Raw genomic sequence first — 72,089 nt, forward strand, 5'->3', positions numbered from 1 at the left:
TACAGTTCCAGGAGGACATGTGGATAAGGCACAAGGCCAAGAGGGCAAGGATGATCCATACCAGGATTACAATGACACAGAGGGCAATGTCTAAGAAGGTAAGGACACAAGCGGTCAGCTAGATTTAGGATACCAGCAGAACCAGGAACTGAAGTACTAGGAGTCAGATGAGGAGGGGGAGAAGGATCAGAAGGACCAGGTCAAATGGACGAAGGTCAAGAGGATCAGCAAATAAAAGGAAGAGCTATGACAAGGGGGGGCTGAAAGGGCTAGGATGGCCAGGAAGACCAGTGTCAAGTGGATTAGGCATACAAAGGCAGAAACAAGGAGGGCAAGAAACAAAAGGATCAAGTCTAGTGCTCACTAAACAAGGAAAGGAACACAGACTGTGATGACTTGGAAAAAACATAAATATGCAAACCAGCCTGAGGGTGGGGAAGAGTAGGAGAACAGGGCCTTATGAATGAAGATGAGATGGTCATGCAACCAGAGCCAGCAGAACAAGAACTAAGAGACCAATGACAAGGAGAATCAGTGGGACCACAACCAAGCAGAAAAGGAAACTCAAGCCACGGAGGACCTGGAAAAATAGGATAAAGAGGGAAAGGAGGACCAGGACAAGGAAAGCTAGGATGACAGGAGCCTTAAAGATCCAAACCATGTGACTAAGATCAGGACAAGGTGGACAAGTTAGTCCAGCATGACAACGTGGAAAAGAACCAGGGCCAAATGTATCATGGCATGTTGGAGGAGGACAAAGATAAGTATTCAGGTCAGGGATGGTAGAACTAGGGCCATTAGGACCAGGGGCTAGAAAGAGGAGGAGTAGGTGGACTAAAAGTATCAGAATAAGCAGGACCTGGAACAGGGCTAAGAGGACCAAAGAGGTGAGAACCAAGGAAACAAATAACAGATGTACCAAGTGGAGAAGGAACTAGATCCGGTGATATTAGGATATTAGGGCCAGGCTTTTGAGAACAGGGGAACCAGGACAACCAGAGGCACAGGACCAATAGGAACACAATAACATGGTCCAGCCCAAGACCTAATAAAGAGGACAAGGATCAGTGGATGCAGTACCAGGTGGACCACAGGGACCTGGGCAAGTAGAATCGGAATGACCCAAATGGGAAGACTAGGAGTGCCACCCTTGGAAAACCAGGATAACAGGGTTACGTGGATAATGTCCAAGCAGACCAGCAGAATCAGGATCAGGATCAGTAGTACAAGTAAGCAGCAGGACCAGGAAGCCCAGATCCAACAAGTCCAGGGTCAGAAAAGACTACAATCAGGAGAACCAGGAGTGACCAGAACTTAGTTGGCCGAGGGCCTAAATGAGAATCAGGAGGACCAAATAAAACATAAAAGAAGGACTTGGAAGAGGTCTAGGAGGTGGATGAACGCTTAAAGGAACAGAATGACCTGGAACAGACGGAAGAAGACCGGGAGCAAGAGGACACATATGTGTTCTAGGCCACATCCACTAGTGAACCTTTTTGGTAAATGGTTCATATCCATGCTTTTTATGCTGCCAGTTCCTACAAAACCCGATGTCTATAGCCCACATATAGAACTGGTAAGTATTTGCAGAAAAATCAGAGCATGTAAAATGAATAAAAAGCTGGGACTGTTATACTCTGACCTCTGAGTGATAGAAGACTTTGTCTGATGCCGGCACAGTAGTCCAGATGAGGATCTGAGGTCATAGGGGCTGAAACTTGGCAGGCAAAATGAAAAGTGGGTGGGTGAAAATGTGTGTGTTCTTTGAAGGATGGCAGACAGAGTTTGAAAAACTCAGATGTCTGAAGTCAGGAAAATGGTCTATTGGATAATAAAGAGGTCTAAGGGCTCTGGCAGTCAGCAAAGGGGAGTTCAAGTTAATAAGAAGGCTCTTATATGGAAATAAGGGGTGATGGAGGCGTCAGATATATCATCTCAGATAGCTCAAAGAGAGATTCTGTGTGACCCCCAGATATTTGCACTAACTTTCCATGTGTGTGTATGTATGGTGAATATGTAGGAAGGGTGTAGTAGTAATACTCCTTGTGTGGTGAAAGTCTAAGTGCATGGAGTACTGGGATGCATTTTGCATGATTTGAAGGAGAGTAGATACAGCTTCCCTACACAGTGGCCGTGTATTGACTGCCTCCTTGTTTATGGTGGGTGGAGAACCTGAACTAAAGTAGGAGAGAATGGAGAAAAGCTTACCCAGAGAAATTATGTGCGGTCCTTTTAATTAAAGGGCTACAGATTATTTATTTCTGAGTGATGATGTAGAGTAGATATTAGGAGTGAAGGGTAAGTCAGAGTTTTCTCTTGTTATTGATGCTAACATTTCTAAGCAGGACTGCCCTTTTGTCTATGCCTGATGGCTGCTCAGGAAGGCTGAAGAAAGCCAGGTGCCTAGATCATAGGCTTAATTGTGACCTTGTTTTGTATACTCCTGCTTGAAGCCAGCCCCAATGCTACTGCTGTGAGAGCCATCACCTAGCAAAAGGCTGTGTCTGAGCTACAGCCAGAACAAGATATTTTAAAGAGAATCATCCCATATCAGTTCTGAACCCTCACTAGTGGCTCCATATCCCCTCTTTGGAAAATGAGTATTAAACTGGAACTGTGAAAAGATTGATCCATAGGTTACAAGAATGGAGGTAACAAAATATCTCTGTATAATCAGTGGTTTTATTGTTTCAGTATTTGTAATAAAGTCTATGAATAGAATGTGCTTGTGAGTTTTGTTTCTTCTGTGTTTTTGATGCTTTTATGTGTTTTTCTAATTTACTGGGACAATTAATTCATATTCCAATGACATTCAGTTCAATTAATTATGGTCCCATTCCTTTACTTGTGGCTCCTCAAATGAATACTTCCTCGGATGGCCCAACAGAGTAGGAGCCATTGATGAAAAGAGTTTATACCATCTACCCTATTTAAAGTTACACTTGGCTGTAAGGGAATGGGAAAAAAATAATGACTGCGTCACCCTGAGAGAAAATTCTTCGCGTGAGGGACCATTAATTTTTTCTGTTTTTCAAAAACAAACTCCTTCTTTTAAAGGTTTGTTGTCCAACGATCACATCTGACCCTTCTGTCCTTCAAATGTTTCATGGATAAACCACCATGACCAGAGTTCCTATAAAGGTAGAGAGTTGTTCACACAGCCAGCGGAAAAGTCAAAAATGTGTTGGGCGGAAGGTCCCTCAGGATGCAGGATGGCGGAGGTATTGCTCTTTGCCATCCTGCTAGAGTTAACTCCATCCTTGATACTCTAAATCAGGACCATTTTTATTACCTACTGTCATGAGATTGGAATAAAGTCTCTCATATCTATTGTGTAGATCACATCATAAGAGGTCCTATGCAATTGTTTCTATTTTAATAAAATCACCCTATGTATTAGATGTCACTATGTTACTGGGATACAACACTTTCATTTCTTGTTTTTTCTCTTCAAAATCACTATTTCTAGGTGTTGTTTCATTGAACCGAACCAGAATTATTATTTCCAGAATGCACTGATTTACTGCAGAAAAAAGTGCCCTGATAACATGGAGCCTTTTGATAATCCTATATCTCGCCCTGGTACATTACCGTGGCTTAGTGAGTTAGAAGGAGTTCATAGCTCTAGAGAAGTTAACAGCCTTAACAAGTTTTGCAAAGGTTCTAATCATCTTTATCATAAGCCACCTCTGCAGGTAAGAGTAAAGGAATAAGAGCATTTGTGGAGCACAATACAATTACACTAAGGGTCTTCCACGTAGGCATGTCTTGTCCAATGGTGTAATGGAGTTGCATACTGTACCAAATCTGTCCAAACACTTTGCAACATTTGGGTCCTTTCGACCAATAACTTAGTGCCTGCATCTCAACCACTTTTAGAACTACGGGCCTCATGTCACAAAATCACATGGATCAGGACCACAAAAGTGCCAATCATTATGTACAAAACTTTTTTTGAGATTTGAAAAAATTATTTTGATTAGTAACGTAGTAGACGTTTGTGATTGTATTCGAATAGCAAAAAGGAAATTTAAAATTTGGAAAGGATTGTTTTGAAAGTTTTTGACTGCACTTGGTGGTGCAAACCATGAATGAGCAACAACACTCTAGTGGAGCTGGTAACTAATTTGCGAAGGAGAAAGAGTCTACTTAGGACTCCTTTGCCTTTCACTATCATGCTGGGACTATCAGGGGGGAGACGTTTCCCAAAACAAAACAAGGAATATGAGTTGCTGTAAAAAAAAAAAATTCCATTTTGGAATGCAGTCATAGAGATCGTGGTTTGCTATCCCTAACAGGCCACCATCCCTGTGATTACAGCCAAAGCTCGCAAATTGGCACCTGCCTAATAAATGTTATGTTATGTTATGTTAAATGGGACTTTTATAGCGCAACGGCTACTCCAAAGGAGTGTCCCGGCGCTTTGTGCTCCAGACCTTAAGAAAGAACTGGAAAACATAACAGTAAAAAAAGACAGGAACCTAAAAAAGGAGAAACGCACTAACCAGAAAACAGCCAAGTTTTTAAACCTTTCCTAAAGGCAAGCAGATTCGATGTGGTCCGCAAGGACAACGGTAGGGAGTTCCATAGCTGGGGGGCAAGAAATCTAAAGGACCGGCCGCCCAGTCGAGCCCTTTTGATACGTGGCACCACTGCCAGAGCCAATGATTCCGATCTTAGGGATCGTGTAGGCCGGTAAAAATCCAGTCTCTTCTGGAGATATTTTGCACCATTACCATGCAGGGCTTTATGGGCTAAGGTCATGGCCTTAAACATTATCCTCTTCCGTACAGGAAGCCAATGGAGGGATAGAAGAAGATTTGAGGCACTAGTACGGCAATGCAGGCCAAAAATCGCTCGAGCTGCAGCGTTCTGGGTCACCTGCATGCGCTGTAAGAGATATTCTGGCAGACCCAGATATAGAACATTTGCATAATCCAATCTGGATCCTATAAGTGCCTGGACAGTTATCCTCCGATGTTCCTCGGATAGAAGAGGAAAGAACTTGCGAAGCATCCTGAGGATCCCGAAGCACGTTCCCGTAAGAGTGGACACCTGGGATTTGAGCGAGAGCTCATTGTCAATTTTGACTCCCAGGTTCTTAGCCCATTTAGATGACTGAGCTGGGGGGAACATGTCAGCGGGCCACCAACCATGCCAATCTGGTTCCGATGGGCATCCGAAGAATAGTATCTTGGATTTATCCGAGTTGAACTTGAGGCTGTTAAGTTGGAACCAATTAAAAACAGCCCCAAGGCACTCACGGATACTTTCTCCATCGAAATCTTCGCTCTTGCAGCAGGTGAACAGAAGCTGGGCGTCGTCAGCATAAGAGACGATCCGGGCCCCATAGGACTCTGCCAATGTCGCCAGAGGGGTCATGAGGATGTTAAATAGAGTGGGGCTCAGTACAGAGCCATGAGGGACTCCGACTCCCAATGGCGGCATTTCGGCAGATCCAGGTGGGACCCAGACCGTCTGTCGGCGGTTGGCTAAGAAGGAACAAAACCAATTGAGCACCGTCCCCCCTAGACCGATGTCATGTAGCCTAGTGAGGAGATCCTCATGGGGGACGGTGTCAAACGCCGCTGACAGGTCTAGCATTACTAACATCACCCTGCCTCCGGTGTCCAGCACTTCCTTCACAATCTCAGAGACTTCCAAGAGCGCCGTCTCGGTGCTTAGGTTAGAACAAAAGCCCGATTGGGACTCATGGAGTAGCTCGTTTGACTCCAGGAAGTTAGATAACACGCTGTGAACGTGTTTCTCTAAGATTTTGGTAAGTGATGGGAGGAGCGAGATTGGTCTATAATTGGATGGCACTTCTGAGTCCAGGTTGGGCTTCTTGATAAGAGGGATAACCATGGACTGTTTCCAAGATTGAGGCAGAAATCCCTGACTCAGGGAGAGGTTAAGAATGGGATTGGCTATAGGGTTGACAACATCTGCCATTCTCGCTAAGCATTTTGCTGGGCAAGGATCTAGCGGTGAGCCCGATTTAAGGTTCCTCATCAAAGCTAAGGATGCGGAAACCGTAAGGGGCGGGAAGTCTAGCAGGACTGGGCCTGAAATCGACAGAAGAGTTGTCTCAATCTGCAGAGTCAGCGGGTCGTCCATTGGTCTCAAAGGAAAAGAATCCTGAATTTGCCTAATTTTGGTGGTGAAAAAATTAGCAATGGTGTTGGCCCAGGTCTCCGCCGGGTCGTCCTGAGCTGAGATTGAGCGCGGGATGGTAAATTCTCTAACAATTGAGAAAATCTCCTTGCAGGAGTTTGCCGCATCCTCAATTCTTTTGGCAAAATAGCATTTCTTGCCCTGAAGAATTAAATCATGATAGGATTTCATCATGGATTTATAGATTAGTTTAGCCTCAGAATCGTACTGGGCTCTCCAAGCCCGTTCTGTAATTATTATGCATGTTATTCTACAACCTCCTGCAATTTAATTTCTTCTGAACAGACAACCCAGTACATAGGTTGATTTACAAAATAGTATTCCATTCTCAAAAAGTGCAGAAATTGCAACCACGTTTTCTAAGTTCAATAGAATTACATCAGAAACTTTCATGACATTGTTGCCAATTGTGTTCACTCCTCATGTAAGTACATATTGAAATCTGCACAAAGCATAATAAACACAATTAGGGGGCATATGTATCAAAAAAGACTTTTGCGATTCTCAATTTGTGATTTTTAGAGAATCATAATTAGAGAATCGCAAAATGTAATGTATGTAGGATTTGCTAAATATTTAGCGAATCCATCATATTCCTTATTTGCGAATTGCAAATTGAGATTCGCAAATAAGGAATACCTTCCCATTCATTCCTATGGGCTAGGAGGTCCATAGGAATGAATGGGAAGACATTCTCAATTTGCAATTACCAATTAGAGAATCACAAATTGAGAATGCAATTTCAAGGTTGCAAGGGTGTCTGAAGGACACCCAGTTGCACCCCTGAAATATGTATGTGTGCACATGTGGCGCACATACATGCCCTAGGAGCATGTATGTGCACCACATGGCACTTTGAAAAATGCACAAAATTGCATTTTCCACAGAAATTGCAAATTACCACCAACTTGAAGTTGGGGGTAATTCCTTTGGCCAAATCACAATTTTTTTGTGCTTCCTACATTGCATTTAAGGAATCGCAATTTGCAATTCCTTAAATGCAATCGCAAAAAAGAGAATCGCAAGTTTTGCGACTCTCTACTTTGCGATGGCCTTTTGGGATGATACATCCCAAAATGCCTTTTCCCATTCGCAAACGGGCCCATTCTGAGAATCGGCCCGTTTGGGAACAGGAAAAGTGCTTGATACATATGCCCCTAAGCTGCTTAGAAGCAGTCGGATAAATAGTGTTCTGCTATTTGCATAGCTATTGGCAAGGTTGTGCATACTTTCTACTACTTGGCCAGACACCAAGAGAATAATTAAGTTTAGTTTGAAGATATTTACATGGCCACCTGCAAAACAGTACATCATTTCTACTATTTATCCAGCTGCCTGGTAATATTGATATTTCTTTGGTACTTGCCAGGCTATTGGCCAAATAATAGTTAATTTCTGCTATTTAACCAACAGCCACATAATTATGTTAATTTGCTATTTGTATGGCTGCTGGCCTAATTGTACATGTTTGCTTCTTTGCCAGCAGCTGAGTCATGAGTGAATTGATTTGTCAAATAATACAAAACCACTGCCATTTAGCCAGTGGCCAGGTAAACAGTTAAGTTTCCTTGTTATTTGCGCGGCTCCCAGCTAAACAGAGCAGAATCTAATATTTAGCCACGGCCAGGTAAATAGTTGAGTTTTTTATGCTATTGTCAATGCTGCCTGCCAAATAGTAAATCATTTTCACTATTTAACTAGAGGCCATGTAGATAGCAGCGGTAAATAGCCACTACCAACTGAAAATGCAGGCGAATGAGGGTTGTAAGAGTGGAACTAACTTTAGCTCCGAACTGTTGTATTTTAAATGTATGGGGAGGCTCTGATCTGGGACAAGCAGACCGGACCTGGGACTGATTGTAACAAAATTAAATATAGTCTGTAAATGGGGATTGGGTGAAATACCGACCCGAAGTGAATGGAAGCGAGATATGGACTGGTGTATGATAGCTGAAAAAGCAGTTTATATTAGCAGGAGGTGTCCAAAGAAATGGGGGAATGTTTGGGACAAATGGAATAAGTACAGAGGGTACCCCTGCAAGCCCCCCCTTAGAGGAGACAACCCGGCCTGGAGTCAACCTCGCAACAAGGAAGAGAACTAGGGAAAAGAAAGGAGACATAACTCGACATAACAAAGTATGTGTAAAAGATTAAAGCCGATCATATGATGTAACAAAGTGATGACGAATTATGTATAAATGGTAATGTAATGCTACTATTCTGCTTGACTTCATTAATAAAAAGATGCTGTAAAGAAGAAAAAAAAAGGAAAATGCAAGTGAATGTCTGGAGCACTCTCACGGTGGGCTGGGGTATCCCAGCTCAGAACAAAGGACCTGTTTCCTGCATTCCCGGTGTGTAAAGTGAATTCATATGATCCGCTATTTCTTTGAGTTTTTGCTTTACTTGCAGCCAGTACAGCTTAGAAAATAATTCACTTCACACAATGCAGGTGCTTAAAGAGATATCTAAGGGCCCTTGGTTTCATAACATAGTGTATTTGTAAGGCTCATGTTCACTGCAACTGGTATCTTGGCGCTGAATAATAGGATGTTTATTGTTATCCAACTCATTTTATCAACCTCAGAAGGATGAAAGACACGTTGGGATTTGAACTTGTGACCATGAGGTCAAGCACAGACCCCTGCAGTGGTTGCATTGGTCCCCTAAGCTACAAGACCGGGCTGGGGTCTGGGAATGAAAACTTTCAGTTTCCCAGGAATAGAAACCATGAATGAAGTTACACCACAGTTGAGACAATTGAATGCAAATATGAACTTTCAACCAAGGGGAGGAGTCTGAGCCATTCCCCAACCTTTAACAAACATATATATACAGGTCACAGGCGATACTTCTATCTTCTTTAAAAAGGAAAGCGGCTGCAAAGAGTTGCAAAGAGAGGTAAGCTTCAAATGTTATTTTGATTTTTCTTGCTTGCTTTTGTGATTTTTTCACCTTTGGTACTCCACTAGTTTCAGGACTCCAAAACAAGAATCGGACTAGGAGGGAACTTTAAAATCTGTCCAAGGAAGCAGCCACGGGCTTCATGGATGGATCAAAACTCAACAAAGCACAGGTGGTTTTTAAACATTCACCTTTGTTGACATACGGAGACTTCCATCACTGTCACCTGGTAAACTCCAGTCCATATAACAGAGTTTTTCTTCATGCAAGGTCCATGGTACACAGCACTGTTGAATAAAAGACTTTCCTACGCCCCCCTATGTCTGAATGTCAGCTGCACCAGCCGCAATGTTCATTTATGTCCTTAGTAAAGTAGACCATTGGCATCACTCATGCTGCATTCCTACAGAAGCTTAATAAGTAAAGGTTATATCCCCTGCAGAGGAAGAGCTGTGCAGTGATTGCCTCCCGCTGTTTCCAAGCTGTGCTACAAATTGCAAGTTATAGGTATCACAGTTGAATTAATCCGGGATGTTTCTAATATGTTTGTCACACGTGGAATGCACACAAAACGCAGCAGCCAGACTCACATTCAGGCTCCCACCCTGCACACACATCACATCAGACCTCAAAGAGCTCCACTGGCCCCCTGTTCACAATCACACTCGCTTACTTTAACAGCTATACGTTTGGCACATATTTAAACATATAAAGTTGTGTGAGGCCTTACAAATAAATATTTTCTGTGTAACTTGTTTTGGGTGTTTACCCCTAATTCCACCTAGTACTTAAAAAATGTATAATGTGAATTATATCAATCCAGCAGTGACACTGGTGACCCATCAAATCTTTGGACTTGTGAGATATTTAGGCTTATTGGCTGTCCCAGACTATAAAAAATCTGAGTAGGTGGGCAAAACCTAACTATCATGCTGTGAAGATGCTGTGAAGATCTTCTCGTCAGCTCATTTCTCTGACCTTCTCTACCCAGCTCCATAAAAACATTGCTTTATGTTATGTTATCAGCATTTGTATAGTGCACACTCTGCAGTTGAAGCAGCATTGATATAGTTTAAACTTTTTCAGTTTCCCACTCTTCTCAGTCCTCCTCTTGAATGAATGAATGAATTAGGTTTTTTTTGGAGCATGACAGTTACTTCTAGAGTGTCCGTCACTGAGGCAAAGGACCAGTGGGGGTTCTCCCATACCCTACAGCTTAAATGAGTGAGTTTTCAGAATCTTGCAGAAAGATTTCTTTTCGGGGATGCATCTGAGAGGAAGTGGGAGATTTTTTCCAGTATTTGACCACAAGAACCAAGCAGGCTGAACCTCATCATTTCTTCCGTTTGGTGAGGGTAAATATTAACAGCATTGCTGACTGAGAACATAGAGTTCTTTTGGGGCGTTTGATCCTCTTGCCCTCCAACACTCTCCCAGTGACCCTTACTTTCTCAATCTGCGAACCAAACCTTCTTCCATTGCTTGAGCCCGTCATTAAGCCTCTGTCAAAGCTCTCTTCCGCCTAAACATCTAGCTCTACCAATTTCACCTGTGCGACCCATCGGCCCTCCCCATAACTATTCTCAGTCTGTACTCTCTCCAAGAAAACTCTTATTTGCCCACAATTTTCTGCTGCCCTATTGATCTTCTTTCCTGATTTCCTAGCCTACTACATAACCCTACTCTCTGTCTATGTATGTGTTTAGGTATGTATATGTCTGCATTTTTTTGCTGAATGATACTGGTGTTAACTGACTCTGACTGTACCCTGGGCTCTTCTAACCAGGCCCAAGGCCAGTGCTATGTGTAAAAGGGTACATGTAATAGGGTACCCTTACAATTGGTATTGACAGACCCTATAAGTCTTTAGTATATATTAGGGCAAGGGGTTGCAAACTGCCTAAAAGTCCCTAATAATAGAGCATCGAAGGGTAGAGGCAAGCAGATTTCCTGCTCTTGCATGTGTGCACTGCTGAGTGCATGCTGTCATTCTAAAGACACCCTGGCTTTGAAGACTGTCTTTAAAAGTAAAATTGTGTGCAAACTCGACTTTGGTGGTATGGCACTTTAAAAGTGATAATCTACCTTGTGTTTACATGTTAGGTACTTCCAGGGTCTCCCCTTGGTGGTGTCCCGGGGGTGGGGGGGTCATGCAACTATAAGCAGGGGCCTTATAAAAGATGATTATATGCCGTGGTGAGGGTACACTTGCCTGTTTCATTTTTCCCAATTTTAGAAGTGTAGCTACATAGGCTAATATATACAATTGCAATATATTATTTAGTTATAAATATTGCTAAGAAATAAGTTAAATAATATTCAAGTACTTAAAAGATTGGCGTCGATAAATGCAACAACTTTCCACTGTTGAATTTGTCAAAACTAATATAGAAGGGACGTTATGGAAATGTCTCTTCTGTAAGCCAAAATCCAGCCTTCTAATGGTCTCTGCAGATTGGTCAGCCTTGAAAGGCTTAGCCAGGCTTCTTTTATTAGGTGATAAGTGGCCTGGCTAGAGCAGATGTTATCTGATGGAGAAAGCACTGAAGCTGAGGAGGATGGATCCTGCAGAGGGGACTGGGTAAATCAAGCTGAGCTCAAAGAGAGAGCAGATCAGTAAGGAATGACAGGCGTGCCTACCCCCACATCCTGTGTTCCAACCAGATGGCAGGTTTACAACAGGAATTTGTAGAGGTCAAGGGAGGCGAGCTAACGGAAATGAGCCCCCCTGTGGGTTAGTTTAGCTAGCTCTTACTCCTCTGGAGAGAATTTATCCAGTCATTGGAAGGGCTGGTGCAGAGAGCAGAAGTATTGTTACTGCAATGTGATGTGGTGGTCTTTAAAAGTTGTGTCTTTAGCTCTTTATGAAGTTGAAGAAGGCTTGGGAACAGTCTTGATGTATAGAGAAATGTCTTTGCAGATTCTGGGTGCACAAATGGAGAAGCCCTGATTTTCTTGTGCACACTTTTCCGTCTCCAGTCTGAAGGTGGCCAGTCAATTCAATCTTTATTTCGTTGCATTGCAACATAAAAGATACAATAAAATATACGATACATTATAAGACATACAACTGTAAAATCTTCATCACAAGGGCACCCTAGTGTTATATTACTTCTACAATTCAACAATCTAATACATTGGCAAATATTTCATCAATAGAGCACATAATATATAACTCAGTTTGGCACAGTATCAATAAATATTAAAATAGTTTAAAAAGAGTAGAAAAGTTAAAAAAACATTAAATTGAGTTTACACCAAAATTTTAAAATGCTATACATTGGCTTTGTTCATGATTCCGGGGAGTCTAATTTAAAATGGAAGAGATAGTTTCCTTCTAACAAAGTAGGTGGACAATAGGAATTTACTAATACCGAACACAATTACTTGACTGGTGTCCATAGTTAGGATTCTGCCCGCTTCCCTATGGGAAGATGTACCAAGATTGCGGCACAGGGGGACTATCCATTTTTTCCTAGCTTTGTCATAACTAGGGCAGAAAAACAATATGTGGAAGATGTCCTCCCTTTGGTTATCGGTGCACAAAGTACAATGCTCTTTGTCAGACTTCCCCCATCTTTTCTCAGTTACTTTTAACCTCAATGTTCCATACCTAAATTTTAGATATAGGGATTTTGCCAATGGGGGTTGGATTTCATCTAGAAATTGTTCGAATAGAACCTCATTTTTTGCCAGTAGAAATTTATCAGTAAGGGGGCCATGGGTTCTCGAATACACAGAATTATAGTTCACATATGACCAGAAGCTTAGTTTAACAATTTTCTTGGAGTTTGGATTTAGAGTTTCCGGCTCGTTCCAAAAATGTGCTAATCCGAGCTTGGTAAGCCAGTTTTTCACGTGCTTAAACCAAAAAATCTTATTATCTCTATCCAACTCTAAAACTTCCTTCAGGCCATTTCTGTAGTCAGATAGTTCTACGGTTGTCCATAATCTGATCCACATCAGCAATGGTCTCAATATAGCATGCTGATCTGTGTGTTTGATATCAAGATCTAGATATAGGGGTATCAGGGGGGTGTTAGTTGGAATTTTTAGTAGTCCCCTGACGAATTTGTTTTCCAATACTTCAAAAGATTTTTTACATATTGGACCCCAGATTTCTGCCCCATACAGGGAGGCGGATTGTACCTTATATCTAAAAAGCTCTATCGCAGGAGTAACTGCTTTGTTTACACTTTTGTTATATCTCTGTGTAATTGGGAAGCAATTTTGTCTGAATGCCAATTTAGATTTTTCCAGTTGTGGGCCCCAGCCCATTGCGGAGTCCATCAGTACCCCCAGGTAGGTGAAACTGTGCTCGTAGTCCAGTCTTTGCCCATTCAACATTAGATTCTTTTTAAAGGTTTTGTGCGGGTTCAAAGCCATATATTTTGTTTTTTTTATGTTAATTTCTAATCCTTTATTAATACAGTACTGTTGGAACCTGTCTAAAAGGGTCTGTAGGCCATGAGGCGTTTGCGATATTAGGATTGTATCGTCCGCGAAGAGGAGGGACGCAACCCGTTCCCCTCCCAGTCGAGGAGAATCATTATCGCAATCTTGCATATAGGTTGCAATGTCATTTACATAGAGGGAGAATAGGGTGGGCGCCAGGACGCAGCCCTGTCGCACTCCCCTTTTTATTGGGATTGGATGTGTGAGCTCCCCATTTGGGCCCCATCTAACCTTAGCGTAATTCTCCCGGTGCAATCCTATTACTAGTTTTAATAAGTCGCCAGGCAGCCCTTGCCTATTCAGGGTTTCCCAAAGTAGATCTCGTGGGATGAGATCAAATGCTGCTCGTAAGTCGACAAAGGTCACATACAAATGACCTTTGCGCATGATGACCTACTTCCAATACAAGCAGCATAGCCTGAATACTTGGTCTATAGTACTAGTTTTGCTTCGAAATCCCGCCTGATATTTAGATAAAATTGACTCCTCTTCCATCCATGAATTTATTCTATTAAGAATATGCCTAGCATATATTTTTTGCGTGATATCTAAAAGACTAATGGGGCGGTAATTCGCTGGATCACCACGATCCCCTTTTTTAAAAATGGTGATGATTTCTGCGCCATTCCAAGTATCTGGAATGTGCTCACTGGCTGTAATCATGTTAAATAAATGATTTAGATAGGGTGCCCAGACTTCGATGCTATACAGGTACAGGTCACCGGGGATTCTATCGAGCCCTGGCGCCTTCCCTTTCTTAATTGAAATAATTGCTGCCTCTGTTTCTTGTAAGGTAAACACTACCTGCTGAGTGTTAGCTGGTATTTTAGGGGGCGGTACATCGTTAACTGCCTCGGTCGAGGTTTTGGCTGCATATAATGATGAAAAGTGCTTAACCCAAGTGTCTTCATCTAAGTAGACCTCCCTGGAACCTTTCTCTCGTTTATTTTCTTTAGCTGCCAATTCCCAAAATTGTTTCTGATCCTTTGTTTTAGCGGCTGTTAACATATTGAGCCACACTTCCTCATCCCATGTGGATTTGGCTTTCAATATTATTTTGTTATAGACCTTTCTTTGCTCTCTAACTATTGATGGGCTTTCCCCTTTAACAGCATTAATCAGTGCAGTTTTGGCAAGGCGGCATTCCTTGTTGTACCAAGGTTTGCCTAAAGGTTTTGCACTAGTCCTACCTGCACCTCTTTTTGGTTTCTTAGTAAGCATTTCTAATAATTTGCTGAAAAGGGATTTGTGCAGATCAAAAAATTCTTTAGGGGAGCAGCTAAAGGGGCAATATTGGTCCAGGGTATCTGCAAAAGCACTATAAATGTTAGTCAGTAGGTCCTCTTTTTCTAACACAAATGCCCATTTGACCGCCCTGCGATTGTTGCTAAGAACAATATTATCGGTGGTGGTTGAGGTTGCTATACTCTGATCTCCCTCCCGGTAATCAGGCTCCATAACCAAGCTTAGTAGAAAACTCATTTCTAAGGGGTAGTGATCACTTTCGTATCTTTCTTTGACTTTTAGATCCACTGTAAAAGGCCAGAGGTCAAAGGAGACAATAACATAGTCTATTTTACTCCCATAATTACCTCTCTTAAATGTAGGGGCTTTTGGGCTATCTGAAGGCATACGTCCATTACATGCTCTCAGACCGTGTGAGGTCAGGAAGCGTGTGATCTGTAAGGCCAATGCTGTACCAGCAACCATACAACTCTTGCTCAGGGCAGGAATTGCATTGGCAATGTCCTCCTCCTTAAACAGTGCGGCTATCCCTGTGATAGGTTCAAAATTGCAGTTCAAGTCTCCACATAAAATAACACCAGACTCTGATTTTAGTAAATCCACAAGCGATTCCAACTTCCCTATGCATATGGATTCCTTGTGGGAAGATTGGGGGCTGTTGTAAACATTAAATAAATGAAATGTCCTATTATCCGCTGTTCTTATTTCCAGACAAAGAATGTCTGGAGAGTCGGTGTTAATCATTTTGATAGTTAACTTTATGGAAACATTAACCCACACTAAGAGGCCTCCAGAAGCACGACCTCTCGGGGAAGGGACAGCCTCTATTTGGTAGGTTTTATAGCCAACCCTGTGCAGTTGTGTTGTAGCCCACGTTTCCTGCAACACACAGATGTCGAAAGTATTTATATATGCGTTCCAGTCGGGATCGTTCAGTTTTGCACGCACCCCCGCAATGTTCCATGAGACCAGTGAGAACAGGGGAATTCCCTTATTCGTGTCATGGAGCACTGCAGGAGCAACTGGTATTGTACTCCTATTCACTTTATCTGGGGCTGTATCAACAACAGAACATGTGTCCTCCATAGGACTGCTATCACCTTCTATTCGGTGGTCATGACCCAAGGTACACAGTGCATTTACAACCCCTCCAGCGTCTCTTCTTTCTAGGCTCAAAGCAGACAGAAATGGGTCCTCATTTGTCTCTGAAGACACCATAGGTAATGCAACAATCGATCTTTTTTTGTTTATATCATCACAAATAACAGTAATGTTTGGGCCAGGCTTCAAACAACCTAATCCTTTTTCCACAATACACCCCCGAGTACATAGGACATTTTCAGTACCACTATTATCTTCCTTGCTCTTTAAACATCAATCGCACTCTTCCAAACCACTGAATGCCTCAAACCTATTTGTCAATTCCAAGGGAGTAAATGGGATAAGATTGGACATATTACCATTTCCTCCTATATTGTGATTGGTTGGTACAGTGTTCCACCCATGGAACGCGGGGGGTGGGACAAATTGTTGGAAGTGAACAGGGTTCCTAGGTGTTTCTGCATTCAAATATTGCGTGTTAAATGGAATGAGTCTGGATGAGTGTTGAGGAGGGAATACAGTTGCTCTAGGGTAGAAGTAGGTTAATGGGCGTGGCACTACACAGTTGTTTTCGTTGCCATATGGCCAATTCAATATATATTGGACCGCCTTCCTATCCCTAAAATTTACCACTACAATGTCGCCCCCCGATATCCTTTGTTCTGCTACCCAGCCAGGACAAACGGCGTACATGAACAATTTCGCCATTTACATGGTTAGCTTTCGGTCTGTACAATGATAACCAATGCATGATCTTGTTTTTTAACTGAAAGTAACCTTCCCGCTTGCCACTTGTCAGCTCGGGAACCCCAGTAAGCACCACTACATATGGTAGTGCTTCCGGTGGGAGTTCCGTAGGTGGTATCCTTCCCTGACCCCCTCTTGCATGACCAACCTCTTTCTCTTCAACACTAGGTAACCAGTTTGAAAAACTGGTAGAATCCCTAGGTTGAATATTGGCCAGGGTATCCGTAATACTTGGTATTGCGGTAGTTTTACTCTTAACAGATTGTTGAAATTTTAGGTCAGTTTTTTTAGGAGGTTGACTAGCAGGGTGAGTACCTTTAGTTGGGTGGTTAGGGGCAGCTGCATTAACTACTACCATGTTGTTATCATTAGTTGAGTTAGTAGCTTTTACAGCTTCTTTTACGGTAGAGGGGGTGCAGACTGTGTGTGTGGCTTTTTGGGGCTGTATTACATTCTGTGGTCTTAGTGGCCTTTCCAATTGCCCAAGAGCTGTCAGATCCAGCTCAATCCTCCCCAACCTTGTTTCCACTCCCTTTAATCTGTCCGATAGAGCTAGCATATAGGTCCGTACAATCATTTCAATATTGTCCAGTAGATCCTTCGGAAAGATTGTCTGAGGACCTTCTTCCATCGGGGTGGGGGTAGTATCAGGCAATATGGTTAATGGTGAGGGTGGTGTTATGGATTTTGTCGGGGTTAAGGCAGTTGCCGTTGTTTGCTTTCCAACTGACTTCCCCACTGTCATAGTAGATGCAATGCTGGTCTTCTTGCCAAACTCGGAATGGCTTAGCTTGGACTTACTTGTGTCCATTTTTGTTCGTCTCCTTTTAGGGGGTGGGGGCCCATGTACTTTATTTACCAGTGTCCTCTGCTGTTTCCCTCTTACTACTTTCCCCGGCCTAATAGTGGGGGAAATCAAAGTTGCTACGGGGTTGGGTGTACTGGGGGGATCTTGGCCCACAGTTTGTAAGTCAATCCCAGTTTGCGTTGGTGAAATAGCAGGTGCCAAGCATTCCTTGAGCAATAGAGGCACACTAGCAGTTGGGGATGGATTGTCTGTCGAAGTGTTATATATGTCATTATCCAGGGTTACAGAATAAATGGGCTCGGACAGAGTCCTATTTTTAATGCGTTCAATTGAGCGACGTCTGTCTGCCCGCTTTTCTGCAAGTGATAATTCTTTGCTACTCTCTGGAGCAGTCTTGGAAAAATAGTCATCCAGTGTTCTGTTTAGTGCACTCCCGGATTTATCCAGCCCAGTATTGGCAGCGCTTACAGTGGCAGAAGCCATATAGCAACTTAATGACAATCGTGGATATGTTTTTACTTACTCGGGATTTTGTCCAGGACCTCGGGCCCAGCCCAGCCTCCTCCAGCCTCTGAGGGCCTAAGAGGGCCCGCCCTTTGCCCGGGCTCAGCCCGGCTGCTCCCGCGCGCGACTCGCGTGACGAGAGGCACTCCTCTCTTTTCTGGCGCCTCCGGGCGCAAAGCTGGCGTCAGGGACGCGACTTGGCCGCCGGGGCACCTGGGAGGTGTAGTTTATGGCCCCCGGTGGCTGTAGGCGGTGTTGCGGCGTTTACAAGCTGCCGTTCCCGTCACGGCGTTTCCCTTGATCTGGTGCAGGAGCCGTTGCCCTCACGGCAGGGTAAGTAAAAATACAAGCGTCCCAAAGAGCGCTCGGCGCTCCTCTCTTTTCTGGCGCCTCCGGGCGCAAAGCTGGCGTCAGGGACGCGACTTGGCCACCGGGGCACCTGGGAGGTGTAGTTTATGGCCCCCGGTGGCTGTAGGCGGTGTTGCGGCGTTTACAAGCTGCCGTTCCCGTCACGGCGTTTCCCTTGATCTGGTGCAGGAGCCGTTGCCCTCACGGCAGGGAAAGTAAAAATACAAGCGTCCCCAGTCTGAAGGTGACTTGGCAGAGAGCATGCATGAAGTGAACCATCAGAGATGGTGATCTTGTCTTTAACACCTTCCACGCTCATGACGAGCTGGGCTCGTCATGGCGTAGCCTCCTCGCACGCTGATGCCGAGCCCAGCTCGTCATGAAGCATGGGATTTTGAAAATCTGAGCATGCGAGCAGAATTCTCTGAGCGCGGATGCGGTTAAGATAAGCAGGGGTGCTGGTCAAGGTGGTTTTGTAGATGATGATGGTGCAGGCTTGCAAGGTTAGCCTGGAGAAGTGCATTGGAGTGGAATACACTTGATGAGACATGCTGCAGAGTGCAGGATGCCCCACAATGGGCCAATGAGGATTCTGGGATACAGAGGAGTATGATGTTTACCCCATCAAGATGCAACAGAAGGAGGACTTGAATGGCAGTTATTAAACCACTTTCTTTTTTTTAGTTTAGATTGGTGGTACCTGGCTATCTATCTTTTCTTCCTGATGATGCCATGGAAGTGAACTCGTCCATATTTTTGAGCGAGGTTTGGACTAGTTGTTGCTTTTTGTTCTTGACAAATAATAGAAATTCTATTTTGGTGATGTTACACTTCAAGTGGATTCTGGACATTAAGCTATGGATGACATACAAGCAGTGTCCGAGAAGCTGAGTGTTTGGAGAGAGGAGAACTTTCAGTGGAGTTGTGCGTCATTGACATGTTTGTAAATTCTAGTCCTTTTATCAGTGAATAGAGTTCACGGGGCTCCATGTTGAGGATGAAGAAGATGAGAGGTAAGATGAATTCTGGAGATACTAAGAAGGTGACAGGTAGGTTCTTTGACCTAGAGGTGTACATGTGAGTAAATTGAAGTTGGTTTGATAGTTGGAGGAGAACCACTGAAATACGCTGCTAGTGAATCCCAGTTGAGAATGCAGTGTGAGGAAGAGGGTAGGATGGAATATGGTGTGAAAGGTGGTTCAGACATTGAGCAATTTGAGTGGGAGGGCTTATCATTCTTTGACATCCACGGAGCATTTCTGATATGGAACGTAACTGTCTCTTTGCTGCAGCGTTATCTGGAGCAGGGTTGGTAGCTGCGCAGCGGGTTGGTTGGTGTTGATATGAACATAGAGTTGAACATAGACTGCCTTTACAATGAATATGATGATGAAGGGTAGGTTAGTAATTAACCCTGGGCGGAGTTCGCGGAGTGGGGCTTCGCGGAGCTACGCGAAGTGGGCGAGAAACTACGCCCACCTCCGCACTCCGCGTAGCCCCACTCCGCAAACACCACTGGCCGCCAGCCCCGCCACCCGCCTCCCTCCCGCCCTCCCTAAATACTTTGAAATACAATAATCAAATAATTTAAAAGCACTTACCTTGCCGCCGCTGCCCGCCGCGTCCCCGGGGCTCGCGATCTTCCGTCTTCCGTACTAATGCGCATGCGCGGGCGGCCGCGCATGCGCATTTTCTCGTGAAAATGCGCATGCGCGGCCGCCCGCGCATGCGCATTAGTACGGAAGACCGAAGACGGAAGTAAGTGAGCCCCGGGGACGCGGCGGGCAGCGGCGGCAAGGTAAGTGCTTTTAAAATTATTTCATTTCTTTCTTTCAAAGTATTTAGGGAGGGCGGGAGGGAGGCGGGTGGCGGCCAGCTACGCTCCGTCTGCGTAGCTGGCCGCCCACCCCTATTAGTAATAGGCCATAGGCTGGCCAGGTCTTCAGGGTATAGTGTGGATTTCTTAAAAAGATGAAGAGTCTGGTATGTCTTGAGAGCTGGAAAGATGCCTTGTGTGAAGGAGGCATTGTGAGTAGAGATGAGAAAGCTTCCCCAGAGAGGATTTTGATGAAGGACAAGGGTAAGACATCATCTTCATACACTGAGTGACTAAGAGTGCCAGCAAGATCTGTGAGAAATCCGCCCTCTTTTTTTTTCTCTATCATGTCTCAGACATCTCCTCCCAGACTTCTTCTCCCCATTCTTCTTGACCAAACACCAGAATAAACCCTCTTCAGGACCTTTTACTCATCCTTTCATTACCCAATCCCTTTCTCATTCCTTCTATATCAAACCTGTCAGATCATCTGTACCCTACTTCACCCGTCATCTTTATGACTCACCTTACTCCTATCCCTAGCATCTTCTAGCCTGCTTAGCTAGTGCATCGTTGTGATGATTGACCTGTTGTAGCACCAAGGATCCTCCACACTCCTATTCTGACAGAGCTTAAGGAAAAATTGTCAAGAATGTGCAACACTGGAGGAGGAGACTCATGCCGGGCTCTGAGACAGTGAAAGATGGAGGTTCTATATGTCTCAGTGGCGGTGGAGGATGCAGGGCTGCTGTGGCTACATTAACTATGAATGAGCCAATCATCTTTTGCTGTGCTCTGTATCCGAGTTAAAAGCCCTCTACTGCATTCTGCACATGGATGAAAAACATTTTACAGTGTCGTGACCCAATGAAAACACATTCTTCTATCTATTTACTATGGCCCTTCACTTACCTTTATGGCAGGCTAATGATCTCTGCTCCATTTCCGCTCATTATTGGTCCAGTTTTAATTCCATGGAGGCAGTCTGAATTGTCAGGAGACAGAAAGTTGCAATTGTTTTTGACTCTAAGCTCTTATTCCAATTTCAGCATGTGCACCATGGCTGAGATGGATGTGCAGAGGGGGCGGAAATGTGTAAATGTGTCAGAATGGTAAACTTCTCTGATGACCCAATTTCAGGGCATTTGAATGGCCTGCCTGGGTTCTAAAGCAGACACCCATTGTGAACTTACTAGGATACTAAATGGTCACTTCTAATTCCCATATTCAAAGTTTGAGGTAATTCCAATTTGGCTGGAAACCAGATGTATGCAAATTTGCATGGATCATGCTCCAATAGGAACAGTCAAATCCAAAATGCCAGCTCTTGTCCCAACAGCACAAGCAACAATGTACCAGTTTTGACCAAGCTGCACCTCGTCGGTGAGGTATAGTTTGAGTCCAGTGGCACAAAGGAGCACATGACCCACGCCACGGCATAGCTGTTGCACTCAGTATACCACACTTAACAAAACACAAAGCTGATGGTGGAATTCTTGCAAATATCTCATCCATTTTCAGTTACTCGGGTCGAATTCCAGTCCACCATTTTTCACCCACTATCCCACAGCAGACTGTAGGAAGATGGCCATGTCTGCTTATGCTCATGAGGGGGGTCTCATTTCTGTACTCACCTTTATGTGATGTGTGGTTTGTGGCGCACTAGCAATATCTTTGGACACACTATTATTACAGCAACATATTTATGTCACCTGAAGTGCATTTATTTTCTGTTGAATATTTCCCCAGACGTCTTTCTTGGTACTTTGGTCGAACGCAGTGCCCATTTTCCAAAAAGCTAATCAGTGTCTCTGTAAGGAACAAAACCAGGGACCACAATACAAATAGGTATTCAGAGAGAGGGGCTAGAATGTAGCAATGGCATCGGTGTAGCCACATTTCTCACAGAGCAGGAACCATCTTTATCAAATAATGAGCTAGTTGGTATATATGTAGCTTGTCAGGAATCAAACGTATTACAAAATGTGGAATTAGGGAATACAATTGCTTTTACGGCATGTATACAAATACAAGCTCTTTACAAATTGTGTTTATTTGCTTCTTGAATAGTAATTGTCTGAACCTGTGAGAACTGTCTAACCTGAGGGATAAGCTGACGCTTAACACCTGTCATTGAAAAATATGTGTAACTTCATTTTTTCATCTTTCCCCTTCCAAGTAGATTAGCTGTCTTGGAATGCTGACATTAACTCCTGTTCTTTGCCTGCAATCTGCATGAAGATAAAACCTCAAGCAAAGAAATGAAACATGTATGCCAGCAATGGGAGAAACTGGGGCTCAGTAGGTCTAGTAGTCCCCTTTTGCCAGATCTTACCACCTCACAAGTGACATAGCCCCTCATGATCACATCCTTGACTCCAACCCACAATTGTTTCACAAGCAATTACCACCTTACAACCCTACACCCTGAATAGAGAGCAATTGTGGTTACCATTGTGACGGGTGGTGTTAAAGGGGTAGGTAGGGTAGAGGATATACAGCCCTGCCAAGTACTAAGCATCAGGCATTAGATGCATTTCAGTGTGGTTGTCTGCATCACCACACTGAAACAGTGCCCTCCTCAGGGCTAAGTAATCATGCTCCAATACTGCCTGATTGAAACAAAAGCCGATGTGGTTTGGAGTGGCAGCGTGCTGTGGGTAGAAAGCTGGCTCTGCATATACTATATCAATGTAAGGTATCGTTTGCACAGAGTCCAGGGAGTCCCGAGAGATATAGCAGGGGATAAATTAGACCAGTACTAACAGCACTCCTTGTGGTAGTGTGGTCAAGCAGTTAGTGTTATCCAGAGGGTGTGTGTCAGGATCCCTGATTCACAAGTTGCGACAATCACCGGCTTGTCAAGGCAAACTAAGACCAATGGTGAGTACCTGGGCTGAGAGGTTCAGGTTTTGGAACCTTAAGATGGCCGCCGGTTTGCGCCGCGGTCAGCGTTCCAGTGTTTAACTTCCCAAGCAACGGAATCCAGGTGAGGCGCGCGATGACATGAAACTGCGAACTTCACTAACGGCGTTCCCCGAAGAGGAAGCGAAAATCAGAGAGTTTGAAGTTTGGTTAAATGAATCGTTATTTTGGGAGTAGTGAAACAGAAAACCCTTAAAATCTTAGTTCTGGTTGACGTTAAGAGCGAGTCGCGTTATACAGAGAAGCGACTAACTTCTTGACTGATTATCGGAAGAGAAACCCTGTTAGAGAAAACCCGAAGAACTGCTGCTGCCTACGGAGTCGAACGACAACTAGGTTGGTTGCATAATTCATCAGAGACCAGCGCAGAACGTCGGTAACCTGTCAAGAAGAGAAGAATAGAAACGCAGATAAGTGACAACTTAAAATACCTGAGCTCAGTAAAGACATTCCGTATTTAAAGAAGTAATTCACCCTGTGATTGTTAAGAGCAAATTTTCACAGTTAATGGTCATTGAACAGGAAAGAACGGATGGTGAAATTCCTGAGGAGAATACATAAGAGACAGAATTAGTAAAGCCTACTTGAGGAAGGTTAACCTGAATAAATGAAGTAGCGAATAATAAGAAAAGGATTTACAAGAAGACAGAAGAAAGAATCTAAAATAGTGGAGTTTATAGACAGGCAGAGAGTGAGTAATAAAAAGAGAGAATAATTTAGGATAAACCAAAGTGTAGGGAGGCTAACATATAATATCATTGTGAATTGCATCTCTCTCTCCCGTGGGCTGCTAAACTGACTGAGGCTCATGTTAATACCATTCTAGCAAAACATCTCCATTCTGCGAATATTTTAGATCCCTCGCAGAATGGTTTTAGGCCCGGTCACAGCACCAAGACTGCGCTCCTGTACATGGCTGAACATCTTCGCATGTTGGAGGATTCCGGCCACACGCCGGCACTTGTGCTCCTTGATCTAAGTGCCGCTTTCGACACTGTCTCCCATGACATTTTACTCCAACGTCTGGTTGAGGCAGGGGTGGATAAGCTGGCTCTTGAATGGTTTAGGTGGGACACCTTGCCTTGCTGATCGTGCTTCACCCGTCTGGGATTGCCCTGCTATTTGACTGACTTCTTGCGGAACCCGCTCCGCGGGTCCCGCTGCGTGTGGAGTCCTTGCCTGCAGCAGTTTGAAGGGAAAGGTGAGGGAGTGTTTTCAAGGGGCTGCGAGCGAGTGCGTGTGCTCACCAGGGACTGCATTTCCCAGGAGCACCCGCCAGCCCTGAGCAGCAACACCTGGGCCGCTCTCCCCGACCCCTCCTACCCCTTCCACCTATTGGGTGCTTATTCTCTATATTAAGCCATTAGTACTCCCGCAGCGCGGGAGAGCGCGCGGGAGAAGCCTGGGACAAGGGCGGGACCGTTTGAGGCCGTTCGAGGCCTGAGTGGACTGGGCTGGGCCAGCCCTCTAAGCCGCTATATACGGCCCCGTCCTGTAATCACAAGGTAATATGTCATCCCGGGAGTATAAGGAGAGGGCTGCCAAAACTAAATTAAAAAACGGAACCTTAGATGATTTTATCACTAAAACCCATTCCGCTATAGACAATGAGATTGCCAAAATGCAGCGTCGAGTGTCATCTGAACTGGACGCTGCAAGGAGGCTGTCACATGAGATAGCTGCGGCTAAAAAGTCCTCTTTAGGTGCCTTTGCTTTTGCCAAAACTCCTGACCGTTCTATTGCCCAGCCACTAAAATTGCTTGAAACGACTGTAGATATTCATCAGCCAACTGTTCCTACTATACCGACACTAGGTGAGACCCCACCATCAACTTCATTGGCCTCTAATCCTTCAATGACACCTATGTCTGGAGTAATAGAGGAATTGAATGATTCTAAAAAAGATGTGCCGGTATCGGTGTTAACAAAGCAGGCTGGGGGAACGCCAGAAAAGAGACAGTTAGTGCCATACACCAAAAGGAAGCGTGGAAATCAAACATCTTACGCTAGGAAAAAAGTAAAGGTTGCAAAATCCCAATTGTCCACCAAATTGCCATCCCCATCCCCAGCAACCATCAAACTACCACTTGACTCTATATCAGAGGTTGTGGTGGATTCGCTGGAGATAATCCAAGACAAGGATAAACTAACAATAGTAAAGGAGAATAATGAAACACCATTTTGTGTCATAAACGGGGAAGACGTTGAATTTTTGACCGTAGTGTGGGAAACGCTAAAAAAGCTTTTAAACCCATTTGAGGACAGATTATCTCAGATAGGATCCCAACTTTCCAACATTGATAAGAGTATCTCACAATCAGGGAAAAAGCACCCCGGTAAGGAAGATAAAGACCTAATGGTCGGCATCGAGAAACTTATAAAAAGTTTATGGAACCCCCTAATGGAGAAAACTCAAATAATAAATTCAAAATTAGACCAATTGGAGTTCCTAACATCTAAGAACACCGCTCTATTGGAAAACCTGGTAGGAAGTAAAAAAACACCAGCTACCACTGTTGGCAAAACTAATAGTGATAACACCAGTTTAGGGAAAAAGGGCCCTAAGCCCAACCTGATATCCCAACCCCTATCTAGCGGCACCCTCTCTCTAGCACCGACTCCTACAATAAAAACCAAGCAGGGGAATGCGTTGGGCACTAAGCCAAGTAACACGCCGGTGGTAGCCAAACCGGTTGCTACATCTGCACCGGCCCAGATTAATAAGGAAGTAAGGGAAACTCCGAAGAATAAACCTCAGGCTCCCAGCAAAACCCCATTGCAAGGTAGAGAGATCTATGTAAATATACCCCCGGAGTCTGCCCCTTATATGGCAATTCTGACAGGTGTACCATTAATCCCAGAGAACAAATATGAGAAAAATGAGGACCTCCTAAATAAAACAAAATTTTGGTTAAATACAAATAGGCCACTGACTGAGGATACAGTCACAAAAATCTTAAGTGTTCGGAGGGTCCCCTGGGTTGGTCCAAGCAAAAAAGACCTGGAGGGTGATTGTATTTTGATAAATTTTAGAGATAACTGGGTTAAGGATATTATTTGTAGCAAGGCCAGGTTTGGGCGGATGGGGGACATTCAGTGCATAGGTCTTGAATATTTTTATCCCAATCTCTATCAGTCCTTCCCTGAGCACAATTCCTCCCGCCAAGGACATGGCATAAATGGTAGACACCAAACGGGTTGGGCACATAATCCAAATACGAATTATGGCCCGCATCACCTTTATACTCCTTGGCACGAGACAGTCAATTTCATGGGGCCACCAAGTATGGGAAATTTTATACAAGTCCCTTATAACCCGCGAAGACCAAGGTCCCGGGGTTCAGAATACCCTGGCTGGTTCCCAAATAATAATAATAACTATAATAACAACATCCCACTGAGGAATCGCTTTGACCCTTTAATGAACCTAGATGAGGTAGATTGACTGCCATCCAGGACTAAGGCCATAGAAACATCAGTAAAAACTGGGGGAATAAAAGAAGACCAAGGGATATGCATTAACGATGGTAACTTAGTGCGGAAAATTCCGGAAGGTGAAAATGCGACTGTTGGACATTCACGGATAGGGTCTGTTGCTGTGCCAATGGTCAACACAGACAAGGGCCATGAACAGAATAGGCTATCATTGCTTAACCCAAATACCACTGTCGTAGGAGATGATTTGGGAAATAGTCACGAAACACAAGGGTCTTCATCTTCTTCATCTTCATTAATATCCCTACTGTCCTGGAACATCTTCGGAATAACAAATAAGCTAGAGGATGAGATTTGGTTAGATTTTGTGAAATCTCATGAAATCCTGTGTTTACAAGAGACATGGTCTAGGACCACCTGTGACATCGAGGGCTTTCAATCACTTGCTGTCCCGGCTGTCCCATCTACATCAGGAAGGGCCAAAGGTGGAATATTGACTGCGTTGTCTACAAACTTACAGGATCTCAAAATCTCGACACTGGTAGAAACAAACTGGTATCAAGTGTTGCTATTGGAACACCTTTTTCCTGAAGCAGTGTTATTAATTAACTGGTACTATAACATCTTTAATAGACATGATACCTCAATAATCCAAGATTTGGAGTATGCTTTGGGTAAAGTCCGTTGTAGGCACCCTTCTTCTCCGCTCATTTGGGTTGGTGATTTTAATTGTACACTTTGCATCCATGCAGGATCGAATGTATGTGGTTTAGAGGATTTGAATGCCCAGCCTCTAAACCATTTTAGGCACACACCGCAGGGGGACGCCCTGAATAATATCATCATAACTAATGATTTGTTTGTAGTAGACCCCTGGTCTTCCCCAGACACCCCGCATCTACCGACTTTTCAGGGCTTGAGGGGAGAAATGAGTACAATTGATTTTGTTTTGGTATCAAGTACCTTTCTTAAACACGTGGATAAGTTGGAGGTGGTAGCAAATCCCGCTAGTGATCATAATCCTTTAATTCTATCGCTTTGGGTTCCGACACATGAATCACCAAGGTCCTGTGAACAATCTCTTCAATATAACAAAAATCAGGGTGTTACTCTGAAATGGGGGAAGATAAATGTGTCCCAGTTGCAAGATGATATTACTGCTAACTGTAAAGCTGAAATAGATACATGTCTAGCAGGATCTGATTCACATAAGGTCATAGGAAGTTTTGAGAAGTTGTGTTGCCATATAGGACAGTGCCTAAAAAAGCCTAAAGGGAAAGGTGGCCAAAGGGCCTTTAGATGGTTTGATTCTGTGTGCTCTGCCACACACAAATCACTAAAATTAGCTTTGTCTCAAAAGCCAAGAAATAGAGAGCTTGTAAAGATTAGTAGGAAAGCTTATAGAGACGCTATTATAAAAAGAAAGCAAGACCTGAAAGATATGGCCTGGGATGATCTTGAAAAGGCAGCAGAACTGAAAGATAGCAGGCTTTTTTGGGAGGTCATAAACCGCCCACTTTTTAAGAGTAATAACAGTGAAGCCATAGCTATGCAGGTTACTGCCGAACAATGGGTTCAACACTATAGTAAGATTTTTAATCCTAAATTCTGTTTAATAATTCCAAGCGTTGAGGAGACAGGGGGCGTGGTGCTACCATCTCCCTCGGCTTTGACCCTCAGCTCTTCAATTACATTGACTGAGATTGAGGAAGCCCTAGGGAAAGGAGCATCATTAAAAGCGCCAGGCCCTGATGCTGTCCCCCTGGATCTTTTTAAATCTAATACCAGTCTGTGGGCACCCATTCTATTAAATGTTTTTAAAGCTGTAGTGGTTGGCCGCATCCCTGGCACATGGAAAGAGGCAACTGTAGTGCCAATCTTTAAGAAGGGTAATAGATCTGACCCTCGTTGTTACCGTCCGATTTCTTTAATAGACGCTGCCTGTAAAATCCTCGGCAGAGTAATCCTGGTGAGATTGGAAAGTTGGGCAGATTCTGTTGGATTGATAGTTGATTCCCAATATGGTTTCAGGCATGGAAAGGGGACAAATGAGCAGTGCCTCAATTTGGCACTGATCATGGGCAAGTATATGAAGGCCAAAAAAAAATCTGTTATTCACCTGGCCTTCATGGACTTGACAAGCGCTTTCGATACTGTCTGCAGGAGCAAGTTGTGGAAGATGATGAGTGATATGGGCTTTGAGGAACCTCTGGTGACCTTGCTCCGTAGGTTACATGAAGCTACAAATGTGTCCATCAGATTTGGCTCTGGAGGGGAATTGACGAAACCAATACCTTCTACGGAAGGAGTGCGTCAAGGATGCATCTTGGCGCCTTTCCTCTTCTTGGTTTACACAAATGGATTAGAACAGTACCTACTAAACCAGGGCTGTGATTTCCCAAAAATTTATGGTAAAAGCATCCCTATGCTTTCATATGCGGACGATACTGTCCTAATGACACTAACAGGCAACAGCATGCAAATGTGTTTAAATGCATTTGACAAATTTATGCTTGACTTAGACCTAAAGGTAAATTTCGAAAAATCTTTTGTAATGTCCTGTGGCCCAAAGGGGTCGTCTATTAGGAAGTTCGAGGTAAACAACCGCATAATTGGGAAAGTGGATAATTTTAATTATCTTGGTAATCTGTTTGATAGTAAACTAAGCTGGACACCGGTAATGAAGGTCCGAGCCCAGAACATGACAAGGGCGATAGAGGGTATCTTCCGCTTCTGTAGTAAATTGGGGCAAAAGCACATCATGCATCTCAGAACCCTTTACACCTCAAAGTGCCTATCTGTTGCCACCTATGGGGCAGGGGTGTGGGGGACTGAAATGCCTGCCGCAATACAGGTGGTGGAAAATAACTTCATAAAAAGGGTCTTGTCAGTTCCTAAAAGCACCTCAAACACCTTCTGTCATGACGAAATTGGTATGGTCAGCGTATCCGATATAATCCGTATGTCCCCTTTATTGTTATGGGGTAAAATCTGGCAATCTGAAGACCTGCAATTAACAAAAGAAATCATTACTGATTGCATGGCTTTAGAAAATTCTAAACAGATCCCCTGGTTATCTTATGTCTGCAATATGTTGAATAAAATCGAACTTGGTTTTTATTTCCACAGCCCCGAGAAAATCAAGGGGAACTATAAGATAGAGATAAAGACAAAGTATTTGAAGTCAGCGAATCAGCCTCCAATGGATATAATTGATATTGGAACTACTTATGCTTGTAAACCACAGCCGCAGTTTTATTTAACATTCACCCTTAATGTGCAATGGCGATTTCTTTTAACACGGTTCAGGCTGGAGACCCTTCACTTTTTACTTGCTTTCCCTAAACAAGGGGGCTGGGGTGAGAAACTGTCCCCTTGTCCTTGTAATAACAAGGACAGGCAGAGTACCTTGCATTTGGTTCTCTTTTGCTCCCTGTACAAAGAGCCAAGACTCCGGTTTATTAAAACTATTTTGAAGGGTAGGCAACCTTGCACTTATAAGGAAGGTTATGAATATTTGCTATCCTTATCTTCTGTGGAAATCTGTTGTGCAATGTTAAATTTTATCAGAATCTCCCTAAAGATTAGAAAGAATTATGGGTAGCACTACAGGTATAGAATTTTTGTAAAAATCTTATATTGTAAATCTTTTTTGAATCTCTGTCATTGTTATTATTATGTCTCTTTTAAAAAAAATTTTGTTTAAATGTGTCCTCAAATTAGTTTTTAATACTATTAGTATAAATGTGTTCCTATTTGAAATGCGATATGATTGTATGTTCAATACTTTTATGATTCATTTTATGTATCGAATAAAGTTTTTGAATACGAATACGAATGGTTTAGATCCTTTCTATCTGATCGCTCCTTCAGGGTCATCACTCCCCCCTTCGAATCCAAACCACATGCGATTGCCCAGGGAGTTCCTCAGGGATCGGCTTTAAGCCCCACCCTATTTAATCTTTATGTTCAGCCGCTAGCTGCTGTCGCCATGCGTGGGAACCTTTCCATCGTGCCATACGCAGACGACACACAGCTGGCGGTTGCGATTAGTGGGGCCTCCGATCTCGAGGCAGCTAAGTTCCGTGAGGGACTTATATCTGTGGCCCACTGGATGAATGATAATTTTCTGCAATTGAACGCTAAGAAAACCGAGGTGCTCATTGTGGGGAAACATATTCATCTGTGGGGCGATAGCTGGTGGCCACATGAGCTCGGTCCTACCCCTACCCCCGCCACTGAAGTTAAGAACCTTGGGGTATGGTTTGACTCCCAACTGAGCTTTTCCACTCATACTAAAAAGACCGCTGCATCATGCTTTGGGATTCTGCGTCAGCTTCGGTCCACCTTCAAATACTTTGACGCTCCCACCCGTCAACTCATCGTACAAGCCATGATTTTGTCTAAATTAGACTATGCTAGCTCTCTTTTTCTTGGAGTCAATCAGGCTGAGCTCTCCCGTCTCCAACGCGTCCAGAACGCTGCCGCCAGGGCTCTGGTTGGTTTGCCTAAATTCTGCTCAGCTAGGAGAACCATCTTCAATCTCCATTGGCTTCCGGTGGCACAGAGAATAAAGTTTAAATCTTTGATTTTGACATTCAAAATCCTTAAGCTTTCTTCCCCTCAGATTCTGCAGCAACTCATTTCCCCTTACGTCCCAGCTCGTTCTCTGAGGTCCTCTGCTCTCCACCTCGCCATAGTTCCTCGTTTCAAGAGATCCAGGATTGGCGGTCGCTCCTTTCGAGTTCTTGCCACCAAACTATGGAATTCCTTGCCTGTCCACATTCGTGCCATTGATGAGCTCCTTGCTTTTAGGAAGGCTGTCAAAACCTTTCTCTTCCCCGTAGCTCCTTAGTTCTGCTGTTGTTGTGTTGTGTCTTCCACCTTCTATCCGGTTTTTGTTCTGTACTAGCGCCAGGACGCCCCTTCGCTGGGGCATCTGTGCGCTCAATAAATCCGGATGACATAACATAACATAACATAACATAACAATTGCAGGATAATAAAGAAAGAAACATCCAGCTGTGTCCAGAGCTAAATCCAAAACCGAAGAGAGGGCAAAACTCTTGTAAACAATGGTAGGTGAGAGTTAGAGATAATGGTAGGGGAAGAGTAGAGAGAGGAAGGTATCGTTTAAGGCTAAATGTTATTCTTTTCACAGAGTTCCCGCCAGTATTGGTCTGCAGGTCGGACTGACGAGCGGAGCCATTCAAGAGGATTTCTTCTTTGTCATTTATTATTTTATCCAATTTCCCCCTTCCCTCAGAGTAAATAGTTCGGAGTCTCGTATTTAATGAGCTCTGGGTTATTGGCTTTGGGTGGATTTGGGAGCCAGCATCTCTGTTCCCGTGCAGTTTACAAAGAGGATCCTTTTCAGTCTGACAGTGTGTTAACCACATCGCTGCTAGAGATTTTCCCCTGCTGTGCTGGACAGCAATAAAAACCGGTGTGGTCATGACGAGCTGAGCTCGTCATGAGCACAGGAGCACTGTGCTGCATGACGAGCTGAGCTCGTCAAGAGCATGGAAGGGGTTAGGCAGTTATTGTATTCACTCAATCAAGGCTGATGGTACACACTCAGAGACTGAATCCAGAACTAATTAGGTTAGTATAAAAAGGTATACTCATATTTTATTTTTTTGTAGAACCAAGCAGGACTTGGCACAGGCAAGTGAGAAATACTTTCAAATGCAGAGCTGTACACAGAAATACATCTGTGGATTGTATTGGAATCGTTTACAGGTTTGTATTACTTTTAAAACAGTGTAAAATACAGTCAGATTACTTTTGATTACTCTTGGACTATTTTTCAGTTACTTTCAGGACTTGAGGTGATATGCCGAGATATCACACACTGGATGATGTCACTTGCAAGTAAGTACGACAATTCTTAAGTTAAGACACAGTTACTTTCTTTTCATACAAAACAGTAGGTCAACAGAAAGTTGATAGGAACTAAACTAGTAACATTGGTTCCTATGGGTAAAAGAGTGTTAACGGTTCTCATGCAAGCAAACAACTTATGAGTAGGAGTTTTGGGGATTAGGACCAATGTTTCCCAAGGTCCAGTTGGACACTCAGTTGGCACCACCAGCGGCAGGCAATAAGGCGGCCGGGTGCAGAGTGCAGGGGCCCAATGTTGGCCAAAGAGGCAAAAGGGGTCTTCGGTCAGGACTGCCAGTGAGCAGACCATTTGGCTGTGGGAGCTCTGCTCCTGAGGTAGGGATCAGCACTGCAGGGCCAACTATCATCACAGGTGCTGTACTACCAGTGGCACTGTAGTGTAGTTCCTATTTTCCCAATAGGCTCTGCGCATTGGAATAACATAAACAGCAGTGTAGACGTAGGACTGAGGTCATCTAGGTCTCTACTGACTATTTTAAACTTAATTTAGGTTTGCGCCAGCTAGCTCAGAGGTCACTGGAAACTTTCTTGAAAGAAGAGGGAGGGATAACCTTCCCTCGCTCAGACAAGAAGGGATTCAGTTTCCGACAACTGCATAAACATGACAACTTTACTCCCTCAGAATAAGAGTATATCTCTAGAGTCGTGTGAAAACAATAGACAGATATTTCACTCAGTCAGCAGTGCATACTTAGTTTCACCAGAATGCAGAGAAATAGAGAGACAGCATTTTCAATAAAAAGGTGTTATTTATTGAGCAGTCTTCCTTCTCATGCAAGAGAAATGAATTGCCACAATTGCAATACTTAAAGTAAAGTAAAGTGCGTACAGTAAAAGTAGTATTATGAAATAATACTGTAAAAGCATTGATACGGTTTCTTAGCCATTTGATACTTTAAAATGGTTAAAATATATACATACATAAATACATTGACTAAAAGGCTCAACTGGTGCTTCTAACTACGCCTACCCCGGTGTACCTGACCTAAGCCTAATACGTGGGAAGGGACAAGTAAGTAGCAGTGTTAAGTTAAGTTGGTTAAGATAATTTTGCCAAGAATCTGCATTAAGAATTCTCCTAAGGGTTTAGTCAGCTCCGTACCTTGGTAATAGAATGTGGGAGGTCTGGTATCTGCAAGGGTAGGCTGGAAACACTGGAGCTGGATTTTCTCGGCTGGAGAAAAAGACAGCGTCTCTCTCAGTGCGTCAAACAGGAGGGGCGGCTTCCGTGGGCACTCGCATCAGCTGGGCTCTCGGGCAAGTAGATGGCCGCTCTGCTCCAAACCCCTGTGTCTTTGCTTAAGGCAGCTGTTGGTATTTTATACCTGAAAGGTGCCGGGTTTGACGTAAGGTTGGACATAAGACGTCACCAAGAACTAACAGTTCTTGCAGGACTTCAGGAGTTCTTGTTCAAATCAAAACAAAAGCAGGGGGGGTTTTCCCGGGCTGCTGGAGGCTTGGTTTGTTTAAAGAACGCGTTGTGCTTTCTAGGAGTCGATGGGAGTAGCCATGCTGTGCTTTGGATTGCATGGGCTATTACTGAATATGAATCTGATTCTTATGCCTTTGTCAGGACATTATTGATTATAACCTCACAAGGGCATAAATCGGGAATATCGAATTAGGATCCTAGATAAGAACACAACAGCACAGGGGCAGCCAGATGCAGAGTGCCAAGGAGATGTTGTGTACTCTGTAAATTCCAATGGAGATCTCCGGTTTGGAAAAGATGCTGCAATCTCGGTGGGGGAGACTTCCTGAAGGTGACCACTGGCTGGAGAGGTAAGTTGGGTTCTTGTTGGATGCCTGGGCACTGTCCGTTGGGCCACCCAAGAATGTAGGGCATCAGGTGCAGGGGTTTTCTTTTGGCGTCGGGTCATCTTACCAGCTTCGGTCTCTGTTGTGGGAACCCTACAGGTTGAGACTGCAGGCATTGGCTTGACGCTTCAGGGAGGTCGGGAATCACCAGATCCCAGGTCAGGATCGCTGGGGAGACATCTTGTAGTGTTGGGCCACATGAACTCGGGCTGTGGGCATCGGGTGCAGAGTGGTGCAAAATCGCATGGGCGCCTGGATCTGTATTCTGGGGCTGAGTCTTTGTTGAGCAAATCCTGTGCTCACAGGAGACAGCGTCTTTAAGATGGGTGCATAGCAGGTCCTCTGGGCTCTGGGGATTGCTGGCTGCTGGACACACCGGGGTTCCGCTGTAGGCAGGTCTGAGTTGGGACCGGACGATAGGGCTGGGGACAAAGCAGTTGGTGTCCTTTTCTTCGGTCCTTCTTCTTTCTTCCTCAATCTGAGTAGGCAATTTTCAAGGTGGCCTTTAAATACTAAATTTCGAAGTGTTCAAAGGGGTGTGCAGTTTGGCACCAATCAGTGCCCTCCCTGGGGTGAGTGCACCACCTATTATGCCACCCTCAAGTGGGAGGGGAGCATGAGCATTTTCCTAATTGGTTGGTCCCCTCATCTTCAAGATGGTGGGACTGAGATGTGTGCTTAACCTCGCCTCCCCCACCTAGGGCAAAGGTGTGCACCCTTCTCCTCCAAAATTAGATTTCTTGCAGATTCTCCTGCCTAAAGTGGGGGTCAGATCGGGTGGGAGCCAGTTGCTGGGGGCAGTAGAAGGCAGTAAAAGAAGGGGACAGCTTACAAAGGTGACAGGCCTTTGAAGCTTCCTCTTCATGGATCCAGCCCATCCTGGGGGAGGAGGCATGGCATCTCTGCCTAGGATGAGCTTTGTTTTGGACCCAGAGAGTGGAGGCTCTCTACCCAGGGTTCCATAAACCTGTCTGGTGGTGGCGTATGGCGAGAAGCCATTCAGGAACCTGGGCTGGTCGTTTTTCAGGGGGCATCTCTAAAATGCTCTCTGTGTGCATTTTACATTAAATCCCCCGCGGGCATCAGTGTGGGTTGAGTGTGCTGAGACGATTGCTACTAAACTTCACTGTGTTCAGTAAACCCTTTATGGAGCTGTGGAATTAGTAATGACCAACTTCCAGACCTTTATGGGCCCGATTCACAGAACTAACTTAAGACAAAATCCTAGACATACTACTTTTGGTATTCACAGAAGGCATATAGTAGTAGTAAAGTTAGGATTTTGTCTTACGTCTGTCTTCAGTCTTTCTTAAGTCTGTCCTAAGTTTGTCTTAAGTTTGTCTTAAGTCTGTCTTATGTCTGTCTTATGTTTGTCTTAAGTCTCTCTTAAGTCTGTCTTAAGTCTGTCCTACGTTTGTCTTAAGTCTGTCTTAAGTCTGTCCTACTACTTTTTATGTTCAAATCTTTTTATTATGGCCCCGCAAGCAGGGTTATCTTGATAGTGACATAAACACAGCGGTAAGCCTACAACCCTGCCAGGGCCGGCCGCGTCAAATAGAATGCATAGAAACAAAGTAGGGACGCAATAATAATACAACCTTCAGTTATAGTGGGATGCCTACAACCCAGAAGGGCCGGCCGCGCGCTTCTTCGTTATCTGCGCATTTAACAGTCACTGTCATTGATCGCTCAGCCCCAAGGGCCAGGTACAACCTAGGAACAAGAACTGGCGAGTCCTTAGGACCAAACGGGTCCAAACAGTAGTACAGATCCAATAGAGGAAACAGCAGTGAAGAACAGAGAGAGGGAGGAAGTAAAGAGGAAAGATCGAAGGGTGAGGAAAGAGTAGAGGTCGCAGGGCCCAGGGGGGTAAGGTCAGCTCGTCTTATTGCATTTAGTAGTAGTAAAGTTAGGATTTTGTCTTAAGTTTGACTTAAGACAGACTTAAGACAGGCCTAAGACAGTCTTAAGACAAACTTAGGACAGACTTAAGACAGACTTAAGACAAACTTAAGACAGACTTAAGACAGACTTAAGACAAACTTTGGACATACTTAAGAAAAACTTAGGACAGACTTAAGACAGACTTAAGACAGACTTAAGACAAAATCCTAACTTTACCACTACTAAATGCCTTCTGTGAATACCAAAAGTAGTAAGTTTAGGATTTTTACTTAAGTTAGTTCTGGGAATCGGGCCCTATGGGTTTACTGCACTTACAATGTCTAAGAATGGACTTAGACACTGTATTGGTACAGTGCTCATGCAAATGGACCCTCATCTGTGGTCTAGTGCACCCTGTTAGAGGAGTGGCTTACCTAGGCCACAGGCAGTGGATTGCAGGCATGGCGCACATGGTCAAGACGGATTGGCATACGGCTGGATCTAAATTGTGGTGGCATGGTGAGCAAATGAATGATGGATTTAACCCAGATCTATTGACTGGGGGTAAATGTTTGATTTGCTCTGCAGTCCGTCCATCATATGTGTGTCTTTTGCTTTCTCACCCTAAGTGCGCCAGGTATGCACAGACATAGGTCCCAGGCTCACTGTGTTACTGGATTCAAGCTAGCCTGGTTGATGAGAGGTGATGGCCCGAAACCGTTCCCAGGATGCTTGTTTCCTGTCCAGGGAAGACATGGCTAGGCAGTTCGGGATGGATTGTTCCCAAGAGGCTCAGGGTCAAGACTCATTTGCATATGGCTGGGTCTAAACTGGGGTGGCATGGTGAGTAAAGAATAATGGATTGAACCCAGATATATTGACTAGGGGGGAATGTTTGATTTGCTCTGCATTCTGTTCATCATCTGCGTGTCTTTTGCTTTCTCGCCCTAAAAGCGCCGGGTATGCCCCGACCTGAGCCCGGCTCACTGTGTCACTGGATTCAAGCTAACCTGTCTGATGAAAGGTGATGGCGTGAAACCGGTCCCAGGATGCTTGTATCCGGTCCATGGAGGACTTGGCCTGGTAGTTCGGACTAGACTGTCCCCATGAGGCAAAGAGTAAAGACTGAATTGCATGTAGATGGGTCTAAACTAGGGTGGCTTGGTGAGCAAAAGAACAATGGATTTAACCCAGGTCTTTTGACTGGGGGTGAATGTTTGATTTGCTCTGTATTCTACCCATCATCTGTGTGTCGTTCACTCATAATTACACTGCCATTATGAAATTGTTACTTATAGCAATCTGAAACCTTGGCACCTAAGAGGTTTCAGGATCCTTCAAGATGCTATGCGCGAAGACACTTTGTTCAAGAAGTAGCAGTTTTTTGTATTTCACTGAATATAAATGCCATTTCGTTCATTCATTCTTCGTATATTTTAAAAATTGGGAGACTCAGATTATGTCAACAAATTGCGTTTTGGTCTCTGTCTTGGGATCTCATGCAGTGAAAGGCACTGACTGGGTGCAATGCTTTTCCCTCCCATTGAGGCAAATCTCTAAACACTGCAGGATAGGGTCGAGTTTACTTGATGTTTTAGAATATTCCATTAAGGTCCTGTTATTACTGCCTGGAAAATGCATTGATTGTTAACCAAATTATTTGTGTATTTGAGAAGTAAAATGTACCATTTGGCTCATATTTTTCTTTTTTACATTTCATATTCCTCACTGGCTCCATACAATTGTGTCCGGTATTCCCCCCTCCCACCCCCCCAGACCCCCATCTGTTTTAAACTTCCCCACCTGCCACTGCCCCAAGCAACTGAAACCAGCCTTCTTAACACCCATTCTCCTACTCACAGTCACATACACTTACGTGAAGGCAAAAAGAATGCCGCACACAGATTGTGGAAAAGAAATGAAGCACTGCAATGCTGACAGGTCCAGCGGACTGATCCCAGGAAGTGATACATGTATAACATGTTCTCCCTGACTCTCTTTTCATTTCAGTATCATGCCTTTGAAGGAGAGATTGGAGAAGCTTCAGTGTCACTTCACCTGGAGTCTTGAGGAGCAAGACAAAACTGATATAGGACACGTGAAGCAAGGTCTCAACGTCAGAATTCAACACACGCCTTACAACAACCGTTCCACCTTTTATGCACTGCAGGCCTATATACACCAGCGGGAAGGAAGATACCAGGAGGCCCTTGAAAGTCTTAGGACAGCTGAAGAGTGTTTGGGAGAAGGTCAACAAGCCAGCTTGATAGGGCCTAAGTTGGTCATCTCTGGAAACTACGCCTGGATCTACTATCATTTGTGCAACTATGAAATGGTAGAGCAATACCTCGACAAATCTGACACAATAAGTCAGTTCCTTTCTCATCCCTCTCAAACTACAGCAACTATTCCTGAGATAAGAGGAATCATTGGTTGGTCCCTAATGGCAATTGGGTTTCGATACGGAGAGCGGGCAGCAAGCTGTTTCCAGGCAGCATTGTCAGAAAACCCCAAAAATGTGGAATTCAGTGCTGGGCTGGCTATAGCACGTTATGCAGTGGCCCAACGCAACCGTGCAGCCAGAGAACTGAAAGAAAAAGCAATTTCCAAACTTAGAGATATCATCCATCAAGAGCCAATCAATTATGAGTGTAGGGCCTACCTGGCTATACTGCTTAAGGATTCAGACTTTGATCAAGCGCAAGAGCTCGCAGAAAATGTGGTGCAGAACAGTCGTGATCCTGAGGTCCTGAGGAATGCGGCACACGTCTTTGAGCAACAACATAACAACAGATGCTGTGACATCCTAAAGCAAGCCATTTCCGAAGTTGGAGATTATTCTCTTCTTCATAGAGACCTGGGCTTCATGTACCAGAGGCAACTCATAGAGAAAGTAAACATTTTGCCATCAGAAAAGGCTAGAGCAGCAATTATCCAGGCTCACAAACGTGCCATTCAATTGGATCCACATTGCATCTTTGCAAAAATTTCCTTAGCAGAAGCATATGGGTTGAATAACCAAGAGGCCTACCAGCAAGAGATATATGATAATCTAGAGAGGGAGCTCCCTAATGCCAGTGAGAAATGTCAACAAGCTTTTTATGTCAGCTTCGGACGATTTCTACTCTATAAGAAACATTTGCTAAATGATGCAGCCAACGTATTTGTAAAATGTTTCAAAATGTCTTGTGAAACAAAGAGCAAAATTCACTGTAAATATGAGTTGTCAAAGATAGCCGGTTGGTTTGAGCGAGATGGCAAAATAGAAGAGGCCAAGGATCTCTCACAACTTCTCCAGGGGATCTAGAAGGGAAGAGATATTTTCTGGAAACAATAAAGTCGAGAAGATGCGACCATTAGAGATAGTTATGGCCACAGCAGATCAGAGTGCATGCGATCGAATTCTAAATGGAACTTTCATTGGAAAAGAAAAACAAAACCTTGGATACATAGAGCAGAACATTTTTTTTCTGAAATACTAGACCAATGAGAATAGGCCTGACTGAGAAAGTGACCTAGTGTGAGCTAATAACAGAGGACCCAATGCACGATATATGTGTGCACCTAAATTGTACTTTGGTGCGCTAACAGGTGAATTTATGGCTGTAAGTTCTCATTACAGGTTCGCAGTATATGAGTTCACACTAATAAATACATTTGCGAATACGGAAATCTCTACCAGCAAGCCAGTGCACTGAAATTTCGGTGTGAGCAAATCCGCTTAGAGGAGCCCGTATGTGGGCTACTCTGTGAGGACTAACGCGCATAAGATAGCGAACCTCCACAAATGTATGGGCTTCTGCTATTCACAACTCTTTATAGGTGCTAGACTGGTTGCTTCCCCCCCTGAACCTGGAGGACAGGAGTGAATAGGTTTTCTGGTTGGAAAGGGAGTGACATCCCAAAATTGGTGGTGGAGTACAAGGAATCATATCTCATCTCCACTGGAAAATGACTTTTCCTGTAGAAAAACATAAATACATTAGTAAAAATGTAGTTTTTCACTATGACATGTCTATATATTTGAAAATGTTTACCCATGTAAAAACGTGTGTGAATCGGCCACAGTCACAGATTACTCTTGGAATTCTTTGAATGTTACAAAAAAGTCAAAAATGCACTCACTACATTAGCTTAATCCAATGGAACTACATTTCCAGTTTAATTTATGAATGAGACCCACAGATACCATATAAAACATACACAAATTATATCATATTAAAATATTATTGGGTTGTAAGAGGACGATGACAATACTTGCCATTGAAAGTTCTGCACCACGAATCATATTGTTATACAAGGAGATGTACTGAATACATTTACATCCGTGGAAACTTAGATTAATTCACACTGAACATCTGAGGAGAAAACATGTGTAGTGAGCCAATGTAAATTTTGAAACTCTACTGTCATGGGAGGATGTATTGTATGTTGTGTATTTTCCTAAGGTGTGATTTGTAATTTTATGTATACACAATGTTTTACTACAGTGCTCTGATAAGTTTAGCATGAAGGATGTAAAATAGTATAAACAGAATTATACTAGAAGTTTAAGTTAATGTATCTGGTATTAAGGCATACAATTAAACTGACACAACATAAAGGTAAAGGTTAATACATGAATTAAGCATGTTAGAATAATAAATTGCACACTACTTAATTATTACAATTACTTATGAAAAATGATTTAAAATAAACAGAAACATGTTGACAGTTTCAGATTTAGCAATAAACTACAATAGGAAATTTCTCGACTACAGTCCACTTCAAAGCATGTGAAAACAGCAAATATTTCTTATTACTTTCCGCGGCCTGGCGTATTTGTATGCACAGCTGCCACTGATACAACAAAACATTTTCGCTACAGGTGATGGAGCCGCTCCTATACAAACAGGATTTTGGAGAAATACATTTTATTGAGCACCCTGTACGCATATACTCTTTAAATACACAGTGGGTGCTAAACAAAGCGCCGTATCGAGGTAATGCCTGCACACTGAAAATGGATTCTTAGCATGAATCACTAGGGGCTAACGTTCAAGCACACATAAGTAGATGCACAGCGGGCTTGGAACTCACTTTTTTCTTATGGATCATGTGTCACTTGCATATTTGCTCTGCACACTGTATATAAACGCCTCCTGAGATTTGCTAAGCAATCTCCAGCCTGTTTATTAGGTTTGGGCATGCAGTCTCCCAGATGGCTCATCTTGTTGGCTAGTTATTCACGATGAGCAGCTCATGGTACTTCAATTAGTCATGTCTTTTTGTTTTAGGCATCTAGCAATGTGCGCGTATACCAGCACTCAAATTCTTCCTAGTTTTTAAAGATAATATGGGCTTACTTAGGCTAGCCTGAAGTAGTTATACATAAAAGAAAAATTGAAATATAAGATCACACACAATATTTTTGCTTTTAGAATTATGGTCTCCTATCACCCGCTGGTCCTGATGAGGCCTTTGAAATCATACAGACCGAAACGCATCAACTCTATTTTGATTTAAAGGAGCCAACCTAGGATTAATTTTTATAATTGTTTATGCTGAGAAAAAAAGTAGGTGTCTTCTCTCTAGGCTATCTTGCATGTGGATTATATACCTTTGAAAGAATAGTTATAACCACTACTGATACATTGGTCCTAAATTGTGGCCATGATAGCTTAATAATATCTTATCTTTGTTTTGTGATTATAAATGTCTTGTGTTGTAGGGTCTAAATGTGATTATGTGATTTTTATAAAATTGTGTCCATCAATATATAACCCGTAATAGCACTATGAAAAGAGAAATATGGCAAACAAAAAATAAAATAAGTGAAAGGCTGAAAGCAAAGATATATATTTGTCAGTAATCATTTTATTTTTAGTAATTCTTCACATAGATTTGTTTTGTGATTCACAAACAGCTCCCTGGTTGGATAACTAGCCCTGCTTCTCAAGTTTTTTTTTCTTCGTAATCCTGCCGGCCGGCCGGATACTCTGTTAGTACTACCTCACAAATGAAGTGGGAGGGCACTAAGACAAAGCACAATATGCAAACAGTCTCTGGGTACAACGGGGAAGGATGCTTGGAAATTGGAATTAGGTGCGGCAGAAGTAGCTCACTAAAGTAATGGAGAAGCCACAGGTTAGAGACTGTTCAAGCAGTGCAGTGAGGTTGCAGAACCAAAGAAGAGATTCTGTAATAGAGAGAATTATATCAGTATGAGGTGTGCCTGGGGTGTAGGAATGCAGCCAGTGGGGAAGATGAGAGGTGGAAGTAAAGGAAGAAGAAGAGATGTTCAGCGCATGGATTACGTTTATGGTGCCGGCAGGAAGGATTATGAGAAAGGAAATGGCTGAAACTTGGGGTATTGACAACAGAAGATGTATTTTGGAAGGGAAGAGGAACTGTACAGGTCAGCAAGGGAAGAACGCAGGGGAGGAAAAAGTAATGGAGCGGGGGGTTATAAAGAGCAGTTCAAGTGGGTAGAGTGGGCAGAGGTAGCATGAACAATAAGCATGGGGCAGACTAACAAAAGGTGAATTGGATAGGAATATTGAGTCTTTCATTTATTGTTATGTTATGCAATTTAGTATTGAATGGCACACCTTTTCACCCATGAGCGTATCCAGGTGCTGGAGCAGGAGCAAGGCCTGGTGGTGCTCCTAGTTGAACAGCCAGGCCTTCAGCTTCTTGCGGAAGTTGAGAAGTGGAGTGGCAGTCCTGATGTGTTCAATAGGTACATTCCAGTTGTTGATGCCGATGAATGACAAAGCGTGCCCTCCTTTCACGCTTCTGCAGATGTGGGAGATTTGTGTGAAGGAGAGAGCGGATGAGAGTAATTGTCTAAAGGTTTGGTGGAGTTGGAATCGGTCATCGAGGTACTCTTGTCTTGGTTTGTGGGGGGCGTTGTAGGCGTGGATGAGCAGCTTGAATTTGCAGTATTTCTGGATGGGTAGCCATTTTAGGACGGCAAAGTTGTAAGTGATGTGGATGCTTCTGGGAATGACTAGGATGAGATTGGCAGCAGTGTTTTGGATGGGTCTAGAGATTTTGCATGAGTTACTTGGAGATGCCGACATAGAGTGTCATAGTATAGTCTTCTGGTGATGAAGGTCTGGGTGACCATGCATCTTGTGTGCGTAGGGAGCCATTTGAAAATCTTGCAAAGAATTCTGAGGATGTGGTAGCAGGATGCGACGGCAGTGTTGACCTGTTTGTTCATTGTGAGTTTGCTGTAAAGGATGATGCTGAGGTTTCTGGTGTGGTCTCTGGGAGTGGGCGTGGGACCCAGGTCAGGTGGCCATCAGGAGGAGTGTCAGGAGGAGCTCTTATGAAGATCAGGATCTCCGTTATCTCTGTATTCAGTTTGAGGCAGTTCTTTGTCATCCAGTTGGCCACATTGGCCATGCAGGTGGTGAAGTTGGTCCTGGTGGCGTTTTCAGGTCGGTGAGAGAGAGAATGAACTGAGTGTTGTTCGAGTAGGAGGCAATGTTAATGCCATAGGTTGGAATGATGCAGGCATGAGGTGCCATCTACACCTTGAACAAGGTTGGGCTAAGGGAGGAGCTCTGGAGGACTCTGAAGACAAGTTTCTTGAATTCAGAGGTGAAAGTGGAGAGTCTGACTCATTGTGTCCTGTTGGAGAGGAAGGATGCGATTGAGCTCAGAGTGGGCCTTGGATTCCTAAGCCCTGGAGTCTGACGGTGAGGGTGCCATGGGAAATGGCAATGAATGCTTCTGATAGGTCGAGCAGGATGAGATCAGTAGTTTCTCCTCGGTCCATTATGGACCGTTTATTGTCTGTTGCTCCTAGGAGTGTGGTTTCCATGCTGCGGTTGCTGTAGCACCTTGGCTGTAAGTGGTGCTGTTCAAGTGCTCAGAGAGCTGCTTATTAATCTTTTTCTCCAGGAGTTTTGCCAGGAAGGGCCGCAGTGAGATGGGCCTTTAGTTACTGAGATCTTTTAGGGTGACCAAGAGTTTCTTCAGGAGGGTTTTGACCTCTTCATGTTTCCAGCTGTCAGGGAAGTTTCGCTGAGGATGAGGAGTTGCTGATGGAGATGAGCTTGCCACTGAGCAATGTGCTTCCCAGATTGTACACGTGGTGGGCCAGAGGTCTGTGTGTCACCCTGAGTGAATGGTCTGCATAATTCTGGTGGTGTTGTCTGTAGTAGAGCAGCTCCAATTTGTAAGAAGGTGGGTGCTGCTGGTGGTGGTCGGGGTTGCTTGATGATGTCCTCTACAGTGGGTTGGGGTGCAAAGTTTGTGTAGGTCTTGAGTATTTAGTTGGGAAAAAAGTAAGAATGGTCATTACAGAAAATCTGTGAAGGGGTATTGGTGTTGGAGGCTACTGCTGGGTTGGTGAATTCATTGACGATGTTCATGTGTTCTTTACTGGCGGGTGCTTTACTGGCATCTTTGATCTGTGTTTGGTTCCTTCTGAGTGCGAATTTGGTAGTGTCTCTGATGGTGTTGTCTCGGCGGGTTCTCCATCTTCTTTCCAGTTATTTGCAATAGCGCTTGGAGTTTATTTTGTCTTCCATGCAATAGCATGCTGGAGCTTGCGCTTTGATCTTATTCATGAGGCCAGGGTCTTGGCAAAGTCTGAAATGTATTTGTTGAAGGTGGATAAGTCATTCTGTAGATCACCTGTTAGGATAGGCTGGATGGATCTGAGGGTGTGAGCCCAGTCAGCTCCTGTTATGTGGTTCCAGTTGCTGCTAAAGTTGATGGTTGGCTCTGGTTTGCTGGGTGAGGTGTATGGATGTTGAAGTGTATGAATGAGTGGTCTGTCCATGTGAGCGGGGTGAGGTGACCAAAGGTAATCTTGTTGCCGGCTGTGAAGACTAAGTTGAGTGTGTGTCTGGTGATGTGAGTCAGGGCTGGGTGAGTCTGATGTTGTCAAGGCTCTCTAGTCCGATGGCTCATTGAGGTGAATGTTGAGGTTGCTGAGGAGAAGTAAAGGTCTTATGGCGATGGGAGTGAGGAGGTTTCTGAAGATGGTGCGTGGTCCTCGTGGTCAGTAAGTGAGGGTGCCTGATATGGTCATGAAGAGTTGAGATTCAGTTGGACATGCAAGTGTCCTGTGAGCGTGGTTGGCTCTTTCATTGAGGTAGTGAAGGTGATGTTGTCTTTATGGATGATTGTGAGGTCTCTTCCAGGTTTCCGGAGCCTGTTGCGATGAACAATCTTGTTGCCAGCTGGCATGGCCATTGCGATGGAGGGTGTGGGCAACAGGCTGAGACATGTTTCATAATTTCACCTGGTGTTGAGTGCTAACAACTCATTGTAAGTGTAGGGGTGGTGGCTGAATGGACCAGGATCAGTGCTACTGGGCACGGTCAAGTCATGGAGGGGTGCAGATGGGCTTGCTTTTGGTGCGCCAGCAGTCAAGTGGCAATTAAGTAGGTCATAGGTGAGGGAGAGGCACAGGGGGTGGAGAGGGGAGAGAAACCACAGCTGGAGAAGGCATATGGGAGAGCAGGTAAGGAGAGAGGGATGGGGAGGCAGTAAAAGTGTGGGTAGGAGGGGGGTCTTCATCAAGGGGAGAAGCGAGGGTGACAGGAGGAGCAAAATCAGAAGGAGCAGAAAGGCAACAGAACGGGCACCAATATGAGCACAAACGACTGGAAGAGAGCATAAAAATGCTCACAGAATACGGAGCAATGAAACAGGCAGACGTGACAAGCAGCCACAAAAGACAGGATTGCACAAAGACAAACAGGTACAAGAAACGACACTAAAGCAAAAAAGCACAAAAGAGCACAAGAGCCGAAAAGACAAACTAACGGGCACAGAAAACAAGTGAGCACAAACACAAAATGGCACTAAACATAAGGACACAAAGAGCACAAAATCCAGAGAAGGCAAACGGGCACAAAAGACAAAACTGGTCCAGACGCCAAGCACAAAAGATCACAGAATGCAGAGTGAAGAAGCAAGAGAGTAGAGGTGTGAGTGAGACCAGAGAGCACAGTGAAAGCAGAACAAGAGGAAAGTGTTGAAGAGCAGCTAGGCTGGGCTTTGTGGCAGACAAGCAGGTATGAAAGGTCCCTAGGCTGTTCAGAGGACCTTTCAAAGGTAAGTGGGAGCTGGGGCCAGAGCTCAAAGGAAGGAAAAAAAGATAAGAATGGGTGGCCACAAGAAAAGAAGGGTTAAGGAAGGTGAACTGAAAATTTGGCAGTGTGGCACTGTAATTTGACTCCTTTAATTAATCGATGACAAATTGCTTGATGGCACACAAGTTAGTGTACCCGCATGAGACTCCTATGTGGTAACCATAGTTGCTCTCCCTATCCTTCCTTTTTCAATGTAGCCAGTGTAGTTTTAGGGCTATGCAGTAGTAACGCTGTTACTACACTAGCGCTTAGAACGGCCAACTTTACTGTTACTGGAGACTTGAATCTCCATTTGGAATACCAAAATGATCATGATATCCACAATTTCTTAGGGGATATGGCAGTGGGTCAACTACTACAGTGGGTTTCAGGGCCCACAAATGAGGCGGGGCATCTCCTTTGCCCCGTTTTTTCCAACATCCCACTCTCCGAGATTTCGACCCCACTACTCATGGCATGGACTGACCACTTGCTTATCCAGTTCTCTGTAAACCTAGCAGGTCCTAAATCTCACCCTTATGGGAACCGTCTCATCAAATGCCCATGGCATAAACTAGTGCACACCAACTTCTGAGACACTCTCAGCACGTTAAAACCAGCATTGCCCGCCAATATCGAGTTGGCCAATGACTGTTTCGGGAGGTGGGTCAACCAGGCATTAGACATATGTATCCAAGCCAAACTGGCATATCCCAAGAAAGTTCAGGCTAACGTCTGGTTTGATGAGTCACTTATGGCAGCTAAGAAGAACTGTAAGAATCTGGAAAGGGCTTGGAGATGCTCATATGATTCCGACCCTAGACTATAATATAGGATGACCATTAAATTATACCACAAAATGGTCTTGAACGCATGTGCAGGGTATTTTGCCATCAAAATTAATACTAGAAATAACCCCTCTAAAACGATGTTTTCCCTTTTAAAAGACATTGTGAAATCCCCTCTGCCCACAGAAAATACAATAATGTCTAATGCTCAGTGTGAGGCGCTGGCCACCCATTTCATTAATAAGGTCCCGGGAACCTATGATAGCTTCTCCCTTAAAATGACAGTCTGGGACACCCTAGAAAGCTCCCCCAAATGGTTCCCTTTCTACCTTTCCTATGATGACCATGGATGGCCTTTAGGCCGTGCTCACTAATCTGGATTCCCAGATGACCCTCTTAAACCCGATATTTTTATTAAGCTCCAGGATTTCCTCCTACCCAGCTGCCGATAAAGTATTAATCTCTCTCTATCCTCGGCTGGTATTCCGCAATACTGGAAACATGTGAAAGTCATCCCTTTATAAAAGAAAAAACAGCCTTAGATGCCTCTAGACCAGAGGCCCGATCTTTTGGCTTCCTCTTTGAGCTAAAATCAAAGAATCCCATGTCAACACCATTCTGACCCAGTACTTGGAATCCAATTCCATTTTAGACCCCTGTCAAAATGTCTTCAGACTTCGACACAGTATGTTCTACTGGAGGTCACTGAGCAACTTAGAGGCGCCTTCGATGAGGGCCGAACTTCGGCATCGATCCTACTGGATCTCAGTGCTGCTTTCGATACAGTCTCCCACAACATCTTGCTTTTTCTGCTGCGGAAGATTGGTATCACGGATAAAGCGCTCATCTGGCTCTCTTCTTTTCTAGATAACAGGACCTTCCAAGTTATTGCACCCCCTTTTCACTCCCATACTCATTCTTTGCGCTGTCGTGTCCCCCAGGGTTCAGCATTGAGTCCTTCCTTGTTTAATGTTTACATCCGGCCGCTGGCCCTGCTGGCTAGGGCCTGTAACATCTCTTTGGTGTCATACGCTGATGACACACAGCTGGTGCTTTCCTTTATGAATAATCCCAATCAAGATGCCACCAAGTTCCAGGAGGACCTGACTGCTAACTCTATCTGGTTGGAGACAATTGTCTCCAATTGAACTCTGCGAAATCCTTGTATTAGGCAGAGACTCCCACCTATGGGGCAGCACTTGGTGGCCTCGAAAGCTCGGCTCACTCCCCCAGCCGAAAACTGTGGAAAAAACCTAGGCATTGGCTCGATAATGCTCTCACTTATGGAGAGCATGCCAAATCTGTTTCAGGAATATGCTTCTGCCTGTTGCACGGCCTAAAACCCATCTTGGGTCTGCTCGACCTCTACACTCGCCAACTGATTTTTCAAGCCACTGTCCTAGCCAAGCTGGAGTACTGCAATGTTCTGCTCCTTGGATCCAACAAGTCAGTGTTGAAAAGGCTGAAGCGCACTCAAAACGCAGCAGCTCGAGAGCTATTTGCCCTTCCTAGGCGTTGTTCCATCTTCAGCCTTTGGCGCTATCTTCACTGGCTTCCCATAGAACAAAGAATTAAATTTAAAGTGTGCTGTTTTACTCATACGATTCTTACGGGTTCGGGTCCCGAGATTTTGAGCAGGCTATGGCAATCTTTGCAACCCGACACGTGATTTACAATCGGCCAGTCTCCCCGTTTTCTCAGAACCAGAGCCCGAGAGCGTTCTTTCAAGGTGTTAGCTCTGGCCCTTTGGAACTCACTGCCGCTGTCCATCAGAAGCATCCCCAACTATCTGACCTTCAGAGGGCGGCTAAGCCCTGGCTCTTTCATTGACCTCGTTTCCTCTCTGTTCCCCCTCTCAAGTCTGCTAGCGCTCGGACGTCCCTTTGCCAGGACAGCCATACACTTTACAAATCTCTTAACATAACATAACATAACATAACATAACATAACATAACATAACATAACATAACATAACATAACAAAGAGGAGTGTGTCTGGCTATGGCAGCACATGAATGTAAAGGGTTATGGGAGAAGGTCTTAAACGTACAATACTTCTTGATGTTTGCAATACAGCTGCAGGAAGGTGCTGATTAAATGGAAGAGGTTATTGGGGACACATAGGTAGACCCAGACAACAAGAAGCCCCAAAGGAAACATTTGGAGGTCCACTCCGGCACCAACGACTCACATCTTGTGGCTACATTTGGCAAAAGGGCTTCAGAAATATGAGGAAAATGACCAGAAATTGTACTAATATGCAGATTTTTTGTTATCTTTTTAAATAAAAAAAGAAACAATATACTGCAAGTGACGAAGTAAGTAGTACAGATTTCTTTATACCTGCTGCTGCTTCTATATCCAATTTACCTAGTCCAACTAGGTCCTGTCAATATCACTATCACATCTGTCGGTCCACAAACCTGCCTCTTATTTACTTACAAAGGGCACTGAGTGCTTGGTCCAGGAGCAGTGTAGTACCTTACAGACTTAGGTTATCCCCATTGGATCGTCTCTTCTTGGTAAAATGTATGCATTTAGATTAGCTGCAAACATTCTCAATAAGAATGACAGTCCAGGATTAAAGTTTAAAGTTTTACTTCAAGAATATTAATACGGAAATATATAAGCTGTACTATATATTAGTTAGTATAATAGCGGAAGGTAGCGGCCCTGAAGGGCCACCCGGGTTACTTACAACCACCTGCTATGCCTGCCCAAGAATGAAGAGTCGGTTAGACAGTAGAGAATACAAACGTGCATTTATTACCAATACTTTGCAAAGGAGTCCAATCTGACCTGCACACTGAGATGTCGGCAGAGGGACTGACCCCCCAACAGTCTACAGTGAGTAATCATTCCTTCCGAGAAGCCTACAACCATGCCCACAATGGAAAACTACCGGCCTTGGCCGAAAATGAACAAAGGAGGCACAGAGTGATGAGCTACCACCTGACAGATGGGTACATGTTATCCACGACTCAATGCTACGCCGCTGGGTCTCAGCATCTCCTAACGTGGGAACAGAAACTACGCACTTGGATATGTATGCTAGGGCAGAACGGCCTATTCATTAGTGAGCCAGGAAGCAACCTTGAACAAGAGAGAACATATTATCAAAGTACAGTGTTCTGCTGAGACAAGCAATACTGAATAATGAGGCCTAGTTTGAGCGCAGCCAAAGTAGTCTTATAGGGATTACGAAATGCAAGATGGAGTCACTCTTGCTAACTGAAGCTTTGCACTTTATGGGGACAACTCAGTGGGTTGCATAACGTGGATACAAATGGCATTTATTTAGCCACACACTGCTAACCTAATATAGCATGAAACGAGTGTTTTGCAGGGATGGGATTTTCAAACCTAACAAAGCAAATATCATACGCTACAGTAAGAACTCAGTAAAGTTGTACCGGAAATCCAGAATAGATTTACCTTCTAAGAAATGGAAAAGGTGAACCCCAAACAGAGGAAAAGCATGCCCCTTTATAGGACTTTACACAAAGCATTTCATATATCTACTACACAAATACATGGTTCACAGGGTATGCATCAAATGAGAAAAAGCAAGAAGACATGTTTTGCTACAGAACACCTTCAAGGATTTTCTCACTATTCTATTACATTGGATTTAGTCATTACCAGTGTTCTATTCCTGTGACATGATTAGCAGTGGCGTAACTAAACTTGAGGAGGCCCCGTGCAAGTTACGCCCGCCACGCTCCAGACCCATTCAAGCCCACTACTCGTGCACAGCGCCGGAAGGGGCTATCTGGAGCTCGGGCCCCCACACTACGGAGTTTGTGGGGCTATCGTTAGGCCACTGATGATTTGTTACATATTATGTTACTTTGTGTGAAACAGTTAAGTGGCCTTGAACAGGTACATCTTGCTCCATGGGTCTGGGAAAGTTTAGTCTCTTCGGTGCAAAGCATACAATTCTTTATTACAGTGAAAACAATAAGAACAGCAACAGTGCTCATCTGATATGCTGTAATGTCACATCCAAGATGGAAGGAATGCACAAAATTGTCATAACTTAGCATAAGCTTGATTTCTCGTATGTTAAACATTCCACATTAATAAAAACAAATCCATTTGAGAGGAGGAGCGTCACCCCACAAAGAAAAGTCCAGGTCAGAGCTGCAAAATAAAATGGTAATAAAGTTTATTTATTACCATTTTATTTTTCAGCAATCAATCCATCCCGAACTGAGCAACAGGACAGGGCAGGGCTATTACTGCTGAGTGACAGAAGTGAGCTGTGTACTTAAGTTTAAAATGTGCATGTCTCTTTGGCTGGCCTTCTTGCGACGCCCAGTCAGACATGACCATTTTAGACCTCTCTAACCCAGCTGTCTAAAACAGCTGGGTTAGAAAAAGCATAAGCCTCCAATGCTCTTAAGAGCGCTGAGAGAGGCTGCTCCCTCCAATCCTGGCGCTTCTATTGTGCTGGTTAACTGCATGAGAGCAGCGCCAGGATTGGCTTGGGAGTTGGTAGCCTGTCTTGAGGAGAGAATACCGATACGGGAGGATGTCCAGCTCTCGCAGGAAAGTAAGTGTATTTTATTTTATTTATTACTTTTTTTTCTGTGCCATCCCCTCACCACAATGCCGCCACTGCAAATCCCACACAGTGTTTAAAGTGAATTTATATAGTCAGATATTTCTTTGACTTATTGCTTTATTTGAAGCCAGGACAGATCAGGAATGAATTCACTTTAAGATTGCAGGCAGATAAAAATAAACGCCCCACTCTGCCCTGTGGCAGACAAGGGCCCTCGGTTTCATGTGGTGCTAACTTTCAGTTTCCCAGGACTAGAAACCTTTTGCTAGCTTTCAGTTTCCCAGGAATAGAAACCTTGTGCTAACTTCCAGTTTCCCAAGAACAGAAACCTTGTGTTACTTTCAGTTTCCCAAGTACAGAAACCTTGTGCTAACTTTCGGTTTCCCAGGAATAGAAACCTTGCACTTTGTTTGGAAACGTCACTGTGTGATTTCCAATCCACTTGAGACAATCCTGTGCAAGTGTCAACTTTCAACCAAGAGGCGGTGACTCAGCCATTCCTTCACCTTTAGCAAACACAGATAAACAGGTCACATCCTTCGATGAAAAGCAGCTGCTTACTCACAATGCAAACAAGCAATCAGTGCCTGCTTCCTCGAATACAAAAAATACCATCTCTATTGCAAAGTCCTTGATTATTTACACAAACACAGTGTGTGTTAATATTCACTTATTCGAGAATTAATCCTTCAGCATCTGCAAATAATCTTACAAATGATTAGAACAAGTACAGGCCAAGGAGTGCAAGATTGGGTGGAGCATTAGAGACACATTACTATGACCCAAATACAGCACTGAACACAAACGCCGAAATGGCTGAACTGGCTTCCAGGTGTTGATTACTCATAATCTGTACGTGAGAACTGTGAAGAAATAAAAATGGAAACTCTTACTCATTCAAACAATACATGTGTGTGAGAAACAGCTACACATCAGCTACCTACAGTGAGTCAAGTTAGGGAAGGCTGAGGTAACATATAAACGCAGTCATTTATAGGGCTTTTCAGTGCCTCTTTGAATTCTTCAGAGCTGTGGAATTACAGGGATGTTTGGAAGTTGGTAGCCATCCTTATGGCTCATTTACCCTGTTTTTTTTAAATCCTGTACTCAAGGCCTCGCAACACTGTTAGGTAAACACAAACACAAATGGGCACGGTAGGAATATCTCTCGGCACATTCACAATGAAACACTGACTGGTTAAACTAGTAACAGACTGTGATACCGCGCCCTTTCATTGGTAAGTGGTTTTTTAGGTCTCGCCTACTGCTGTGAAGGACCTCTTGCAATCGCTCCAGACTTCAGTTGAAACTTGTGCATGTTTTGCACTGTTTCCTATCAGTACTCGTGCATGTATGGCGTTTACCTCGCCGGAGCCAGCAGCAGCGCCTTCTGTTAGTACTTATCGCGCTGTCTCCTGCGAGGTAAAAGCGCCATACATGGACTTCCGGCTGTGCGCGCCACTGAAACACCTTGGAGTGGTGCACTCAGCGTCGGAACGGGCCGCAGGAAAAGCTTAGAAGGTTCGGAGAGCGGAGGTGTTGTTAGTAGGCTTTGGAAGTTTCTATTTTCATTGGAACTTCGTGGTTTAGGTCATGGGTTCTGGCCTTCCACCTTCATTACTCAGCTAACCAAGCCTCCTTTTCCGCTCGCCGCCCCCCTGGTTCCCACACATTGTGACATGCGCCCGCCCCCGGAGTCGCTCTTGCAATGCCTGCGAAGAGATTATTTCACCTTCTTGCTGCAATTGCTTGTTTTATGTAATATGCATGCCGCTTAATGAGGTGCGCAGCGTCTTTTCTTTAATGAACACAGCATGCAATTTGGCCCGGGCACTGACGAAAAAAGTGGCCCACTTTTGCGGGGCGTGGCCCACGTTCAAAAGGGTGTGGCCCACATTCAAAGGATGTGCTCTTTCATGAAACACCATTTGGTTACTCTTTGAGGTCTAATTTTTAGAGAAACATTTAGTAAATTAGGCCTCTTAAAGCTTACTGAGCCAGTAACATTGGTAAAGACTAGGAGCACTGCAGTTCTGAAAACCGAATACTTACTTGCAGTCTTAACACCCTGCACAATGTCGTTGAAACTCTTTCCCAACCAGCTATGTCCTAGACTTTAATCATCACATAAATCAGAAATCCACAACATAAGAAAACCAGACAGAGAGGCAATAAGGGGAACTAAATTAAAATTTTGCATTAGAAAAGCTGTGGTAAAAAATACGGATGTGTTTTTATAAAGTGTCATCTTTAATTATCATGTTCCCTTTGCAGAATCAGAAAGCATGGGCAAATGGTTATTTTTTATAGTTGTTTTTCCATTTGACTGTGTTATATAGTGTGAATTCAGCCCAAGACAAAGGCTATTTGAGTTCTATTCATGAGAACCAATCACAGTACACAAGTTCTGATTTTATATATAAGGGCCTGGGCGATGAAGTGATCTGCCCAGAATCACAGGGTGTTGAGCAGACGCTGGGACTAAAACCTGATTCCCCATCTCTGCAACTCTGGCGTCAGGCCACATAGGCCTATGCACACACAAGGAGTGAAAATGGGAGGAAAGTGTTCTTGGGAAGGACACAGGACCAAGGTGACAATGGCCTACAAGCTGAGTAACAAAAAAAACAGCAAACGCCCTTTCTGTTACAAAATTATTCGAGCCCTCCAGCACAGGAGCACCTGAAAAGCAGCGAGGCCCCTGCTATTAGTAAATTAATCAGCCCTCCATGGCCTTAGGGCAAAGTCCTGGCAGAGGAGAACAAAACACAGCTGCTTGGTCATCCATGGTAGCCAGGGGAAGGCTGAGGTGAAGATGGTGCCAGTTCCAAACATCGAGAGTGAGACCCATTCTTCCCCGCCCACTATGCCTTTAATGTGAAGGGCTGTGGGCGAGGTGTTAAGACAAATACTGTTTCTGGGCTGCGTGGGCCTCAGGGGGGCCGAGGTGAAAATGGCTCAAAGGCCTAAGCAACACCTGCCCCCAAGGAGGCCGATTCTTGCACACAATCACCCCATAATCACAAAACAGGAAGTGGAGGGTCCAAGGGAATTTTTAAGACCTGCCCAAGCTAACTTCCCCTAATAAACATACTAAACAACACTCAAAGCCTAGGGTCTAATAAGAGAGTCAAACAAATACTCTCAACTACTTGCAGGTGCTCATTAAGAGACATACAGGATCTTATGTCGAAAATACTACCCAACGCATTTTCTTCCCAGCAAAGGTAGGTAAGACCCAAGGACCAGAGATGGATTCCCATCAATGTCTTGTGAGTGATCTCATAATTTTATCATTTGGTCATCCAAAAGGTTGGAATGGGGTACCTCTAGATCATTGAGATACCTTACAACCCACCTTATAGGCCAGGGAACAAAGCCCACAGTCGCTCGATAGACCATGCGTGGGATCCCTCAATGGGATTCAATGCAGTGAATGACCAAGTCATTGAAGAGATGCCTCCCCTAATCTCAGCCATAGTCTGAGGCAACGACGGAGAGAGCGTGGCCTCCCTTATTCTGAGCTTGGTCCAGGTGAGGTGAGGCGTTATCCCCTGTCATGAAGGGTGAGAACAACACCATTTGACACGGAGGAATAGAAAAAGTTATATCCTTTATGGTTTTAGTTAATCACTTTATGGATGGCTGTTTCACTTGGTAGCACGCACCAGCAGTGACAAGAATTTCTCTAGAACAGAGGCCCTGATGAAGCCGTAGAAGGTTTTTTCCCCCTTTTTTGGCAGAAACATGTCGGCCCACATGCCGGTATTTGTTTAAACTGCATCTTTTGCACTGTTCCTGTTTTTAATGAGAAAGAAACATACAGCTATTAAAGTTTTTCACTGTATGCTTACTATTCTAATTTCGATTCCACACCTGTTCACTTTTTGTTTCACTGCATTGAATCCCATTGAGGGATCCCACGCATGGTCTATCGAGCGACTGTGGGCTTTGTTCCCTGGCCTATAAGGTGGATTGTAAGGTATCTCAATGATCTAGAGGTACCCCATCCCAACCTTTTGGATGACCAAATGATAAAATTATGAGATCACTCACAAGACATTGATGGGAATCCATCTCTGGTCTTTGGGTCTTACCTACCTTTGCTGGGAAGAAAATGCATTGGGTAGTATTTTCGACATAGGATCCTGTATGTCTCTTAATGAGCACCTGCAAGTAATTGAGAGTATTTGTTTGACTCTCTTATTAGACCCCCAAGCTTTGAGTGTTGTTTAGCACAATCACCCCATCCCAGCCCACCCTCAGTGTGATTGCTTTGCAGGGCAGGGGGTGAAGGAGAGGCCACAGCTGAGAAACACTGTACAGCCGCCCAGCAAAGCTGCTTTCCTTTCTCTGTCTCAGTGCCCTCTGTGGGCCGTTTTTTTTCTCCCCTTTCCCAGCTCTCTGTGGACTGGGAAAGGGGAGAAAAAAAAACGGCCCACAGAGGGCACTGAGACACCGGCCCTTCGGCCAATGCCCGAGTGCCCGCAGTGCCAATCCGCCCCTGTGCGCATCGCTTTGAAAAAAAAAACACAGCTCTTAACAACTCTGCTGCCGGGCCTCCCATCTCATCTCCCATCCCTATGCAGGAGGAGTGCAGCATGTTTTCTTTAACAACCTTTGTGCCTGCCTTGATTCTGTTTTTTCTCCACAGGACAACTCTCCTGCCGCTTCGTAACTACCCTTGATTTGGCAGTTTATACTGCTGCGCTGCTCTCGGCGGTGCCATCCTCAGATATTGTCGTGAAAGAAAATGCTCAGAGCAGATACGTACACACTGCCTCGGCGAGCGGCATAGAATCCAGGAAAGACTCATACTTCACTCAAAACACAGGACCCTGGGGCGCAAGCAGGCTGTACCAGACACAAGGGTCGGCTTCTTAATAATAAGTGATATAAACTTGTGTCATCATTCAATTGTTACTGATATGCGGACTGAGCAATTTGCTTTGTTTAAAGTTATGTGTGTGTGTTGTGTGCATGCATGTGTGGTGTGCGGATGTGTGTGCGCGCGTTTGTTGTGTTTCATAGGTGAGTGCGGTCTCTCCAGACTCTGCTATCTGCACAATCTTTTCATAGTGAGCGGTCTGTCCATAGCGCGAGTCTCTTCCAAGTGTGCCTCTCTTCAGCTGCTGGCAGCCCCTCACCTCTCTTCTGACCTGGGGGTACGATTCAGGAGACAGCAGAGAAGTGATTTCAGCTGAATTATTCTCTGCATGTCTCCGTCTGGGGACGTCTCTCCTGTGCAGAATCACCGGCTGTTCATGGGTGCATTGCACGTGTGCATGTGCAGGTATGTATGCTTATGTCTGAAGCAGGGGTGCGTACATGCATGTTTATAGATTTAGATCTTTACAGGTGTAGCACGGCGGGCCCTAGGTCTATATGTGCCGCGGCGGCATTAGAATTAGACACAACCAGTACTGTTCTGCTGGCCAGAAGACCCTGAGCGGTCTCCGGCCACTTTATTTATGCCCTCGGGCGAGCCCGCCCCGAGGGATGAGGGGATGCGTGGGTGCAACAGATACATTGTACTAGTGAGGCCAGGTGGCTCTCTACTTACCTTCCTTCTTTTAGTCCATCAAAACCGCTCAGCTTATGGAGAGGTGAACACAAAGTCCTTCAACCGCTGACTGGGCACCGGATTCAGCCGGAGACCATACCTCTGGCTCGAGAAGAAAAAGATGTCATCATCCCAGCCGGGGTGCCCTCCACCGATTCTGTGCCAGTGCTTTGGATCGTTGGCCTTGCATTTCCCGGACTCCCTGGATTTGCGGTCCTTGGTGACTCCGGCACAGAGCTCCTTGCATCGGGGAAACCAGGGGGAGAGAAGATCAGCGGGGAGCCTTGACACACCGATGTGTCAGGATCTACATCTGCCTCCACTGCCTTCTTGAAGCTTGATACGTTCCTCGTGACAGACTGTTGTCCTCTTCGGACGGTCACCATAGTGCCTTGGAGATTCACAACTTCCCATGCTTCAGGCTCATAGGGCGTCCGGAACTTCGACCCGGGGTGACGGCTTTTGATCACTACCCGGTCTCCCACTCTTAGCTGGTGTTCCTGAGCCCTTTGTGCCTCACTCGCCTTCCGGATCATCCTCTCCTTCCTCACCTGGACGGCAATATCATCCCACTCCATGGGCACCCAAGTCGGGTCAGCCGGGATGCTGTCTCTTGTGGCACGCTTGAACAGGAGATGAGCCGGAGCACATTTAGTGTTGCTATGAGGAGTCCGACGGTACGCTCCCAGAAATTGTTCTAAAGCCGCTTCAGGATCTTCTCTGTGGTCCACAGCGATGCATAATGCCATGTTGATGGTTCGCATCAGCCCTTCTACTTCTCCGTTTGCCTGTGGCCAGAGTGGGGTGATCTTCCTGTGCCGCACCGCTCGGTTCTCAAGGTATTCCTGAAACTCCCTCCCCTGGAAAGGGGGTCGATTGTCGGACTTAATCTCTTCTGGCAGCCCCATCATCTCGAAAACCCTGTCCAATACCTTCTTCACGTGGGGAAACGCGGTGGAGGCCACCACCTCAACAATCGGAGACTTCGAGTAGGAATTGACAATGACCAGCATGTGTCGTCGGTTGGGAAAACAACCGAAGTCCACGCTGAGGTGTGTCCATGGGGCATCGCTCGGCTCTTCTGTGAGCATGGGTGCCGGGGCAGGGACTCCTCCTGTGATCGTGCAGGCATGGCGCTGCCTCACCATCTCCTCCACCAGAGAGTCCATCGCCGGAGACCACACCTTGTCCCATAGCCTGGCCTTGGTCTTGGCCATTCCCTGGTGGCCAATGTGAGCCAACATGAGGATCCTCTTCTGGAGCTTCGCGGGTATGACGATGAGATGTCCTCTTAGAATCACTCCTTCAGCTCCTACGCTCAACTCACTTCTCACTTGCCACAGCTGTTGACGTGCATGGCTGACCTTCGGCCGCAGTGCATGAGCCCCGTCCATGAAGTAAGCCCAGCCATTGTTCTCCAGGGCTTCTCGCACTCAGGCGAGAGTGGGGTCATCTCAAGTGGCTTGGCTAATCTCTTCAAGTGTCATTGCTTTGGGGCATGCTCCTTGCTACACCATGTATACGAACTCTTCTGTGCTGCAGTCATCCACATATGACTTGGGTGATGTCGAGGATTCTGGGTGACGGGACAGGTAATCAGATGGGTTGTGCGCCCCAGGGTGGAAGACCATCTTGAAGTTGTACCCTTGCAGCTGCACGGCCCATTGTTCAATCCTCGGAGGGACGAGCCAAGAGGAGCCCGCAAACAGCGGGAGCAACGGGTTGTGGTCAGTCACAACGCTGAACTCTTGGCCGGACAGATAAAGATGGAAGTGCTGGCACACCCATTTGATCGCCAACGCCTCCCTTTCGATCTGGGCATATCTGGTCTCGGTGTCGGTGAGGGCTTCGCTGGTGTATGCCACTGGCTTCCATACATTTGGGTTGTCTTCCTGCAGAAGGACTGCCCCGAGGCCCACCGGGCTGGCGTCAACGATCAACTCTGTTCGGCGTCATGGGTGGAAGTACGCCGTCATGGTTTTGTCCAGCAGGCCCACCTTGACGTCTTGGAACGCTTTTTTGACCGCGGGCGTCCATTCCCATTTACGATCGTGCCTCATGAGGGCACACAGTGGCTCGGATATGGCGGCCAGATGGGAGATGAAGCGTCCCCAATACGTGGTCATACCGAGGAAGCTCCTCACCTCTGTAGGGTTTTGTGGCGTGCTGGCTGTCCGAGTAGCTTCAGCCTTTTCTGATCAACCCAGGGTCCTTCCCGGGTGAAAGTGTACCCAAAGAAGTCTACGCTCTCTTGATAAAAGGAACACTTGGCTTTGTGTAGAGTTAGGCCACAATCCACCAGTCTTCTCAGAGTGGCCCGGAGATGGACATGGTGTTCCTCAAGCATGTGGGAATATACCAAGATGTCGTCGCTGAGATTGAGCACGCCTTGCAGCCCGAGCAGTGTCTCCCGAATCGCGTTCTGAAAGACCTCAGTAGCCTACTACACCCTGAAGCTAAGTCTCTTATACCTGCGTAGCCCCACGTGTGTTGAAAAAGTGGTTATATACCGACTCTCTCGTTCCAGCCCCAGCTGGTGGTATCCAGCGTGCAGGTCTAGTTTCGAAAACTACTTCGCTCCATTCAGGTCGGCCACAATGTTGTCCATCGTGGGGGTGATGTGTCTCTCCCTCTTCACTGCGGTATTAGTCAGTCTCATATCAACACAGCTCCTCCTCCACTTGCGTGCGTAGGTTGAAAGGCACACGTCGGTGCCTGAGGGCCACCGGCCGTACTGATGGATCAATGTGCAGCTTGAACCTTTTGCCTTTCAGCTTCCCCAGTCTCTTGAAGCGCTCCGGGAATTCCTCAAGCATTGCTTCGGCATGTGATTCGTGGATCTGATCAGCAAAGAAAACGAGCCCCAGGTCTTCCGCTGTGTGGCAACTCAGCAAAGTCCCTTTCTTGTCTTACGGTGACGTGGAACCTCACCTCCATGGTGTAGCTGCCGCTGACATCCGTGGCCTGGATGATGCTGCATAGAGGAAGCGGGTCCGTTCCTCCATAGGTGTAGATGTGGGCAGTAGACGGTGTTAGAGGAGGTCGCGATGATAGGCGGTCATACTGATCGGAGTCCATCACGTTGACCGAGCCTCCGGTGTCTATGAGAGCTCGCACATCCGTGCCGTCGCTGGACACAGAGCACATGGGAGGTGGCCGCCGACGAGTTCCTATCCGGCTGACATACGACACCACGAATACCTCTTCGTCGTCTTCATCTTCGTATATGGGACGTCGTCCCTGCGGTTGGTCATCTGGCACTGGTGACGGGTCCACCAGGGATATTTGTCGGACCCTCTCAGACATGTTCCACGGTCTTGATGTTGTCGGTCGAAACCGCCCACCACGGCACACTCGGGCATAATGATTTTGTCTTCCGCACCGCGAGCATGTCTTCCCCTTTGCCCCGCAGACGGCCGTTGCAGGATGATCTTCACAGCAATATCCACACAGTCCACTTGTGGTTGGTTTCTCACTGGGCGAGGCATCGTGGGGCGTCTCTGGAAGGCTTCTACTCTCTCCTCCTTGATTGTCGAGATCTTGGGTGCCTGTGAAGTGACAACCGGCGTCTCTAGGGCGGCCTCCATTTCCTCCGCCCCAGCATCAGACAGTTCGTGGGAGCGAGCGAGAACCACGATCTGGTCCAGCAAGATGCCAGGTTGCCGGAGGATCAGTTTCCGCCGAAGCTTCGAGCGACAGCCAAGGGTGATCTGATCACGAATCTCTTCCTGCTGGTCTACGAAGGGGCATGTGCTAGCCAGACGGTGTAGCCGCGCGTAGAATATGTCAGCAGATTCAGTCTCGGTCTGCCACGCCCTCCTGAACTTGCATTTCTCAAAATCGTGATTGAGTTGCAGGTCGAAGTGTCTATTGAGAGCGGCAACCTCTGCCTCATAGTCGTCTTCCCTCCCTGTGCTGGGGAGTGTCTCGAAGAGGTCATATATCTCTGCTCCACCATAATGGATGAGGAGTGACCGCTTCTTGGTGCCATCCGTCTCCCTTGTCCCCTTAAAGTAGTGGTTGAGCCGTCCGACCCAGGCCTTCCATCGGGGTGCAGCTGTCGTGGGGTCCGAGGCTTCGCTGAAAGGTGGTAGTGGTGCGACAGTGGTATGGGTGTACACCGGGGTGGAGGATTAGAGCGACCACTGGGTTTCTGTCCGCCATCTTGCTGAGCTGCAGCGCCTGCCGCTGGGTCAGACATCCTGGTTTGGCTGTGGCGTTGTGCAGACGCGAGGGTGTGGTCTTCGTGTAGACGTTCTGCATCTGGGGCGGACGTTTCAGCATGTGGCTCTATGTTGCGTTCCTTGCCTGCATCAGCAGGAGGGCGTAGTTGCCCTTCTTGACCCAGTCCTGCAGGTGTGCATGTGGGGGGGTGGAGATGAAGACTGAGTTGGCCTAGCTCAGTCACTGCCGGCCTCACGCACGATGTGCGCTCTTCTGTTCTCCCCTTCAACCTGCAGCGCTCCCCCAACAGTGTCCCTCTGGCTATGTAGCCCCTGCCACAGCTGACAGCGGTCTTGCTCCAGGTCTCCCTGTCTCTTTTTCTTTCATTTAATAAGTTTCTTGCCCCCGAAGATTGTCCCTACTGTCTCCCCAATCAGCCATTCAAGGCTTGGTCTTGCCAATGCTTGATGATGGTGGGTCACATGGCGTGCAGACCGGCACTGCGGTGGGAGCGGGCTCCTGCTTGAGGACGTCAATAGGTATCTCTTGAGGAAGTCGCCGGGCACGCAGGCACTGGAGGGGGCAGTCTTGCCTCTGGGGGCCTCTTCCCTCAGCCGGGAATTTAGAGCTGCAGGACACGGCAGGGCAGCAGACGCACAGGACTGCACAGTGCAGGTGGGCCTGTCTTCTCACTCACCCTCCTTCAGGCGCTGCCCCAGCGATACCGCCAGCCAAACATGCTCCCAAAGGCAAGGGAGGCACGTGGCAGACTCAAGCTGGGCAGCGCAGGCGGCAGCAACATCGGCTGGTGTAGATCGACACGGGTGGGCTCCGCGATGTGATCTCCGTTGAGCACGCCGTGCAGAGGGTGGACCAGGCTGATTAGGGCGATTCAAGACAAACGCAGCAGGAGCACCACGCGAGGTAAGTAGGCACGTGTGGGGTGCTACCGGCCTTGTCACCAGTGTAGCGAGGCGCCGCCTAAGACTATATAGACCACCGCCGCGTTAGAATTAGACACAACCAGTACTGTTCTGCTGGCCGGAAGACCCCGAGCGGTCTCCAGCCCCTTTATTTATGCCCTCGGGGCGCGCCCGCCCCGAGGGATGAAGGGATGCGTGGGTGCAACCGATACATTGTACTGGAGAGGCCGGGTGGCTCTCTACAACATGTACAATGGTTACATGTCTTTACGTGCGTCTGTGTTTGCGGGTGTGTTTTATGTGCATGTCTATTTCTGAGTACCTGCATACTTGACTGTGTAATCAATTAATTGGTGTAGGGAAGGGGTGGTTTACATGTGTGTTTAAAGTAACGTGCAGGCGCATATGTATCTGGAGCCTGTGTGCTTGGTCTGATTGTTCCTTTGCATCTTCCGGGAGTCCATGGTTACGTAAAAGTGTTTGCGTACAAACATCAATACAGATGTGTTTATGCTTGTGTGCATGTGTGTAGGTATGGATGCGCTTGAATCTACATGGGCATTTACATTACATCCCTGTGCACACTAGAATCAATAGATGTATGTCTGTATTCAGATTGTATGCGTATGTCTGTACTCAGATTATATGTATGTACCTGTACAAATGTACCTACTGGGCTGTTCCTGAGGTGGGAGACACTGATAGTATGGCATTGCACTTGTAAGTGTGCATGGTTGTCTCCCCGACATTGCCTGTTTAGGTGTTCTGTAAACACAATCAATCAATCAATCATAACATTTGTATAGTGCGCTACTCACCCGGAAGGGTCTCAAGGCGCTGGGGGAGAGGGGTACGTTACTGCACGAACAGCCAGGTCTTGAGTTTCTTCCTGAAGGAAAGATGGTCCTGGGTCATCCGAAGGTGGATGGGGAGGGAGTTCCAAGTCTTGGCTGCCAGGTAGGAGAAGAATCTTCCTCCGGCGGTGGCTCTGCGGATGCGTGGTACGGCGGCGAGGGCAAGGCTGGTCGATCGTAGCTGGCTGGTGGGCGCGTAGAAGGTCAGGCGGTCTTTGAGGTACTTGGGGCCAAGTTCGTGGAGAGCCTTGTGTGTGTGGGTGAGGGGCCTGAACGTGATCCTCTTGCTGACGGGGAGCCAGTGCAGGTCTCTCAGGTGGCCGGAGATGTGGCTGTGTCGGGGGATGCCCAGGAAGAGTCTTGTGGAGGCGTTCTGGATGCGTTGGAGTCTTTTCTGCAGTTTGGCTGTGGTTCCGGCGTAGAGGGTGTTCCCGTAATCCAGTCGGCTGGTGACGAGTGCCTGGGTGACGGTCTTCCTGGTCTCGGTGGGGATCCAACGGAAGATCTTATGGAGCATACGCAGGGTGTTGAAGCACGATGAGGAGACGGCGTTGACTTGTCTGGTCATCGAGAGGGAGGAGTCCAGGATGAAGCCCAGGTTGCGTGCGTGGTCCGTTGGCTTGTGAGTGGTGCCCAGGGCAGGGGGCCACCAGGAGTCGTCCCAGGCGGAGGACGATGATCCCAGGATGAGGACTTCCGTTTTGTCTGAGTTCAGTTTTAGGCTTCTGTTCTTCATCCACTCAGCGAAGTCTTTCATCCCTTCGTGTAGGCTGGTTCTGGCGGTGGCAGGGTCGTTGGTGAGGGAGAGGATCAGCTGGGTATCGTCGGCATAGGAGATGATGTTTAGGTTGTGTTGGCGTGCGATGGCTGCGAGGGGGCTCATGTAGACGTTGAAGAGGGTTGGGCTGAGTGATGATCCTTGTGGTACGCCGCAAATGACTTCGGTGGCCTCGGATCTGAACGGGGGGAGGTGGACTCTCTGGATTCTTCCGGCGAGGAACGAGATGATCCACTCTAATGCTTTCCCTTGGATTCCGATGTTGCTGAGGCGCTGTACTAGGGTGCGGTGGCAGACAGTGTTGAACGCTGCGGAGAGGTCCAGGAGGATGAGGGCTGCTGTTTCCCCGTTGTCGAGCAGGGATCTGATGTCATCGGTGGCTGCGATCAGGGCGGTCTCGGTACTGTGGTTGGCTCAGAAACCGGACTGCGAGGGGTCGAGGGATCCATTAGTCTCGAGGAAGGCGGCGAGCTGTCTGTTGACGGTCTTCTCGATGACTTTGGCAGGAAAAGGGAGGAGCGAGATGGGGCGGAAGTTCTTGAGGTCGGTGGGGTCCGCTGTTGGTTTCTTTAGGAGGGCGCTGAGCTCGGCGTGCTTCCAGCTCTCCAGGAAGGTGGCGGTGTGGAAGGAGGTGTTGATGATATCCCGCAGTTGGGGTGCGATGGTGGAGTCGGCCTTGTTGAAGACGTGGTGGGGGCAGGGGTCAGTAGGTGATCCGGAGTGGATGGTGTTCATCGTGTGGGTGGTGTCTTCGGTGCTGACCGGGGTCCAGTTGCAGAGGGTGGTGGTAGGAGGCGTTAGTTTGGCGGTTGGGTGCGTGATTGGTGCGCCGAAGCTGTTGTGTATGTCGGCGATCTTGTGGTGGAAGAACGAGGCGAGGGAATCGCAGAGGTCTTGCGAGGGTGTGATGTTGTTGTTTCCGGCGCTGGGGTTGGAAAGCTCTTTGACGATGCTGAAGAGTTCCTTGTTGTCATGGGCGTTGTTGTCCAGTCGTTCTCTGAATGCTATCTTCTTGGTGGTGCGGATCAGCTGGCGGTGCTTGCGGGTGGCGTGCTTGAGGGCAGTCATGTTGTCTGAGGTCTGATCGTGACGCCAGGCTTTCTCGAGGGTGAGGCAGTTCTTCTTTGAGTCCTTGAGTTCGTTGCTGAACCAGGGGGCTTACTTGCTTCTGGGCCTGCTGGGAGGGTTCTTTAGTGGTGCGAGGGATGGCATCCTCGGGGGCCAGGGGTCCTGGCGTTGAGCGCGGTCCAGGCGCGGACGGGTGTAGACGGGCTTGCCTTTGGCGCGCCTTCAGCGCACAATCGGTGCGCCCGCTGCGCACGTCCGCTGCGCTTCCGTGCGGCGACCTCCATAAACGGCGAAGTGGTAGGGAGGAGCAGCTGGGAGGTGGGAGCGGAGTGGCCAATGGCGGGAACAGAAAAGAAAAGGGGGCAGGCCACAGGGGAGCAGTGGCGGGGAGCGGGGAGGGCAAGAAGAGGCGGGAACAATCACGGGTGCACGGGGACGGCTAAATAATCAGGGGCACAGCAAAATACAGGAATGGCAAAAACAGCAGTACAGAAGAGAAGGGAATGGGAAAATATGGGGGCACAAGCAGAGACAACACAATACTGGCACAAGCCACAGGAATAGCACAACAAACCGGCGCTCAGCCGGAGCGAGGCAGCAGCGAAGGTCAGGGGTCCTGGCACTCAAGGGGGGGACCCGCCTGGTGTATTGAGCGACCGGCCCTGCACGCAGGGACAAAGATCACAGCTCAACACCGTGCGGCGACCTCCATGAATGGCCAAGTGGGAGGGAGGAGCAGCTGGGAGGCGGGAGCGGGGTGGCCAATGGCAGGAACAGAAAAGAAAAGGGGGCGGGCCGCAGGGGAGCAGCGGTGGGGAGCGGGGAGGGGAAGAAGCATCGGGAACAATCACGGGTGCACGGGGACAGCTAAATAATCAGGGGCACAGCAAAATACAGGAATGGCAAAAACAGCAGTACAGAAGAGAAGGGAATGGCGAAAAAACGGGGGCAAAAGCAGAGACAACACAATACTGGCACAATCCACAGGAATAGCGCAATAAACCGGCGCTCAGCCGGAGCGAGGCAGCAGCGGAGGTCAGGGGTCCTGGCACTCACGGGGGGGGGGAGCCACGCGGTGTATCAAGCGACCGGCCCTACATGTCCACATGTACGTGCGCTGCTGAATTGCATGTCTGTGTGAAGGCTTGCATAGGTTTTTTGGGAACTGTAGTGAATTGTTCCAGTCTGAGTCTATGTGCAATATTTAATATATAGCTATGTTTGTGTGTATGCCTCACCGTGTGCGAGTGCTGACATATCTTGGTATTTGCGTGGAGACTTGCAGGCCTGGATATCTGTGTGTGTGGCCAATCTATTCATAGGTCTAGCTATGTTTGCATTGATGCGAGTGTATGTGTGTCTCTGTGTATGCATGTGAGAGCTTGTTATGTTGTGGGTCTGCTCCCAGATGTAGCTGTCTTTAATGGGTCGGTTGCGTGCATTTAAGCTGAACTGGTGTCTGTTGTACTTCTGTGTGACTTTTAGGGTTAGTGTGAATATATTCTCAAATCTACCTCTCCATTTCTTTCTCTCTGTGCTTGTATAGCTGTACATTTACCATTGCACTGATAATTTTGGCTTGTTTCCCATTGTGGTGTGGGATGTGTGTATGTAATGTGTGTGTCCCACATGTGTGTACCGTGTGTGACTGTGTTTGTGGGGATGTGTTCTTGGGTTTATTTCTGTGTTTCTGTGTATGGCGGTGGTCATCTATTTTTTCTGGTGCGTTGCATAAGATAGAGTTTCTCCTCTAAATGCACCTGTTACTGTGTGTTATTTTTTGTTCTGTTCTGTTGAACTTTTAATTTGTACTTTGCCGTGTATTGTTATTGTATGTGTTGCTATATCCTGCTGTGTACTGTCATGTCAGTTCATGCTGTGTTATGCTACGCTACGCTTTCTTATATTATGCCACACTGTTCATATTCATACTGTATTATTGTGTATGGTATCGTACGGTGTGCTATGTATGCCATGATAGGCTGCATTATGATGCAAGTCTGTGTTATGCTGAACTGTTATCTCACATTAAGTTGTGTTATGGCATAGCACGGTGTGGAATGGTCAGCATATATGAGTTTGCATGTGTATGGTATACTGTATATTTCGGCACTATAGCAACTATTCTTTGTGTACCAAAAGACACCAGTGACGGTAGCAACACTAACTGCCGTTGTCCAACATGTCAGTTTGTTTCAGTGTCGCCCTCTGAATATAAGTGCACCAATGCAATGTTCAACCCACCATTACATAACAATGACCTAGCGGCCTGACTGCCTGTTGAAGTGCGGGTTGGAGCTTCACGGGCTCGTCGCACCACACACACAATCAAACATGTCGGCGCCTGCATATGTCTCTGACGGAAGAGCCTGCCTGGCTGCTGCATTGAAGCTGAGCGAAGCGTAAAACCACTGGAGCGTTGACCTGTGACAGGGAAGGGATTTCCCTTTCTCGACACTGACAATGCTGCACTTGTCTACATAATGTAGCACCACAGTGACAGCCTGCGCAGTCAAAACACCAACAATATCCAGTGTTGTCACCTTACTATTATTATCACCATTGGGAGGATGAGAGGCTGAGGTGGCCACGGTGGGCCTTCAACCCTGTAATCTTTAGGTTGCACATATTAATTTATACAACAGGCGCTTTAACCCATTGAAGCATGTGGTCCATATCTGACACCAGTTACATACAGTTTACACACAGGCTGTCTGCAGGAGACACAGTAACCCACTGAGCTACGTAATGAAGTCTGACAACTCTGACTTCCCAGTTACTTGCTGATGTCTGCAGCATGCACATTAACCCACTTAATAATTTTGTCAGATTTGACCCCCTTCAGAATACATGTTATAATTAGATCTCTGCAGAAGGCACTCTAACCTTCCCACCCCTTTCTCGCCCTCTGCACTCCTCCCCCTCCTACGACCTACTTTATGGTGGTCACTGCACATCTGTGCTGCTGGCGTACCAACAGAAAGCCCATCGGTGCCCCTCCGCGACTGTACCATGCCCAGCGCCACTGATCCTGGTCCATCCAGCCACCACCACTACACTTCCAATGACTTGCTGGCACTCAACACCAGATGCCGTCAAGACTGCTGCCCCCTCACTGCATCTCATTGACTGGCAGTACCTTTCTCATGCGATCACTGCCATTTCTCTTGCAGCATCTCCTTTACACCAGGCTCTGAACAGTACACCCATCATCATCAGCATACTCCTTAATACCAGATCTATCTGCAAACATGACACTGAGGTATGGGACCTCATCAATGCACACTCCCTGCAAATCTTCTTTGTCAACAAAATATCTGTCTTTCACCCCTGCAATCGCAGTGGCCACCCCTGCCTGGCAGCAAGATTGTCCATCACAACAGTCTACTGAAACCTGGAGGAGGCCTCAAAATCATCCATAAAGACACCATCATCTTCACTACCTCAACGGAAGAACCAACCACGCTCATGGAACACCTGCGTGTCAAACTGCATCTCAGCCACTCCACTACCATATCAGCCACCCTGGTTCACTGACCACTAGGACCACGCTGCACCTTCAGCAACCTCCTCACTCTCATTACCATACGACCCAATGACTTCCTCCTGCTCAGCGACCTCAACATTCATCTCGATGACCTATGAGACCTCAACACCACTGACCTCTTGGGCAGCCTTAACAACATCGGACTCATGCAGCTCATACAAGGCCTGACTCACATCACCAGGCTCACACTCAACTTAGTCTTCACAGCCTGCAGTAAGATTGCCTTTGCCCACCTCACCACGTTCACATGGACAGACGACTCAATCATACACTTCTATGTCAATAGACCAAATCCAGCAAACCATAGCCAACCAGAGCCAACCATCAACTTTAGCCGCAACTCGAACCAAATAGCAGAAGCAGACTGGACCCACACCCTCAGATCTAACCAGTCTATCCTAACAGCCGACCTAGAGCATGACTAATCCACAGTCAGCAATTGGATCTCAGGCTGTGCCAGCACCCTGGCTTCACGAAGAAGATCAGATCTCGCACTTAAACATGCTGATACGGGAAAGACCAAAGAAACTCCAAGCTCTATTGCATATAACTGGAAAAAAGATGAAGAACTAGCTGAGACAATCAGATCAACAAAAGAGTGTACCTCTCAACGAGAGGAGGAGTGAACAAATGAAAAAAGAATCAAATTAGATTCTTTTAGAAGGCCCTCACTCACCAACGTGGTTGGTGACATGCTTCATCATAGGGCCCTACCAGGAAGGTCTAAAATTAACCTGGTGTGCTTTGACGCCAGAGTTACTGCGGAGTTGGTTAGTGATTCTGTACGTGATGGGTGAAGTGAGTTAAAAGTGATCAGGTTGTAACCTAAAAAACTTATATTAGTAGGCCAACCTGGCACTGTTAAAAACGGAGTGGGCAGTTGAAAAGCTGAATCGATGTATCAGCTAAGCCCTGCTTGGTGAGGTCAACATGTTTCTGCCTATGTAAGTGTTATTTCCTAGGCATTTGTCAGGACCAAAGTGTAGACCCCGGTGGTATGAGGGCGGTAAGGCTCACCCTAACCTGGTGATAATAATGTGAAAAATAAACACAAACAGGAAAAAAATATTAAAAACCTGGTTGTAGGCAAGGTACTCATGAATTATCGGCCCCCAGCAATTACCCGCAGGAGAGGGAAAAAAAGACACAAACAAACAGATGAATGCCAAATGTTTCCTACAATTCATGCATGTTTGTGACAATTACCCTCTCAGTGCTCCTCTCTGTGCACACAGAAGAGTTGGTAACACGAAACTAATGTGCTAATTCGTGTAAGATACCGGTGCATTAATGCTGTAGCTTTATCTTCGTGAGTGGTTTACATATTCTGCCACTCGAGTCATGATGGTACCTTAGGGTTTTAGCGCTTTTTCAACCTGTACGCCAAACTTGAGTGGTCTTTGTGCGTAAAACTAGTCTGCACTCTAGTCAAAGCTTCATAAAATACACACTGTGATGCGTCAAATGGTGGTGCTGCAGAGTAAAGTGGGACCAATTGTCAAGAAGAAAGAGAGCTTACATGAGGGGTCTCAGGGGGGGGTGGTAACTAGTAGGCACACTCTGGAAACAAGGGAAACACAAATAAAATGGGCATTGCCCTTCGATTTACTTATCTGCTTAGAAGATCGGCATTGACGAATATGCACTGTTGTATCTTTGTTTGTACTGATCAAGACTGCACGATAAATGACGATGCAAACTACATTTGGACTTTGACCATTTTATTTGAATTTTCTCTAAAAATTGTTTGGTTCTTACTTAAGAACGTATTTGTATGTGATACGTGTGCACAGGACTTGTACTTACAACCATGTTTTGGTTACCTTGTCACCTTATTTGTCTATAGTGACACATTCTTTTCATAGATGGCTACTGACAAAATTCTGGCTTAACCAATACACTCTGTACTCTGGGATTTGGAGGGCTGGAGTAGACCTGAAGACGCCCCCCGTGTAAATGTGACGATTTTTCCCCCCAAGACACTATGCACTTTATGTTTTTTTGCCCTTTGTACCATGATGCCAGGAAAAGGTTTATCCTTCCTCTACTAAAGAAAATGAATGTTATCCAGTGTAAACCTGCTTTATTGTATTTACAACTGTTGGAATCTCCAGTAACTATGTTTTGTGTCGCCAGCTTTCTTGTCGCGTCAGTAAGAAATAAGAGGGACAGACAGAAAGCCGCACAAGAAATCCAACCTGTTTAATACAATGACATTGTAGCTCAATCAATTGCTTTACATTTGGAAATGACTGTTAATGTTGTTTTAATGAACTTGTACTGTATTTTTATCTTGTATATTAAATTTTTAACCAATTTTTAACGTTTTTCGCACATGTATAGCATACTTTTATGATTTTAAGTAATCGAACAAAGTGGTTTGACTTGACTTTACTATAGAACTTAATCCATCACACCGGAGAAAACACAAAGGTGTTGTTGGAATGCTTGCATATATCCAATGCTAGTTACTCGGGCTGCATTTTAGTCCATCAGTTTTCACCCAACATGCCACAGCAGACTGTAGGAAGATGGCAAAGACTGACGTTTTTTTAACATTTTCTGCCTCTCCTCCAATTCCCTTGAACTCCTATCCATCTCTCAGTGGCTCCAAACAATTGGATCAGGTATTTGCCTCCCCTCCCCATCTCTTTCAAAGTTCACCACCTGCCAGTGCTCTAAGTAACTGAATCCAAGTTTCTTCTTAACACCCACTCTCATACTCACAATCACATACACATACTTAAGGGCAAAAAGAATGATGCACACAGGTTGCCGAAAAGAAATGGATCACCACAAAGTTGTCAAGTCCAGCTGACTGTTCCCAAGAAGTGAGAGATGTATAACATGTTCTCCCTGCCATTCTTTTCATTGCAGTTCCAAGTCTTTGAAGGAGATATTGGAGAAGCGTCAGTGTCACTTCACCTGGAGTCTTGAGGAGCAAGACAAAACTGATATAGAACACGTGAAAGAAGGTCTCAACCTCAGACTTCAACACACGCCTTACAACAACCATTCTACAATTTACGCTCTGCAGGCCTATTTACACCAGCGGGAAGGAAGATACCAGGACGCCCTTGAAAGTACTAGGACAACTGATGAGTTTTTGGGAGAAGGTCAACAAACCAACTTGGTAGGGTTTAAGTTGGTTTTCTTTGGTAACTACGCCTGGATCGACTATCATTTGTGCAACAATGGTATGGTAGAGCAATACCTTGACGAATCTGACACAATTAGTCAGTTTCTTTCTCAGCCCTCTCAATCTACACCAACTACTCCTGAGATTAGTGGAATGATTGGTTGGTCCCTAATAGCAATTGGTTTTCGATACGGAGAGCGGGCAGCAAACTGTTTCCAGACAGCATTGTTAGAAAATCCTAAAAATGTGGAATTCTGTGCGGGGCTAGCAATAGCACTGTATGCAGTGGCCGCACGCTGTGATGCAGGCCCAGAACTGAAAGAAAAAGCAATTTCCAAACTTACGGGAGTCATCCACCAAGAGCCAATCAATTATGAGTGTAGGGCCTACCTGGCTCTGCTGCTTAAAAATTTAGACTTCGATCAAGCACAAGAACTTGCAGAAGATGTGGTGAAAAACAGTTGCGTTCCTCGGTTCTGAGAAAAGTGCACAAGTCTTTCTACCACAAGATTGTAAAAGATTCTGTGACATTCTATTACAAGCCAATTCCAT

General features: G+C 45.7%; 1 protein-coding gene and 1 pseudogene across 1 annotated transcript; both read left to right on the top strand.

Moving 5' to 3' along the window:
- The first annotated feature begins 9,055 nt into the window (after positions 1-9,055).
- On the top strand, positions 9,056-41,904 carry LOC147734792 (interferon-induced protein with tetratricopeptide repeats 5-like). The gene is made up of 2 exons (XM_086953062.1): positions 9,056-9,075; positions 38,079-41,904. Exon 2 carries the CDS (start codon positions 38,083-38,085, stop codon positions 39,373-39,375), a length of 1,293 nt encoding a protein of 430 aa, XP_086809188.1. The 5' UTR covers positions 9,056-9,075; positions 38,079-38,082; the 3' UTR covers positions 39,376-41,904.
- Positions 41,905-60,453: 18,549 nt separating this feature from the next.
- The window catches only part of LOC147734793 (interferon-induced protein with tetratricopeptide repeats 5-like), a 12,119-nt pseudogene continuing 483 nt past the window's right edge, over positions 60,454-72,089 (top strand).

This window comes from Lissotriton vulgaris, chromosome 1_2 (assembly GCF_964263255.1).
Source record: "Lissotriton vulgaris chromosome 1_2, aLisVul1.2, whole genome shotgun sequence".
NCBI classification, from domain to species: Eukaryota; Metazoa; Chordata; class Amphibia; order Caudata; family Salamandridae; genus Lissotriton; species Lissotriton vulgaris.

Excerpts from the sequence above, each read along its gene's own strand:
- LOC147734792 (XM_086953062.1), top strand. The coding sequence starts at position 38,083 with ATGCCTTTGAAGGAGAGATTGGAGAAGCTTCAGTGTCACTTCACCTGG.